The 72,089-nt window shown below is 37.6% G+C and overlaps 3 protein-coding genes across 4 annotated transcripts in view; 1 reads left to right on the forward strand and 2 right to left on the reverse strand.

The window, feature by feature from the left end:
* Positions 1-13,912: 13,912 nt before the first annotated feature.
* tmem82 (transmembrane protein 82) lies at positions 13,913-28,419 on the reverse strand. The gene is made up of 6 exons (XM_028807925.2): positions 28,133-28,419; positions 27,957-28,029; positions 24,766-24,943; positions 22,247-22,655; positions 19,974-20,161; positions 13,913-14,942 (listed from the first exon to the last, which is right to left on the reverse strand). The coding sequence occupies exons 1-6, from the start codon at positions 28,227-28,229 to the stop codon at positions 14,844-14,846; spliced, it is 1,044 nt and encodes a 347-aa protein (XP_028663758.1). The 5' UTR covers positions 28,230-28,419; the 3' UTR covers positions 13,913-14,843.
* Positions 28,420-36,645: 8,226 nt separating this feature from the next.
* Positions 36,646-58,681, reverse strand: slc25a34 (solute carrier family 25 member 34). The gene is made up of 5 exons (XM_028807926.2): positions 57,691-58,681; positions 53,628-53,693; positions 48,084-48,236; positions 45,288-45,422; positions 36,646-40,364 (listed from the first exon to the last, which is right to left on the reverse strand). Exons 1-5 carry the CDS (start codon positions 58,141-58,143, stop codon positions 40,191-40,193), a joined length of 981 nt encoding a protein of 326 aa, XP_028663759.1. The 5' UTR covers positions 58,144-58,681; the 3' UTR covers positions 36,646-40,190.
* A 6,707-nt stretch (positions 58,682-65,388) lies between these two features.
* LOC114656661 (extended synaptotagmin-2-A-like) overlaps positions 65,389-72,089 on the forward strand; it is a 31,661-nt gene continuing 24,960 nt past the window's right edge. For both annotated transcript variants that reach the window (XM_028808296.2, XM_051930867.1), the window contains exons 1-3: positions 65,389-66,006; positions 69,687-69,748; positions 70,857-71,136. In XM_028808296.2, coding sequence (XP_028664129.2) covers positions 65,530-66,006; positions 69,687-69,748; positions 70,857-71,136 — 819 coding nt within the window. In that variant the 5' untranslated portion in view covers positions 65,389-65,529. The remainder of the gene's footprint in view (positions 66,007-69,686; positions 69,749-70,856; positions 71,137-72,089) is intronic.

Consider the following 72,089-nt stretch of genomic DNA (forward strand, 5'->3'; position numbering starts at 1 on the left):
CAGCGGGTTGGAAAATGGATGGATTTGTTAATTGTCTTTGCAAAAGCTATTCTAACCGGAAACTGTTAACATTTTAATATAAATGGCATATCAAGATCTCCTTTGTTGTCTAATGTTATCCGCGGATGATGTACTACATTACCCTTCTTGGATACATCCTTCTTTCTACAATAATTCGTGTGTTGTAAGACTGGACGGTGTTAACGGTTGTAGATATTCTTCGTGATATTGTTAAGTTGATGTTTTCATCTTCCGCACGATCATCACCAACTGTTTCAGCGTAGTCTATTGATACGCATTTAGCCAATTTGCTGTGTAACCGTTTGACATTTTTGGACGCATTTAACCAATTGGATGAGTAACAGATTGACATTTTTGGCGTTAATTCGTTTAACTTCCTCGTTTCTCGGTGCTAGGATTGCCCGTGTACTCATTTCTTCTGCTGATAACCCCTTGTGTTGAAATTCCAATAAGATTTGGACATAATACGACTTCTTTAACCCTTTGCAGTCGTATTTAATTTTCAACGTCACGCTACATTAGATAGATAGATAGATAGATAGATAGATAGATAGATAGATAGATACTTTATTAATCCCAATGGGAAATTCACAAGTCGTAATTAATTATTGAAAAAACGCCAATAATTACAGCAGTTATTTTTTTCAAACACGTAGGAATAACACAGGCCACTTTTCTCGACCAGGCGACTGTGCAAATCGGTCAGAAACTTGCAGGGCCACCAGCGGTGGCCTGACGACCTATAGCGCACTTTTTACTAAGGCCAGTTTTCTGGCCTAACGACCGCAAAGGGTTAATTGGGAACTTAAAGTGAGGAAAACATTAAAATGTATAAGAGCTGAGAGTGCAGGAAGTGTGTCTGACAAAAGTATTCACCTGAATGAGAGGTGAGAGGACCGTGAGCGTGGTTGAAAATGTTTGACAGGAGGGCGTGACTTGAAAAAATCTCATGGCAAAAGTCTCGTCTTGCAGGACTTGAAAAAAATCTCTCTTCCAAAAAGTCTCGTCTTCAAAAAAGTTGAAGGATTTTTTATATAATAGGGAGATATCATTATATTTTGATAAAGTCTGCATGTTATTTTGCCAAAATTTACCTGAATACTGTAACGAGAAAATCCGGTGTAGGTTAACATTATTTTTTTTATTAAATTCGCTCACAAGTTTAGACAGTCCACACATACTGGTAACAGTGTTTGACGTTACCGGCCCCGCGTGGGGTTGGTCAGCCCGAGGCCCCACACACCCCTAAGGCCGCCTCTGCAAAGGCCTGTTTATTTTATAAAAAAAAATCTGATTTCTTCAGCACGACTCTCCCTACACAAAGCTGCAATATTAACCGTACAATATTGCAAGCCAATATTTCTTTATGTGGACTGAAAAGTAAACCGATCATGGGAGATTACCATCTGTATAAAGCATAATCTACTAGCCTCGCTTTGCTTAAAACACAATAGACTTCTGCCATTTTGCAGTGCAAATGAATTTGCAATTTGGAATTAGTAATTCATATTTGAATTATTGTTTTCATAGACTCATATCTTGACACACAAGAGTGATGGACACAACTCCAAAAGTGGTGTGGCAGAAGCAATTTGGCACCGACCCGATACAGACCGACACTGGAGGTACGTGAAAATGAAAATAAAAGATTTATTTTGTCTTCCCCGTTTCCCACAGGCCCTACACAGTCTCCAAAAACACACCAAATGAAAACACCAACATATAAAGTGCAATATAAATAAAATTTATTATTATTATTATTACTCTTCTTCCTCCACTCCTCCCAGGCAGCTTTGTTGTTGTTGTCGTCGTCCTCCTCCTCCTCTTGACTCTGGTACCTTGTGTGGTGGCTGCAGGCTCCTTTCATAGCCCACCCGAAAGTGCTTCGGGTGATAATGAACCTAATTCAGGCTGCACTTCCGGGTGTGTCCACATGTGCAGCTCCTCCCGGTGGTGGCCACGGAGCCCAACAGGGCTGAGCCCTGAAGTCCCATGCCTGTGGCCCCGATGTAACCCAGGAGGGCTGCCACCACACGTTCTGGGAGACGTAGTGAGCATCCCATGGCTGCTCTCCCGGTCCCAGTGTCAAAGGATGGTCAGATTGTGTTAAGGGATGCCTTAAAAGTATGAATTCATTAAAAACTCAAAGTTGAAATGTGGACTCTCTGATATAGACTGGAAAAAAATTTGAGACCCCACACAATTAAACTAATGTCCATATTGTCAGTTTTATTAAAAAATAAAAAAAGACAACTACGTAAAGCCACGCTTTCACAGAGCATGTAGATACAAGTTGCATTTATAACCCTGACCTATCAAACACACCCAACAATACTCGGAATGTCGCATCACAGCAGCTTCATATTTGAACCCCCTAACCACGTAATCAAGTCTGCCGACTTGTCTGCTTGGATTTTGTGGCTGCAACAAATTCCATTCTTTGTTCAGTTTGTTTTTTATGGACCACCATAATCTTTTACTGCTTTGTTGGACAAATCAAACACTAGGCCCACTTTTCAAGAATGCAAAGCCTCTCTTGCCGTCTCTCACTCTGACAACATGAGACTTGTTGAAGATGCCGTGGGCAATCCAAACCCTCCTACGGAGTCAGGCATCTGTGCTCGACATTCTAATTTAGCACTTAGGTTATGACTCACTTATACACAAAGGATTACGTGCGGCATATTCCCACGGGTGACCCTCAGGCCAACTCTCTTTTCCTCATCTTGCTTTCTATTGGTAGCAGAGTTGATGTGTTTCTGTGTTCATCCACCACTAGATGAGAGTATGCGCACTAATACTATTTTGTTTGTAGTTACTATACTCCATCCATCCATCCATCCATTGTCTCCCGCTTATCCGAGGTCGGGTCGCGGGGGCAGCAGCTTGAGCAGAGATGCCCAGACTTCCCTCTCCCCGGCCACTTCTTCTAGCTCTTCCGGGAGAATCCCAAGGCGTTCCCAGGCCAGTCGAGAGACATAGTTCCTCCAGCGTGTCCTGGGTCTTCCCTGGGGCCTCCTCCCGGTTGGACGTGCCCGGAACACCTCACCAGGGAGGCGTCCAGGAGGCATCCTGATCAGATGCCCAAGCCACCTCATCTGACTCCTCTCGATGCATATAGCATATATATATATAGCATATGCATATAGCAGTTACTATACTGCTCAAAAAAATTAAAGGAACACTTTAAATACTTTTTTGCCCCACTGTATTTTCAGTCAGCCACCAATTGTGCAAGTTCTTCTACTTAAAAAGATGAGAGGCCTGTAATTTTCATCATAGGTATACCTCAACTATGAGAGACAAAATGAGAAAAAAAATCCAGAAAATCACATTGTCTGATTTTAAAGAATTTATTTGCAAATTATGGTGGAAAATAAGTATTTGGTCACCTACAAACAAGCAAGATTTCTGGCTCTCACAGACCTGTAACTTCTTCTGTAAGAGGCTCCTCTGTCCTCCACTCGTTACCTGTATTAATGGCACCTATTTGAACTCCTTATCAATATAAAAGACACCTGTCCACAACCTCAAACAGTCACACTCCGAACTCCACTATGGCCAAGACCAAAGAGCTGTTAAAGGACACCAGAAACAAAATTGTAGACCTGCACCAGGCTGGGAAGACTGAATCTGCAATAGGTAAGCAGCTTGGTGTGAAGAAATCAACTGTGGGAGCAATTATTAGAAAATGGAAGACATACAAGACCACTGATAATCTCCCTCGATCTGGGGCTCCACGTAAGATCTCACCCCGTGGGATCAAAATGATCACAAGAACGGTGAGCAGAAATCCCAGAACCACACGGGGGGACCTAGTGAATGACCTGCAGAGAGCTGGGACCAAAGTAACAAAGGCTACCATCAGTAACACACTACGCCGCCAGGGACTCAAATCCTGCAGTGCCAGACGTGTCCCCCTGCTTAAGCCAGTACATGTGCAGGCCCATCTGAAGTTTACTAGAGAGCATTTGGATGATCCAGAAGAGGATTGGGAGAATGTCATATGGTCAGATGAAACCAAAATAGAACTTTTTGGTAAAAACTCTACTCGTCGTGTTTGGAGGAGAAAGAATGCTGAGTTGCATCCAAAGAACACCATACCTACTGTAAAGCATGGGGGTGGAAACATCATGCTTTGGGGCGGTTTTTCTGCAAAGGGACCAGGACGACTGATCCGTGTAAAGGAAAGAATGAATGGGGCCATGCATCGTCAGATTTTGAGTGAAAACCTCCTTCCATCAGCAAGGGCATTGAAGATGAAACGTGGCTGGGTCTTTCAGCATGACAGTGATCCCAAACACACCGCCCGGGTAACGAAGGAGTGGCTTCGTAAGAAGCATTTCAAGGTCCTGGAGTGGCCTAGCCAGTCTCCAGATCTCAACCCCATAGAAAATCTTTGGAGGGAGTTGAAAGTCCGTGTTGCCCAGCGACAGCCCCAAAACATCACTGCTGTAGAGGAGATCTGCATGGAGGAATGGGCCAAAATACCAGCAACAGTGTGTGAAGACTTACAGAAAACGTTTGACCTCTGTCATTGCCAACAAAGGGTATATAACAAAGTATTGAGATGAACTTTTGTTATTGACCAAATACTTTTTTTCCACCATAATTTGCAAATAAATTCTTTAAAATCAGACAATGTGATTTTCTGGATTTTTTTTCCTCATTTTGTCTCTCATAGTTGAGGTATACCTATGATGAAAATTACAGGCCTCTCTCATCTTTTTAAGTGGGAGAACTTGCACAATTGGTGGCTGACTAAATACTTTTTCGCCCCATTGTATATCCGATCTCAATGGAAAAAAAATCCTCACTAAACAACATTTGCTGAGCAACCAAATGCTTGTAACTACTGAGCACAGTTATCTTTACAATTTATCTGTTTTTTGTTTATGCACAGTTTTTTGTTTTCTGTATACTTCTCATCACAGATCAGGTTTTAGACATATACTTTCAGTCTTGTCCCCTGCTCTGGGTCAGAACAAGTGGAATAAGATACTACATTATGGTCCACTGACCAAGAAATAGCACCATGCGGATTGTGATGATGGTCTGACTGGTAGCATGCTGGCCCTTGAAGCAGTGAATTTGGGATCGATTCTCACTCATTAAGCATTTTCCTTAATCCCAGGGTGGAGCCATATATTATTGCAGTTTGTTGCCATTTCTTGCAACTTAGGGTCACAAATGTAAAGTCTCACCTTTAAACCACCCTCACAGCCTCCCCTGGCACGGTTTCTCTGTTGTATTTGATGCAATACTCTGCTAACCAGTAGTTGCAACCCTACATCTCAATCAAATCTCATAACAAATTGGGATGACTAGTAGTATGTAGCCAACCTAAACAAAATTATTTTCTTTATTTCAAATTTACAGTGAACTTTTTAAATAATACCCAAGAAATTCTGGGAAACACAGCTTTATCTACTTAAAGAGTCTGAATTGGCATAGGCCACCGTACTTCAGGGTGTTCATGAGAAATGAAATTATTTATTTTATGAGGTAGAAGTACATAATAAACAAGAATAGCTGCGCCAAATATTTAAAATACTACAATATGTGCTTCAATTCAAATGTTTAGTGCAAATATTCTCAAATGTAATAGAAAAAAAAATGTAATTACTGACCTTGAAATAGTCTAAAACAATGCCCGACATGCTTATATTTGAAAATTGTCATTTTGAACCTTCTGGGAATGGCTTTAGAGCTTGGACCACTGCTAAAAGAATCAAACATCAAAAACAATACCATATTCATGATCAGCAACTTCAAAATAGCATAAAACAATACTCCACACGACTATTTTACATTCTGAAAAGGAGTAACTTTGACCTCTCGTCTCCCATTAAGGTGTAAGCACCTGGGGCCTCATGTATAAACGGTGCGTACGCACAGAAATGTTGCGTACGAACCTTTCCACGCTCAAATCGCGATGTATAAAACCTAAACTTGGCGTAAAGCCACGCACATTTCCACGGTAACTCATTCCTTGGCGTACGCAATTTATCCGCCCGGTTTTGCAGACTGGCGGCACCCAGCGTCAAAGCAGTGCTACTGTTCCTGTGTGATCACCCTTTCTTTCTTAGACCCACATTCCTGGCGCGGCTTTATAAATACACTGAAATTAACTGCATATTGTTTATTAGCATAATGCATCTGATTGTAATTAACCTGTAGCAATATAATGGTCCAGGGAATAGCCATAGTATTCCAAATACCATAACTGCTTTAGCGTTGTAACTCTCACTGCATCTTCTTTCAGCTGATCCCGTTAAGGGTTGCCACAGCAGATCATCTTTTCCCACATTACTCTCACTGCACCACTCGGAGTATTTATATCACTGTATCTGAGTGGGAAATCACAGCAGCAGCTGATTGGAAAGAGAATTATCGGTACACAGCATGAAGCAGATGCTGCCTGAGCCACAGCAAACGCTTTAGTCCCTGTACGGACTTCGCGGTTTAGAAACAGTTTAATCCCAAGAACTCTAAACGCACTAAATCAGTCCATCAAGTGCTCCTTGTAGAAATGTTTGGACTTATAAGTACAATTACCCCACTGTAAACTTGCACTACAGTTATAATATTGCACAACCTGCGCCACTTTATAAAGCGCGTATTTACATGTGATGACGGTATTCATTTCTAAGACGAAATGCAGCAAAACATGTTGATTATATTATACAGATAAAACTTTAACTTCATTTAAATAATCTGTATTGTTAATAATTAAACATGTGAGGACACGGTGCCGCAGCGCTAGCTAGTTCAGTAATTGTTCCTGCCTTGCGCTGTATTATTGCTGGTGCTAACGCGACACTGGAAAGATAGACGGATATAATAATTAAACACGTACTACTAAGATATTTCAATGTTCCTTAAAAGTTTTGAAGAATCGAAGTTCTAAGCTTACAGATGGCTTCACGTCTATTACATAGCTTATTGTGTGGCGATTGAGTTTTTGGAGAAAGAAAAGTAAGGATAGGAATTGGAGGTTAGTACGTTTGAAAGAGACAGTACTGCTGTGATAAATTATTTCATTGAAGGTCGCACATGGCGCAGCAAGCCTCTTGCGTGAGACATGAACAAGCACTGCGCCACCGTGTTCCCATGTTTAATAACATGCTTTCATTCCTATCATCATGAAAAAGATATCACGTATACATCTCGTATTTTAATTATTCAGAGAGCTGTAATATCAAGAATGTAATGGATTATGTGTCCTGTCGGAGAAAGAGAAAGCCCGTTTAAAAAGCAGGTAGTGATTCACACATAGAGCACATAGAAGATCAAATACAGAACAAAGCATTTAACATGCCACTTTAGTTACAATGGGATTTGAGAAACTAGTAAATTAAACGATTTTAAGATGAAGTTCATGATGTTCTACTTTAATGGTAAAATAAACTACGTGATTAAAGTGGAAATTTCGAGATTAAAGTTGACATTTCGTGCTTTTTTCCCCACTGTGTGCCTTTTTTTTGTCTGTACCCTAATAAGCTTTCATATGACACTCAGACGGTGGGCTACGACTCGCTTTTTCACGGCGACTTTGATATGTGATTTCTTTTTTATTTCGGGCACTGTGCGACTTTGTGAAGTTGAGCCTTCGAGTTTCTCCGACACACTGTCACTCGATCAGCTTCCTTTTGTTGATTATACCACTGTTTAAACCAACAAATAGTACGTTTTTCCTTTGCCTCCACTTGATATTCACTGAAATTCTTATATTTTCCCCTGTGCTTTTCCCATTGTCTTTTCACAGAAGGCTATTTATATTGATTTGCATATTCAAAGAGGCGTAATTCTGGGAGGAGTTGGGGCGGGACAGAAGGCGCGTGCACGTGCGTTACTTTTCACGCAAATCGGGATTTATGTAGTGGAAGAACGTGAAAGTATGCGTGCGCACAGATTCCTGCATCTGGATTTTTCTGTGCGTACGCACAATCCCGCTTTTGTGCTTACGCCATGTTATAGTGTGAGTTCTACGCACGGCGTTATACATGAGGCCCCTGGTGTTGGTGGATGTGGCCTGCACAACTTCCAAGTCATTCTGATCATTTTTACTGGTCACCTATGGTTTATTCTTTTTATCATTAAAGTGTACATTCTTGTTTGAAATATGGTCCATAAATGTCTAAAAATGAATTTTGTATTAGATCTAGAGGAACAAAAATAAGCTGTTGCCCTGCCCGGGGTTTGTTTCCTGCCTTGCGCCCTGCGATGGCTGGGATTGGCTCCAGCAGACCCCCGTGATCCTGTAGTTAGGATATAGCGGGTTGGATAATTGATGGAACAAAAAATAAAATAAAGGGGAATCCCACAAAGTCCAATGCCTTGCATAACTACACGTCAAGACGAGTCAAATGGTATATCATATATGGGGGTTTTCTTGTACTGGTGAGGCAGTGGTGCCAGACAAAAGAAAAACTGCAGCGATTTCAAAGTTCTGAAGTAATTCTTATGAACACAATAAAGGTGACATGTCAATTGTTTCTATAGAAGCACTGTATGTTTGTTCTACCATCACTCAAACGGCAATATATATTTTAATGAAAACTAGAGGGTAACCCATCCACAGTCCATGTTAAGGGTATAGGTTATATGCTGTATCAATGCAGTGGCAGGGATGGCTTGGTGAATCTGATATTAGTATCAGGTCTCTCTTGGCTAGCATCAAGTCCCCCCTTTAAGATCTCATGGAGTAACCTTAAAGGTGATTGGTTGAAGGTGAATGATACCCAGAATGGAGCCGTTGGGGGGAATAATGAATGGTCACGATCTTCACGGGATGTGATAAAGGAGAATCTGTATTTAGATCTCCGAGTACTTTCCATCCATCCATTTTCCAACCCGCTGAATCCGAACACAGGGTCACGGGGGTCTGCTGGAGCCAATCCCAGCCAACACAGGGCACAAGGCAGGGAACCAATCCCGGGCAGGGTGCCAACCCACCGCAGGACACACACAAACACACCCACACACCAAACACCCACTAGGGCCAATTTAGAATCGCCAATCCAGCTAACCTGCATGTCTTTGGACTGTGGGAGGAAACCCATGCAGACACGGGGAGAACATGCAAACTCCACGGAGGGAGGACCCAGGAAGCAAACCCGGGTCTCCTAACTGCGAGGCAGCAGCGCTACCACTGCGCCACCGTGCCGCCCACCCGAGTACTTTCATTTTATCAAATTACACCTTTTTATATTTTTAATAATTGCAGTTCCCTGACAGTCTAAGTCTTGCAAAAAGATACAGAGAAACATTTGACGGAGGTATATCACTTGCTCAGATGAGAGTAAAGTAAAATTTACACTGACATTCTGAACACCCACACAATGCTGGAAAACACAGCTATTAATATTACATATAACAAGGATATGCTGATGACTTCCAACCACAACAGTGCTAGATAATAGCCAGTCTTAGAACTTACTTACTGTAAAACAATATATATGAGGGTGTGACATACAAAAAAAAACACAAAACAGTGCAAACGTTGCTTTAGAATATTTCAGGTATTACCGTGTAGGCACAATACATAGAAAAAAAACGCAGTGTGCTCTGTAGTTACTCTCTCCGGTGGGCGTTAGCGTGTCATAATCTCTTGGACCAATAACGTGAGTTTTCCACATTTGACTTATACGACTGACATTATAAGATACCAGAAATTATACAGTAAAATCAAGTCCAGATTTATCTGCGAGTATATACAGTATATATTAGATTTGGGAATCTAATAAATTAAACAAATTAATTACATAATTTTATGGAACTAATTGTGATTAACTGCATCTAACATTAAAACATGCAATCATAAAATAAATACATAAATCATGAAGTACATATACACTGAATCACAAATTAATGTAAAATCAACACAAAGGAATTTTTGAAATTTTAATAGCATAGTTTAAACTTAAACAATGATCTGAAACCCAACCTTTTAACAAAATACTACTTAAAAGGAAGTACAACCTAAATTTCCATGCCTTCCTAAAAGGCAAGTTAAAAAGTAGGCAGTAAGAAAACAAGGCCAATGTATTAATTCTCAAATTGGTATGGCATATGAGACACAGACGTGTTAAAGTAAAACTGGACAATCGAAACGACTGTACACTTTGAATGCACTGCTAAAGACTAACTTAATTGAAATAAGCATCTCTTAAATGGGAATACATTAAAACTCCATAAATGCATCCTTAGTTGTTCATCACCATCAGTGACTTTATAATTACACTCTAAACAAGTGGTTTTCAGCTGGTGTGCAATGAGGGCTACCCTCGTGTGCTGTATAAAACCACCTGTATGAGCGGTGAAAGGTAAGAAGCAGCTGGGAAAATGCATCCAAAGTGCTCACTAAGTGCTGTGTCTGCAGAGGTACTGTGGACTTATTTTGGCTTTAGTGTCACTTAAAGAAAATGTACTTTACACTTATGTGAAATGACATTGATTCAATCTTCTTACAGAAACATGACTATGGGGTTTAGGGGGAAAGAGCACGTAATTTTTACCTTCACTACTTTTCTTTAGTATTGCCCCAGGACTAACATAAACCCATCCCCCTACACCTATGTCAGCATGTATAAATCAAGGAAATGAATACCAGTACCATGTACTGACATGTGGTAAGGTATTGTCAAAAATGTAATTTGAAACTTTTACATAAAATTTTATTTCTCAAAAATTTTAAAGGTAGTATATAAATACTGTACTGGATGTGCATGCAATTCTTTAGGTTTACACGTAACTTTTTTGTATTATTGTTTCGTAATGGAAAAAAGCAATTGATGTAAAAATGCCACCCTGACCAAAGTACTGCCTGACGCGAGCACCTCATTGCCCGCCCTAGAGGCGACAATATTTTTTTAATGCGTTAAACAGGCCACATCAATTGCAAAAATTAACGTGTTAACTTTCCCTGGCCTAAGATATAGCGTTACCTAGTAGGTAACAACCCATACAATCAGATTGTGACACAGACTACGAATGCAATGAATGTAATTACCCCGATCTACATGCTGTCAAATGAATGAACCACACGCCGTGGCGCAAAGTTAGAAGCTTCGCCTCTGGCGCTGACGTCCAAGGTTCAATTCCCTGAGAGGGGGGTGCAGTGAGTATGTACGCCTGATGAGCCCAGAATTAGGGCAAAACACGTGTCGTGTACTCTTTGTATTATTTCACAGTAAACTATTTCAACCATTCTATGATCTGCTTCTCGCCGTGGCAGATGTTAGCTGACTTGCTGACAAACCACAAGCGTTACCTGGTAGGTAACCACCCATACATTCAGATTGTGACACAGACTACGAATGCAATGAATATATATATTTATATATATATATATATATATATATATATATATATATATATATATATATATATATATATATACACACACACACATACATACATACATAAACACACACACATGCACAAAGTTACATCAATTTGTCTAATCAGCATACATAATACTGTAGTAGTATAGCCATCTATAATACATGTCCTTGCACATTATAAAACAAATTAGCAGTTTAAACACTGTACAAACCATCAATGTATTTAGATGGTGAAATTTATCATTGCTGATGACCATATCAAAAGTACTTTTTGAAGCTAGCAAATTCACAGCAACATCTTCTGTTTAAACACTGTATGGCATAGTTTATTTAATTAAAAATTGAAAGTGTATATATGGGAAAACTGTTTACATATATACACATTCTTTCATTCATACACTTTCAAGTGTTAATTTAACACTGGTGATTTTGCAGCTGTTCTCCGATTGGGAGAATCTAGACATTAGATGGACCAGGAAAACATTTACTTTAAACACACTATTAAACATTAGGTTTACAAATCTGATGATTAATTCACTTTAGACTTATTTTCAGAGGATGTTTTGCGCTTGTCAAAAATGATTTTTTTCAGGTCCTGAATTACAGGTGTGCTCTGTAAATATAACAGACAAGACAGTTTCTCATGGGTTTCTAATTACTGATGTGCTCCAGCAATTAGCTGCTCTGTGGGAAATACTTGTCCATCACAAATTGAACTAAACTCTCTTGCGACTTCAAGTAGCTGCCAGAATGGAAACTAGAAGCCTAAAGCACTTAATAGTTTTTTAATTACTGTACACACAATCATCAACACTGTATGTGAGAGGCACATACTGAAGGCTGACAATATGAATACAGCAAGCAATAATTATACCGCAATGGTTGAAAAGGAATTAATCAAACTTCTGTTATTGCTATCCAAAAAAATAGGTCACAAAACAATTATTTTTTTTCCCCTTTGAACATGAGATTTCTTTATGCTCCGTTGTTTTCACTATTTTTGAAGGATTAGTCTATGCTGTACCATCTGCCCTGCTGCTCTTTTTATTGCCTTCCTGATCCTTATTTCACAAATGAAAAGAAAAAGGGAAGCAAAAAAAAATCTACTGAATGTTAATACTGAAGACAAAACACAGGAAAAACAGTGCAAAGGCGGAAGGCCTTGGGCAGCCTTTTCACACAGTTAACAACTTAGTCTGTTGCAACTGTGCTCATGATATTCCTCTTTTGCTGCGGCAGTAACAAGAAAATGAAATACATTTTTCAACAAATCACACATGTACCATCTCAGTTTACAATGACAGAATTTTCTGGCTAAACTAGGAACTAAAGAGTGCATGAAAAATATCTTTGACCCATGAAGAATTATGCAAATAAACTGTTACAGAGGAATTTAATATATTCTGAAGATGTCTGTTGTAGATAAGTAAATAAAATGACAAAGTGGAACACCACATTCTTCACCTAAATCAAAAGAGCTGTTAAATGATAGATTAACCCTGTACAGGCCATGTCTAACCTAAGAATTTCTTGGCCATACTGTAGAAAGTGTTTCTATAAGAGCGCTTTGGCTTGTTAGGTGGGAACATGAACACCGCCTTTAGCCAACACAAGATAGAGCTTCAGTTGCTCATAAGAAACTAGAAAAAAAAAATTTGACTCCGCTGATAAGGATATTGTTCTCACATTAACCGATAATAAAAACTCTGAAAAAACCAAGACATTATCAGAGCACCCTTCTTTGTAAACAAAGCCCACCCATGATATTGAGTCTCTTGTACCTAAGCAACACAGGCAGACAAAAAACAATTTCACTCTAAAAGGAGTAGTAAGATATACCTTAAAGGTGGCCATCAGTAGCAAACAATTTAAACTGAGCTTAGTCAGTCTCAGTCACATACAACTGGGAATAATGTAGCAATGACTTTAGTTAGGAATCTTAAAACAGTAAAAATATATATCAATGTGTGAATCAATGTAAGGTATAAACAATGCAAACCACTACCTAAAACAAAGTTCCCTCTGTGCTTTATTCTATTTATGACAATACAGCAAAAGCCCTCTTAGATAAACCTGGCTTTTGAAAAACAGAGAGGTTAATATGAATGCAAGCATAACATTTCTGACATAGTCTCCCTTCTAATCTACTGTAACTTCTTTTTGAAATTTTAAAAGAAGTAAAGAATCTCCTGGTGTCTGTGATTTTAAAGTGCAATTGATTCAAGTGCATTTTTTACAAAAATGTAATTATTCATACATTCTCAAAAATGTGCAACCCCAATGACATAAAATGCTTTTTCACGTTAATGTCAATGCCATTTTTTATGCATTAGGTAAGAAAATGTTCAAGAACAGATAAACAATAAAAATACTCAGTATGGAGGCACAGGTACAAACTGTAAAATGTGTATTTCCACCCAGTGAATAAAAAAAGCTACCGATAAAATACTAATTTAAAAAGTATATCCCATACCTTACTATACTTGATAATCTTCAGAAAGTGTAACGATGGAAAGAAATTGACTATTACCTACCAAACTGAATGCATTTTTTCACTTCATCAGTTTTAATTATTAAGGATTTCAAACGCTGGCCTAGCACTGAGCACAGCAGATCCTGGAGGCTCTTAGATGTCTCAGTTACTAATTAATAATGTCTCAGAAAATAAGACACATACACACAACTGTTAACTGCGTTGCAGCCATCTGCTGGACACACTGAAGTACTGCACTATGCTGCACTCTTTAAGATTAGCATAAAAATTAAACGCTTCAAGGCTGCAGCAAAATAAATCAGCACTGGGAATCTTTTTCAGGGCTACCACGCCCCAGTTGCAGTTTCAAACAAAGGATCCTTAACAAAAGATATAAATACCATGTATGTAGTCACTAGAGTCTTACAAATCAAGTTTAAAGGTGATTTTGAATATATTTTGAAAGTCACCATCATACTTGGGTTTGAAATTAATCCAGGCCTTTCTTTTGCATAGTTGATTATTATGTTGGCCTTACATCATAATAATCTTTGTCATTTATTGCTCTCTAGTTTCTCATGGTTAACCAAGGTTTGTGGTACTTTTTTTGAACACGGAGAGCCAAATTTCAAGTCTGCTTCTTTAAAACTGGTAAGTTATCTCCATGACAATATTTAGTCACAAACTGTTGTCTTAGGTGTTAACTCATGCCAACACTGCAAATTCTTCAGTTATTCCATTATGCTTATTATCCCCCACCTCCTGTAAGCAAATTAGTGCTTGCTTATGAATCACTTTCATGGATTGAATGCAATGACTTTTGAAATTCCTTCACTGCTTCATTCAGGAGGAAAATATAAAAGGAAGAGGGTAACACAATGTCCCTAGGTACATATATAATTTGTCACTTTTTTCTTAATGCCATTAAGTATTGTCTTCTCCCACTGAGACACCAATGCCGCCGTGTATTAAATTTTCAGTGGTGCTTATAATGTAGCTAATCAATCTTGTTGATTTGTGGCATTTCTTCTGCTTTCCAGTGAATAATTTAGTTGACCTCTTGACCTGCTCCTTCTCGAGTAATTCAACTCAAAGCTGTCCTGTGAAATGCATAAAACATTAATAATTAGTACATTTGCAGTACATTAAAAATTTACTTTCAAATTCAAGTTTGAAAAGGAGTTACATCAATTACAATTAAGCAAAAATATTCCTTTATTCAAAGATTTTTTTTTTTTGATAATATCACTTATTTGTACCAAAAGTGGAAAAGCAGTACAGTATTAAATACTGTTGGTAAGTCAACAAATCTCTTCTACCCCAGTGATTTTGCCTCATTAGGCATTACTATTTTGCCAAAATCTGTTAAGCAATTCATAGGAGATAAAAGAAAAGTCTTGTTAAGCAATTCATAGGAGATAAAAGAAAAGTCAACGTTTACACTGAAATAATCAATTATATAAACTGTACTAATTAACCAATCACAAAGCTGTAAAGACATTAAACAGACTTCATGCTAATAGCATTTTACTGTTTATTCAAAAGAAAGTAAAGACAATAATGAATAAGAATAATCTTTTTAACTCTCCATACTATATGTTGTCTCTTTCCCCAGAGATGAATGTACTTTGTTCTCTCAGGCTTAAAATCTGCTTGGGTATGCAGTATGATGAAAAAGACAGGCAAATTAGTACTAGCTGTTGGCATTTGCTGACAAAGTGAAATGGAGTACCTTTATAAAAAATTTCAACATTTCACTGATAGCATTATTGAGATGTAAGCACTATCAATGAGCATGAAAAATAAACTAAACGTGAATATTCTTGAATATTGCATATTCCTGAGTGCTTAGAAAGGCGCCTCTGTATAAATAAAATGTATTATGTTCTTGAATATCCAAGGAAAATCAGAAACAATCTGTTCTGAGGACAGCAAAGAACAAACTAAAGCTATGTCTACACTACTATATTTTCGTTTAAAAATGCAGACACTAGTCTTAGTTTTTGCCTTGAGAGTTGAAAAGGCTTGGTACTGCAGTGTGGACAGGTAAAAACAGACTTCCATTAACACAAACTCTAATCCCACTCTGATTTGTTCCGACTTATTAAATAGAATTTCCCATATTGGAATCTGCTCATTACATCTGATTGATCTCATTCTCTGATTGGTCACCCTTCACAGAAGATGACCATATTCCAACATAGTAGACATAAAAGAGTTGCTTTCAATGGTGCTTGTTGTGCTGCTTACCTGTATACATCTAAATTTTGTTTTGTCCAGTTTGGAGGAGGCATACATGTGCAAAAAGTAACTAATTTACTGGTTGCTACAGTTTTGCAATAATTTCCTTGGCCGGCACTGCTACTATCTCTTCAAGGATTTTCCCAAGATGCGTGCATGCCCAGTGTTGGTGAATGTTTACGTCATATGCGTTTTCTGTCATTTTACTGTGGACAGAGGTAATTTATGTTTAAAAATGTAGCATGGAAGTTGCCTAAGGAAAGAAATGTAAATGGTACTTTGCTTTGGCAGATTAGGCCAGTAAAATGCTCCATATTTAATTTCTTAACTGTAACTATACAGTTGTTGGGTTTAAAAGGCTTTTTAAAATACCCAGCAGCATTATTTTTACAAAAAGTTACAAAAATAATTAAGATGTTTAATGAATGTATTTGTTTTGGTTCAAAATTACTTTTTAATGTAATCAGAATACAGATAAGCAACCTTTCCTCTCACCCAGGATCAAACAGTCTTAACACTAGGGCTGTGGAATGAGAACTCAATTTAGTTATTTCTTTTAAATTACATTTAATGCCTCACTTTTAATTTTGTTTTTAATTAAATTTATCATTTAGGCCTATATTAATAGATAGACAGACAGACAGGCAGACAGGAAGGAAAGGCACTATATGATAGATAGATAGATAGATAGATAGATAGATAGATAGATTTAATTGCCCCCTGGGGGAAATTTGGCTTATTACAGAATCTCTTTAGATAAATAAATAAATAAATAAATAAATAAATAGATAAATTCATTTATATACACACACACACTATGGTCTGAACATACACCAGAATGACTAAATGGGAAAAAATTCAAAAGAAAGAAAACTTCTGACTTGGCAGGTACAGTCAACAGTAAGGCACTATACTGGTGTATTTCTGTTGGTATAAAGGAGCCCGAGTAGAATTTCCTGATACACTTCTGTTGAATGATTGGTTGGCTGAACATACTCAATGTTGGTAAGTCAGAGAGAGGTGATGCAGCTTTGTTCATAATGGCACTCAGGTATGTTTTAATTCTGTCCTTTGCTACTGCCTTCTGGGGGTCCAGAGTGTGTCCCAAAATTGAGCTTGCCCTTTTATTTTTTTTATTTTATTGATTTATTGTAATCAAACAACATTCCATACAAATAGATAAATTTTAAAAAAAATAGGGTTGAAAACAAATCAACCCCCACTCCTGAGAAAGAGAGCATGGCCAGCAGAGTAAAACTTAAAGCTAGTAAAAATAAGTAAATAGATGAATTAATAAGTGAATAAAGATAAATGGAGAAGGAAAAGAAATGGGGAGATAATCTGCTTCCTCAGTGCTTTAAATGCTTATTCTAAAATGTTATTGATTAGATCCTGCCAGGTTTTGAAAAAGTTCTGAGAGATTGCCCTTTTAATTAGCTTGTTGATTTGGTTGTCCTCTCTTGAAGTGATGTTACCAGCCCCACAGTACATCACAGCATAGAAAAAAAAAGAAAATTGCACTGACCACATATTCTACAACTTTGTGATTAAGGATGTCACTATCCACATAAAGGAAACACAGTCTGCTAAAAAACTTTAGATAGCCTTTAGTGTTTAAATCAAAATTGCCTCTCAGATTTTTTTTGACTGTTCCTCCACATTAATATTTAAAGGCACCAATATCAAATACTGCATGTGTTTAAATTAACCACAAATCCTGGTATGGTCCACATTAGCAAATGAACAACAAAAAATTGACATATGTATACATTACAGGTACATCAAGCCAATTATGAAAGTGAAAAGCAAAGGAGAAGACAAAAACTAAATGGAGTGGCTTTTGCCTTTGCCACTTCTATGCAGACACACTACTGGCAGCAGAAGAGAGGCCAGGAGTGATGGTATTATGGAGGGCTGCAGCTGAACAGTTTTTCTGAAGGATTGGAATAGTGTAGATCATACTGTACTTTAAGAACAAAAGCATGCTTCAAGCTTAGCATTAAGAGATCATTGTTCAACCAGTATTCCAAATATTTAAGAAGAGCCTGCAGAAGTAGTTTTACCAGTTGCAGGATCTTTTAACAACTGAATCCATAGAGGTTGTAGTGACACCTAGAGTCGCTAGTAGCGAACAATGAGTGAAATTGTCAGGCTGTTTGGATAGCCGAATGACTCTCCTGACTGCTACTCTATTAAATATATAGTTCCAAAGTGTGTGCATTTGTAGAGGAATGGTATTTAAATCAGCCGCATACAGCACGGCATAACCTGTAAAAAGATACTGTAATATAGTATGACTCTTGGTGGAAGTATTCATTGAATAGAGACCTACAGCAAATGCAAAATTATGCCTGGGTGATAAAGAGTGTAGTATTTAGTAAGGAGATCATTTTAAGTGGTCACTTGCTTTTGCAAATTTGTTATGCACAGAAAATGTTTTTTTTCTGAAACATCCACATAATTGTTTCATCCTGCAATTGACAAATCCATATTCTAATGCAATTCTAATCAAAGCTGATCACTCAGAGTCCCAATTATCTTCTGATTCAAGTGAGACAAAATATGGACTTGCTCAAGGTGAAAAAAAAAAACACAACCATGTCAGTTTTAATATAAATTGGTCCATACTCCTTAGTAAAATTATCTTTTGTTTGAGTGCATAACAATAAGGTATAAACAAAGAAATGTAAAAAGGTGTACTAAGCATCTTACAAAATGCTTCATTGGTGTCAAAGTTGGTAAATTAACTGAATGTTTTAACTCTTGCAATGTGTTTAGCTACTGCACCTATTAATGTTAACAATTTTAAAACACAGACATGTAAAGCCTTGACACCAATGTATACAGTAGTTGTTAAACTATATACAGGAGTTCAGCACTGGCACTGTGTTGAAATTATGTCCTATTAAGAGTTTAAAATGCCTTTACATTGATTAAAAGCATTTAAAAAAATTACTTCAGTGATAACTTAAATACTATTAGGGCTGATGAGCCAAAAGTACTGATTGCTGTTGGTTTTGTAGTTTAATTTGTTTTCTTCTTCTGTATGTTTGTTTCCTTCTCTGCAGTTTTAAAATTAGAAAAAAAAATCTTTAACAGGAAAAACATTAAAATATCTTTCATCTTTTAATGTGGGACTTCACTAATAAGACTAATAATGTCTTAGTAATTTATAATAAACTGAAGACAAACCACTTAATGGTTGTTCGCCTTTATGTGCTCAATACCTTTATGTATAAAGGTGTATATTCTAAAGTGTGTTTATTTCAAAAGCTGGCCTACTCAGAGAACCATAAATGAAATACAAAAGAGTAATGAAGACGTATGCTTCTGTGAGGCCAAAACTTAAAATGCACTAACTTCAGTTATGTAACAAGCAAATTCATTAAACAGTTTACCATTAGATATGTCCTTTGATTATTCTTTTAAAGGAATAGCTTGAAAACTATTAAACCTAAGTTATTTCTTTACAATCATGGTGTTTAAGGCTTTTTTTCCCACACTGGGACCCAGGTACCCATTAGCTTGAGTTATTTTTTCAAAGATTTATAAAATATGTTTAATTTTAGACTGCAGTTTCATGTATTAAATTAATATATACTATGAATATGAAGAAATAATTGACTTGAAAAGCCAAACATCTCCTTCAATGTTGTATTCCTTATTTAGATTTTTTCATAGTAATCAGTTATTGATCATTTATGATTAAAACTGACTTACTGTCTACATAAATACAGAACACCGTATAGAACTATTCTAGACACTTGTAATATGTGAAACATGCAAATCACATTTTCAGGTGAAGTTTGGAAAAATAGTGTATAAAATTCAAGAGAGCAAAAATTGAACATAACTGCAATAGCATCTGTCAAAAGAAGCAACAAGAATACCTGTTTCCGACAAACTTCCATCATGGCTCCGGCTCGTAGCAGGCACCAGACCTCTCCCAGCAAAGAAAAGATGATGTGCATCACATCTAGCCACTTCCCTACAGTTAACATAAGAATAAGCAGTCCACCCATCCGCACAAACACAGTCTGAAAAGCCACTTGTTCACTGGGTTTCTGCTGTTGTTCTTCTGTGAAAAAGAGTAATAACAACAGGCAGTAACAGAAAAGATTTTAAGTTTAATCAAGCGTTTGAATTTATCTGAGTATCTTGGAAGACCTTTAAATTGTTAAAATAAATAAACAGCATCAAGAAGAGAGGCATAAATCCCTTTAAACAAACATATCCCTAACTATGAATGTTCAAAACATTAGCATCAGATGACAATGTATAAGCAACCTATAAAGCATAACTGCAAGATGACAAAGGCTGGTTTTCCAGAACACACTAACATCTTTTAAACATGGAACCCTTCACGCCTCTTAGGTTAAGCACACCATTATAAAGATATACTAATAGCTGCTGCTTGTATCCCAATTTACTTATGGTCCTTCAAAGTTTAATATTTGAAACAAAGTCAACACAACAGGGCTTTAAGTCTGATTATGCTTGCTTCAATTTAACCTGAACTCAGTTTGCATTTACACAAATTATGCATAACAAACAAATCTCCCAGCATTACAGTAAGTCAATGTGTAAAGTGAATGGATTAAGACACTATGTCTTATGTATTCTGCATGTTCTGAAGACAAATATTATAAGAACCACAAAAGTACACAAGTACAAGTACAACACAGACCAAAAAACACCACCTCTCAAAATCAATGTGTCTGAAGACATCAGTTACTTTTTTGTTTGAATTTACTTTTACATATGATGATTTAATGTATGGAAATTTTATTTATAGATTTTATTGTTATTAGTATTAATTGTATTATAGTGTTGGTTTGTGCCCATTTTTGTTAAATAACTCCCAGAAATAAATCTGGACTTTTCCTTGGAAATTTTTCTTAAAGGTAATGGGCACATAACTGAACAATTGGTATGGAAATAGGAGTAAGACGTAGATCATTTAAATTGATTTGTATTTTCTCTTAAATAAAATGATCTTATGGATATATATGTTATGGCCAAAACCCGAAGTTCAGCCAGTTCCTGAATTGGCCGGCTGTTTCGCATTTTGGCCGCGAGGTGTGGCCAAAGTCCGAATTACTAGAAATGACCACCGTATATGCTACTTTGGCCGGCCATTTCGCGAAGTGGCAAGAACTGCGCTGATGTAAGACTGTCCGCTCAAGGTGCGAAGATGCTTCAAAACTTTCAGATGCAGACTCAGAAATGAGTTTACCATTCTGCACGAGAAACTGCTCAAGGCGGATCTTGTTCAGAAAGCGGACACCACTTTAGATGGCCTTCCCCTCACCCAAACACTAACCTTAAGGTCAATAAAATAGGTCCCTGATGTTAAGTCACTATTTTTGGGCTAAAATGATGGCAGAAATGTGAAACCTTTCTTATATACTTAATCTTAATTATTGTGAAACAACCAAGTGGCGCCCGCTTTCTGAACAAGAGCCGCCAAGGCTGCACTCGATGCAATTGCACTACTAAGTGCGCAATAAATCGCTGCTCATGCCTTTTTTCTTTCTGACTTTGGCCGATTGCCCTGTGCCATTTCGCAAACTGTCTGGTCAAATCCCGAAATTGAGGGAAAAGATTGGACATTGGCCCGGTCAATTTACAGCAACATTGGCCATTTCCCGTTTTTGGACGATTTATTTTTTTTTTAACATATTCTTGTTTATTGTGGCATCTTGCACCTTATTACTTTAAAATAAAATTCTACAATGAGAACACAGAGATTTTGGTAGAAACTTATTAACGGCAAATGTTAGGAAGTTTTTCTTCACACCAAAAACCATAGACACGTATAATAAATAAACAAGTAGAGGGGTAGAGAGTGGGACTTTAGGGTCCTTCAGATCTTGACTTGATGTTCTTTTGGAGAATCTAGGTGAAGGTGTCAAGCTTTTTGGGCTGAATTGCCTGCTCTTTGTATAATTGCTCTAATGATCTAAAACCTGAAGCTAAATATAGACATTTAATGCAAGATTGACATGTGGCTTACTTAGTTATGATTCTTTAAGACAGACTAATCTGTCATTTTCCTGTAAGATGTCTCCACTTATTTTTTAATCCTTGTCACTGTCTCATGACTCTGTTTGGTAGTATTGTCTAATTTTTGAAAGAAAGTCTGCATACAATATTTTCTCACCTTGCATGTAAATAACCAAAAGTGTGTAGCATATGGTGAGTGGAGTCCAAAAGCGAACTGCCTCAGAGGTGGACAGGAAGTCCTTGTTGATAAGGTAGATTGATGCCATTCCAGCAACAGCAAAGGTTATCTTTAAAGATGTTGACAGCAGGGATGGGATGGCATGCCAGGAGGTGAGGAGGGTGATGCAAACACCACAGTACCTCTGCTTGCTGTGCAGCTCATACATGGTGCACACATGTTTTACAAGGGAAGACGTATGCCACATGAGGAGACACGCCAAGCCGGCACTAAGTAGCAGGTTAAGTGTGCCATGGGGTGCCCCCTCCTGCAGAAAACTCAAGCTGGTGGTTAAAGCACAACCTACAGAATATTGGCAAAGCAGAAACAACTGGCTGTGGTGGCTGCCCTGAAAAGCATAGAAATAAAGATATGAGCATTATATACTTAAATGATTTACAGAAAGTTGGTTAAAGGATTATGAACACTTATTTCAATGCAAGATGATTTCCAAAAGAATGGATAAAGTACAGGCAATGAATTACCCAGAAATTTTCCTTGTGAAATAAAGTTTTAGCAGAGGAATACACAGAAAACCTATCCAAAGATAGCTAACATTTGAGGAAACTTTCATTAAAAAAAAAAAACCAAAAAAAAAAACAGTATTTAAAGCAATTAACTTGGCAAAAAACGGTCTGGTAATATCACCTACAAAACTTCACACTACACTAATCATTGTAAACATATCCACCAGTAATGCTGACCTACCATGCTTTACCATTGTACACATTAAAAATGGCTGATATCCTATAAGGTTTGCCTTTCCAGAGCCCATTCTCATTGATGTGCCTCCTTCTTTAACAGTTTGAGGTTTCCTTTTCGTCTCCAAACTGAAGAAACACATTATCTGCTATATAAGAATGACTTTAAACAATCCATTTCTTCTTACATCTTCGCTTCCTCAAATGAACTTTGAACTCTGCCTCACTCCAAATTAAACAGTCTTTATTTCTACCAATAGGACTGGGTTTAAGAACACTTCTACAAAAATGCACAGCAAGGAAAGCTACAAACATAACATTTTTAGAAAAGCTGATCTCAAAACATGGATGTTCAAAGACAAATGACCAAATTAGTCTTCTAAAAAGTTTCTGGAGTTCAGGGTTACAGCTTATGTGCAAGTTTACCATGACAAAGAATACAGTAGGACACCTGAATAAGTAGTTCACAGACTACAACAAATAACAATAGAAGAGCTATGCAACCACTAAATGAATTGATACCATCCTAGTCATTCTCTAAAGTATTTAGCAACAAACTGCAAACAACTCATTTAAAACAACTCCCTATACCATCCAACATTGCAAACACTGTAAGAAAACAATAATCATCAAAACAGATATAGTCAGAATTGTTTGTTAAACCTTCTGATTATAGGACTTTTGCTTGAGCAATAAATGCTTTGTTATTCAAGGCAGAACTGCAAAATATCTAAATCCTTTTGGATAAGGGGGCAGAACTTGTTATATTCAGGTACAAAGCCCAAAACAAACAACTGGAATCAAAATTTAATCTCAGGTCAAAGTTCATATGCTGCTGAGAAATTTCTTGTGAAGAAACAAAGTCCATCTCAGCAATCCTAAAAGCTGACTAACCATGAATTACAACACAGCTATCAAGTGGCAATTAACTTTGCACTTATTATGACACAAGGTACCTGAAAACTGTTGCATTATGCTAATACTATTGCAACATTATTACACACACTGTTTTTGAAACAAAGTATCACTATTATTATTGTTTTTTGGTCCACATAAAATTGACTCGTGCAAATGCCATTGTAAACTTAAAATGGTTAGCAGAAGAAATATTACAAGAACAGCTGTGGATTGCTATTGTTCCCTGTCATCTTTAGTGTTTGCAGAGCCCACATAAATTAATATTTTGGTTTTCCGTCCAAATCCATACACGAATAGTTGCCATTGAGGGCAAGTATTAAAACAAACATGCAAATATTCTTAAACACATTTGATCCAGTTTAGGTTCATGATAGGATAGGGTCTTTTGCAATGCAGAAAACCATACTTAGACAGGGCTAACTCTCACACAAGCATGTATAAAAATAATATAAAAAAACTATCAACTTTCCAACCAAGCAGGAGCATTTTGGCTCACCTGGAAGAGGCAACTGAATTCCAACAGCAATCAAAGATGTACAGGACCATGAATCAATATCTACAGTAACTACAGCTTTAAACTACATTATTCAGAAAACTTGCATCACATTCAGTTACTGCTGTTTGCTTCTGTCTGAACTACTATGATGGCACTTTTTAGCTCATAATGTAAGACAAAATTCTAATTGGATCCAACCAAGAGTTGGCATTTTGTAAATGTTTCAGTGCCACTTCAATTGAATGGTCAGTGAACTAATATTTTTAATATAGTTCCCTCCAAGACCAGTAATTTACCTTAGCAGCCAGTCACAAAATGTAAGTCACTACCTATTTGTTTCTCACCTGGTTAGCTGACAGCAAGGAGGATACAGCTCTCAGAGAAAATTCAAGGACTACTAAAGCTCCAACACGGGCTCCAACCAAGGAAAGAATGATCATGAGTACACAGAGGTGAACCGTTTCCACAAGGCGGCCAGGTAAGCGTAGCCTGTCCCGCTCAGTGGACCACATTTCTGGATCGCTAAAACAAATCACAAAAAGCAGCTGTGAAGCACAATAAGTAAAAAGAGTCAATGGTCATGTGTCAGTATTGGGCAACATTACAAAACTCATAGGAATATTGTAACACACTTTATGGGTGACACAATAATTAGAATTCAGTTTCAAGAAACTGAAATATATATAGCAGCATCCATTATTTTTATAAAAACCGTATGATCTACAGTAATTGAAGACTCTGTTGGAGAAAAAAAAGACAGCCTTTCACAATAATATTTCACAAGCACTATTGTGAAACCAAGGATTGTCTTGTCATTGTAGGAAGTCACCCTACACTGTAAACAAATAAGAGACACACAAGAAAGTTGCTGCTACAACTAACTATACCAGTTAAGTTGCAACAAGCCAATAATTAAGAATTATACTCTTCTATGGGTTTTATTAAACTAATAATATCCATATTTTTACAAAGCAGATTCAGTCCAGTTATGTAACCAAAAAAAAAAAAGAAATTCAGTATGCATTTACTGGAAAAATGTATTTTGAGAACCATCAGCACCTTCCTGCAGTCAATGTCTTGAGACACTTTTTTGTAGGAGGGGAAAAATGTTTTGAGTATCATAAGATCACCACCCCCCCCCCCCCTCCTCCAAATTAAACATAGTTTTTGACCTGCAAATGAATAATGCAAAACAAGACAGTAAGCTTTTATATTAAAATATTTTCTTCAAGTCTCTTACAAGTACCATTACAATTTCAAGTTGCTTTATTTAAAAATTGAGCTTACTGTATAAATAAAAAGGTTGACCATATAACTCAGATTTGCACTAAGACATTTCAAAATGTACTTTCACATATTTACAATTTGTTTACAATTTTCCAATAGTTCAAAATTTACCAGTTCTTGAACTCTTTACTCTAAAACATAAAACAGCTTCAAATGAAAATGCAAACATTTCTGAATGTCACCTTAACTGCTTTAATACATTATGAATTCATTTTCATAAGTCATAAGTGCAGTGGGAGGGTAACAATTACTTAAGAAATATTTTCAAATGAGCTTTTGAGGTATCTAAAATTCATTAAGGATACTGCTATAATAATTTGTGTTGAGTTACTTCTGGGAAAGTTCCAGTTAAGGTGTCATCTTCATCAAAAGTACCTTATAGACATAGTGTTCCATATTCAAGTGAAGTTCAAAAACAAGTGTGAGCATTCAATCCTGTATGAATTGGTTTTACATGGACTTCATATTCAAAAGAAATAGAAAGGTTGGAAAAAAATCCAAGCAGGCAAACAATATGAAAACTAAATTGTCTGATTTAAAATTGAATGGATGACAGTCTTAACTTCTGAATATTTTTAAAATGTCACAAAAACCAGACACAACTTCAGGATGTTTTCACATTCCTTTTGCCCAAAGCTCAAAGACATGAGAGCTATGCAGCTGCAAACTGTCCCAATATAAACAAGTGTGGGTGTGTGCATACATGTGCCCTGCAGTGGACTAGTATCCTATCCAATACACATTTTCACATCACAATTAATGCTGTCATGATAGGCTCCTGTACCCACAACCCCTAAAACTGAATTAAGTGATTTTAGAAAATGAGATTACATTTTCTAACTATCTAATAAAATGTAGCACCACGGATTTCACTTTGTTAAGTGCTAGTTTGATTCCATGCTAGTATGACCTGATTGTGAAGCCCGAAACCCATAAGGACTGATTGAGATCATTTATGTTAGGCAGAATGCCTAGAGGGGGGCGGGCGGTCTAGTGGCCTGGAACCCCTGCAGATTTTTTTTTTTCTCCGGCCGTCTGGAGTTTTTTTTTGTTTTTTCTGTCCTCCCTGCCCATCGGACCTTTACTTTTATTCTGTGTTAATTAGTATTGCCTAATTTTACTTTTGTATTTTGTCTTTTTTCTCTTTCGTCATCTTGTAAAGCACTTTGAGCTAAATCATTTGTATGAAAATGTGCCATATATAGTAAATGAATGTTGTTGTTGGCCTGTTCGCAGTGCATTCGCACAAGTTTTTTTCTCTCATAGCCACAATGCATTGTTGATTTGTAACTCTGACCTACACTGGTGCTAGAGAATCGAGGTGATGTCCACCAAAGGGCCAATTTCCTACTCATCATCCATTTCTGCTTTGCACCTGTTGTTGTCAGACTATGCTCAAAGTTTATGTGACCCATACAAAATAAGCAAGTTCAGAAAACAAATAGCCATTCCCTACATTATTCTCTTAAACTCTTCTGGCAGTCTTGAATATGTATATTTTTGGAAGAGATACTTATCCAGAAATGTATTATTTCAGTCCCACCTACTTGCAGAGAGACATATACACATTTCCTCCGTGTGCTCCAGTTTTCTCCCACAGTTCAAAGACATGCAGGTTAGTTGTACTGGCGATGATGAGTTGGTCAGTTTGTGGGTGGATACGTGTGTGTTCACCCTGCCCAAGTGTTGCTGCTGCCTTGCACCTTATGCTACCTGGGATAGGTCCCAGCTGCCCAGAGACCCTACTCTGGATAACTGCATTTGGAAAATGGATAGATGAAGTATCATTTTAACAACATTTGTTTCCCACACATCTTTTTTAGTAATAATCATCTAAGAAATACACTTGAAAGCAAACAAAAATATTTGCTTTATTATTATTATTTAGCCGTCATCATTATGATAATAATCCTGTTATTGGGTCCCAGTACAGTACATATTTTCTAATTTGGGTCCTAAGATTAAAAAAAAGTTTAAGATCCCATGCTTTATACTTTTAAAACTGTTCTATGTGAACGACTCTACACTAAAATAAAGGACTTGAGCTAACATTACTACAAAGCGCCCCGCCCCTGGTCAGATACGGAAGCTGCCGAGGATTCACGAGTGAGGAGTGCAGATTTTCGAAAAAGAAAGCAGAAAAACCCCGAAATTGCATTTCCGTCTGAAACATAGCAACTGAACAACTTTTTTTGCACCTCTTTTTTTTAATAAGATTCTTGACACTAACAGAAATATGGATACATACCTTAAGCATTTGATGAACAAGTGGACTCTCATTAAATTGCATAGGACTGCGATGCCGCAAGCGCCGATAAGTCCTAGAAACAAAAGCGAAACATTTATTCTAACACTGTTAAGCAACTGTTTTACAATGCTATAATTAGTCTTCAAATCGTGCGTATCCAAATCCTCCTTCCTTACCTTGCAGTAAGCTGTCCACCGGGCTGCTGCCCAGGCACAACCAGGGCAGGCCGTTCCAACCGGGCAACCAGGACCACAGGAAGGAGAACATCCCCATTTTCACAAAGTTCACACAAGCGGCTGTCGGATAAAAAAGAAGTTTTAGCAAAAGTCCGAGAAGCTCGGCGTCCGTTCGTGTTGTCTTCCCGACAGAGACGCGCCACCTGCGTGCGTAAGACCAGGTTCAAAGGTTACCATGGCGACTGCCCTAGTGTCCCGGGCGGGAAGGCACATGAGAGCAGAGGGGCGTTTAACCTGTCAGGAGAGAGCTGGAGAGCGCAGCTATCGAGAAACCGGCGATTCGATATCATATAACTGGATACGTTTTAATTTTCGGTTTGCGGAAATGAAACTCTTCAGGTTACGGAGTGATGCAAATTAACCGTTAGGATATAAGGAGATATATAGTTAGTTAGGTAGGTAGATAGATAGATAGATAGAGGGTGTGAGTGAGAGACAGAGTAAATCACGGCGACGCTAGGGGCTAGTTAGAGTTGGAAAGAAAGAGCATGCAATACTAATTACAGAATGGATGTTGTTTCAAATAACTGAACAAACCATGTCACGTTTACTTTTTGTGACGACGTTTTGTTAACCTGTTATAAAACACTTTTTTCCCCCCGAAAATGGCGTGCGCGGATTATATGGAGAACCACAAAATTCCGTCGACAAAAATTGACCTTAAGAGTAGTGAGGGCAGCTTGTACAAGTCGTGAAATGCGATACAATTAAGAATAGCCTGATGTTGGGTGGGCGGCACGGTGGCGCAGTAGGTAGCGCTGCTGCCTCGCAGTTGGGAGATCTGGGGAACCTGGGTTCGATTCCTGGGTCCTCCCGGCGTGGAGTTTGCATGTTCTCCCCGTGTCTGCGTGGGTTTCCTCCGGGCGCTCCGGTTTCCTCCCACAGTCCAAAGACATGCAGGTTAGGTGGATTGGCGATTCTAAATTGGCCCTAGTGTGTGCTTGGTGTGTGGGTGTGTGTCCTGCGGTGGGTTGGCACCCTGCCCAGGATTGTTTTCTGCCTTGTGCCCTGTGTTGGCTGGGATTGGCTCCAGCAGACCCCCGTGACCCTGTATTCGGATTCAGCGGGTTGGAAAATGGATGGATGGATGATGTTGGGTGCAAACCGTTTTATACTTCGCCTACCAGTCACTTTGAACTATTGTAGACACCGGATGCTGACTTTATTAAGGAATGCTATTAAAAAGCCTGACTGAAATTTCAGCTTTTTTTGCGTCATATGGCATATTTACCGGGGTACTGGACTTCAAATTATTAGGTTGGTAGTTTAGTTACTGTCATTCACTGTATTTGAATATGTCTATCTGCTAGTTCTGTGTATGTGCACATATGAAAACTAGTACAGTAAATCTGCAAAGTGTTTTATTGTGGTTCTCACTGAGGACAAGGCAGCACATAAAATTAGGACTGTCGATTTGTTCATGAAACCTCACTAGTTGGTTGCTGCTTCTTGTCAGATTGTATCATGTCTTCGGCACTTTGAAACCTATGTAAAATGTTGGTTTAGTACAGTGTTTCTCAACCTTTAAGTATTTGCGACCCGAGTTTTCATATCACTTTTAATCGCGCCGCCCTAATGTTTTTTTGAAAGGAGCCCACTAATACCAATTTGTTCTTTTTTTAATTAATGATATAACATAGATGCATATTTTATTATACCTACTTAACTTTTATCGATATTTATCTAACTCTATATTTATTTTTCTAGTATCAGAATGTAGTTTAAGTTAATTTGTTTTGGTTTCAATAGATATATTTTTCATATTTTCGATTCTTGTTTTCTTTTTTTCACATCTAGTTTTTGAAAGGGGTCAGTATGACACAAATGTGCAATAGTGGGATTAGCGGTGGTTTTCTATGAGGTCATTCCTAAACAGACAGTTAGAAATCTAATCTGCACAATTGCACAGATAGACTCTTTGCATAGATAGATAGATACTAATGCACTTCAGAATCTTTTCTTTGCCTCTAATATAAAAAGAACAGGGAACAATAACAAAAGCAGTCAGCCATTCCAGAGATCCGCCAACGCCAGTCCTGGAGGATTACTATGGCTGCAGGTTTTCATTCTAACCCTTTTCTTATTGGGTGTCCTGTTTGTGCTGCTAATTAACTTCTTCTGAATTCATTTTAATTGAATTGCTTTGTTAAGATTTGTTCCCCTGTATTTCTTCATTGTTCCTCTAAATTTCTTCATTTCTTTCCTTAAATTGCACCCAGACAGAAATGAAATGTGAAGTGAGTGAGCCAACAGAAGACCAACTAAGTCAGGGCCTCAAACTCCAACCAAGTTCACTCCAACCAGCTGCATAATGAGGTGCAGAGTCTTGTCAATAATTAAACCCATTCCTTAATTCCACTGCTTGTTGCTGTTTTTATTGTGCAATAGCAGACATTTCCGAAATTGTTGATTTTCTCTTTCTACAAGCTCTGTGAAAATGTTTTGGGGACCTGAGCAGATCGACATGCCTGAGATTTTCATCTTTCTTTATTTTCAGATATCCATTGGACACCAGTTGTTTTGGCTCATTTTGTATCTCATTATTGTTTGGCTGCTAATTAAGGAAAAAAACAATTAAGGGGTCTGAGTCTTCAAGAGCAAGTCAATTAAAATTAGTTCAAAAGAAGTTAATTAGCAGGAAAAACAGGTCACTGATTAAGGAAAGGGTTAGAATGAAAACCTGTGGTCACAGTGGTCCTCCAGGACAAGAGTTGGCGACCCCTGAACCATTCTATTGCACCTCTCATAAAGTCTTTCAAATCATTTGCAATAGGATTTGTTTTGCCCAACACAGACCACTGCCCCAGTTGGGTTCTGACCTCCTCTCTGATCTGGAGAAAAGCAAACTTTGTGAGCAGACGTGTTAAAAATATTTACTTAACTCAAAGTGGTGCTCACTTGATATCTATTGCACAATCAAGAAAGATATGACCGTATACTCATGAACTTCTTTTGAGTATTTTATAGTAATGTATCACAGAGTGGTTTAGAAATTGATCATTTTAAAATTATTCAGGACTTATTTGTTGACTCGCCTTCAACATGCTTGGCCTTCTATGAAATACTTTTGAACTTTTTTGTTGTGGAACCATTCAGTGTTTGCTTTTATTAACATAGATTTTAATGTTTGAAATATTTTTTACATGCAGCATAGTAGTGAATGATGCTTCTTCACACAAGTCCAAAGTTTACTTATTAGCTAATTCCCTTTCAATGTGGTCCTTTTTCATATTAATTTTTTCAAGGGAATTATTTTCTTTCCCACCTCACAAAAGTATTTATCCATTTCTAATCTAGTCCAGGATTTTGAGATGGGGAGGTAGAAATCCAGCCTGCAAGGTTCACTAACACACACACACATAGTCACAGCGGAGCAATTTAGACTCACCAGTTAACTTTACATGCCGATCTTTTGAATGTGGGATTAAAGCAGGACTATTTGGAGAAAATCTAGGCAGGCAAGGAGAGAATATGCAAGAATGACACAATCACTAGACTAAGATTTTAACCCCAGTCTAGTAAAATAGCAATGAGCAGGGAGGCCAGCAGTGTGTACCTCTTGAAATATATTTTACTTCAGTACTCACACATGAATTAAATGTTCTGTGCAACAGACAGGTGGTTCGGCCTGACTTTTGGTACCTGCCTTATACATAGGGCTGCTGAGATACAGTGGTGTGAAAAACTATTTGCCCCCTTCCTGATTTCTTATTCTTTTGCATGTTTGTCACACAAAATGTTTCTGATCATCAAACACATTTAACCATTAGTCAAATATAACACAAGTAAACACAAAATGCAGTTTTTAAATGATGGTTTTTATTATTTAGGGAGAAAAAAAAATCCAAACCTACATGGCCCTGTGTGAAAACGTAATTGCCCCCTTGTTAAAAAAATAACCTAACTGTGGTGTATCACACCTGAGTTCAATTTCCGTAGCCACCCCCAGGCCTGATTACTGCCACACCTGTTTCAATCAAGAAATCACTTAAATAGGAGCTGCCTGACACAGAGAAGTAGACCAAAAGCACCTCAAAAGCTAGACATCATGCCAAGATCCAAAGAAATTCAGGAACAAATGAGAACAGAAGTAATTGAGATCTATCAGTCTGGTAAAGGTTATAAAGCCATTTCTAAAGCTTTGGGACTCCAGTGAACCACAGTGAGAGCCATTATCCACAAATGGCAAAAACATGGAACAGTGGTGAACCTTCCCAGGAGTGGCTGGCCGACCAAAATTACCCCAAGAGCGCAGAGACGACTCATCTGAGAGGTCACAAAAGACCCCAGGACAACGTCTAAAGAACTGCAGGCCTCACTTGCCTCAATTAAGGTCAGTGTTCACGACTCCACCATAAGAAAGAGACTGGGCAAAAATGGCCTGCATGGCAGATTTCCAAGACGCAAACCACTGTTAAGCAAAAAGAACATTAGGGCTCGTCTCAATTTTGCTAAGAAACATCTCAATGATGACTTTTGGGAAAATACCTTGTGGACTGATGAATCAAAAGTTGAACTTTTTGGAAGGCAAATGTCCCGTTACATCTGGCGTAAAAGGAACACAGCATTTCAGAAAAAGAACATCATACCAACAGTAAAATATGGTGGTGGTAGTGTGATGGTCTGGGGTTGTTTTGCTGCTTCAGGACCTGGAAGGCTTGCTGTGATAGATGGAACCATGAATTCTACTGTCTACCAAAAAATCCTGAAGGAGAATGTCCGGCCATCTGTTCGTCAACTCAAGCTGAAGTGATCTTGGGTGCTGCAACAGGACAATGACCCAAAACACACCAGCAAATCCACCTCTGAATGGCTGAAGAAAAACAAAATGAAGACTTTGGAGTGGCCTCGTCAAAGTCCTGACCTGAATCCAATTGAGATGCTATGGCATGACCTTAAAAAGGTGGTTCATGCTAGAAAACCCTCAAATAAAGCTGAATTACAACAATTTTGCAAAGATGAGTGGGCCAAAATTCCTCCAGAGCGCTGTAAAAGACTCATTGCAAGTTATCGCAAACGCTTGATTGCAGTTATTGCTGCTAAGGGTGGCCCAACCAGTTATTAGGTTCAGGGGGCAATTACTTTTTCACACAGGGCCATGTAGGTTTGGATTTTTTTTCTCCCTAAATAATAAAAACCACCATTTACAAACTGCATTTTGTGTTTACTTGTGTTATATTTGACTAATGGTTAAATGTGTTTGATGATCAGAAACATTTTGTGTGACAAACATGCAAAAGAATAAGAAATCAGGAAGGGGGCAAATAGTTTTTCACACCACTGTAAGCACTGATGTCTTTTTAATCTGAGGTGGATAAAGATGGTTTATAGAACAGACATATGGACATTCTTATGCATTTCATATACATAACACCAATTGTATTCACGTATCTATTTAAGAAATCTTTGGATTAATTTCTTCAATCTTCTGGTGAAGTAAACCAACATGTGTTAAAAGGTTCCTGGTCTCTGAAAATTTACTATATGTTCCGTAGTTGAGCACATAACTTGTGCATTTATTTAGTGAACCAAAAGGTTTTACTGAAGTTGATTTTTCAGCAGATGTTGATTATGTTGATCTGTTTATGACCTTGGAGGTGTTTATCAGAATTTCTATCTATAGGTGTTAAACACTATAAACACCAATTTGTCTGCAATGCATGCTGGCTTCAGTCAGACCATGAAATAAAAATAGGTTTGAATGAAAGGGAGAGGTGTTTAGATCTTTATTAAAAATCTAGGTTTTGGGGAGTTCTTTCTAAAAGATAAAATATAAAAAAATGATTATGGTTGCCTTGTCAAATGTAATTCCCTTTCATACTGTCTTAAGTTAAACTATTAGCAGTGTCAGAGGTTGTATCTTGGCTTAGTTTAGTAAAAAAGCATTTGCTTCTTTTTTCCATGTTCTGTTTTCTGAAACTGAATTTGTGAAGGTCCTAATGTGTTTTTTTCCATAATAAATAAATATTTTCAGTTTGTTTGGTTTGCAGATTCATCTAACATGTAATCTCTCTATTATAAAAAGAAATCCTGTCCTGGAAAGCAAATGCAAGGCTACGATACGTGATCATCTCGGAAGACATTTTAAAGACCCGCGAGACCAAGGAGACTTGACACGGAGCATCTCGCGGGGACCGTAAACATGAGACTTGGTGCCAAGAGATTGTCCCAGGGCCGTAGCAAAAAGGACAGCGGCTGTACAGGCTTTAAAAAGATTGAAGGGCAGCGCAACAGCAGCTATCCAACCCCCCCCCCCCCCGAACTCGAGCAGCGTTATACATCCTGCAAGAAAGAATTCAACCACGCCCGGGGCCAGAAATAAAAGACAGGTATTGCTTTTACAACATCACGTGAGACCAGGCAGTGAGCCATCATTTAAAACAAGTCAACAGACCTCTAAGCTAGCAGTTGTTGGATGGCTTTTGGCAGGCAAGCATCATGTGCTCCCAGGTCTTAAAACAACGACATGCGACAGGCAGAAGAGGCAGCTAGCAAGCTGCAAAAAAGACAGCAAATGATCCAAAGGCATATACTTAGCATACGTTCAGCCGCAACACCCTTCACAACATGAGCAGCATTATACATCTGGCAAGAAAGAGATTTAACCACACGCGGGGCAGGAAATAAAGAAACAAGTATTGTTTTTACAAATGTTTTTAAAGTAAAAGTGAAAATAATGCATATGTAACAATTCCCAAGAAAATAACAATCTCTTTAAATTGTAGATTGCCTGCCTAAGGTAAAGTCATCCCTGATGAATGAGGACATGGGAATGAGGGGTCCTTTCATCGGATTAGCGCTATTTCAGATGTGGAATGGCAAAATGGGGGAGGCAGCTTGATGATTGAGGTCTCCAGGACTTAAAACAAATCCAAATCATATTATGTGATATCATCTAATGTGAAATTCTACTCTGTAATTCTAGAATTTTTATTTTTATACTGTATTGAGGATTTATTCTGTTCTATGTATTGTACTGTATTGTATCGACCCCCTTCTTTTTGACACCCACTGCACGCCCAACTTACCTGGAAAGGGGTCTCTCTTTGAACTGCCTTTCCCAAGGTTTCTTCCATTTTTTCCCTACAAGGTTTTTCTTTGGGAGTTTTTTCTGGTCTTAGAGGGTTAAGGCTGGGGGGCTGTCAAGAGGCAGGGCCTGTTAAAGCCCATTGCGGCACTTCTTGTGTTAATTTGGCTATACAAAAAATAAATTGTATATCCAGTAAACCAAACATGGGGGTTGGCGAGCAAAGCAAGCAGGGGGCGGAGCCCCCTAGTGTAATGAAAACGTAATGTACAGTACACTTAATTGAATCAACCTATTTTAAGACATATGCCCAATAATGAAAATACTGATTTAGATCACCCAGCCCTATAAAAAGTAACTCTTATTTTATATAGCTCATTTCTGTTGTGAAGGTACTTTACAAGAACAGAGCTATAGAACAACTGTTTACATATACTTTATACAAGTTGGCATGCCATTTGACTTGTATATTTCAACATAGTGAGTTTGAATTAGGGATCAAAAATAGCAAACTCTAAACTCCATTTACCACTGCATCAACCTGCTAAAAACATTAATGATAGATTTATGTTATTTCCCAATTAAAATATTTCTATTAATCAGTCTGGAAATAGCTATAAAACCAGAGGAGCAGTGGTGCTCCAATAAAAAACAATCAGACACACGCAAGCCTGAAATAAAGTAGATTTGGAATGATAACAAATCCTCCCATGAGTAGCAGCACTGCCAAAATGACTGAAGTGTAAAATCTGGGAGGCCATGAAATTTCTCAGAACAATATTCACAGCATATTTCCATTGTCCTGTCTAAAGTCAGATTTTGTGAATCCCCCAAGATAAAACCACTGTAAGAATGAGATTAATTGAAGAGCAGAAACCAGTGTTCAGTAAAATGAGAATTGACAGCACTCTCAGTTATGCAAAAGAGCACCTGAGTGTTCCTCAAGACTTTAAAATGAATAAGCTACGGACAGGCTAATTGCACTTTCTGAATTACATATATCCCTTTATGTTAGGTGCAAAACAAACATTGCATTCTGAAATTAGACCTTCAGGCTGAGTGGTATTTCATGATTATAAGATGAAATTCAGTACTTTAGAATGTCAAAGACCTAAACCCCACAGAAATGTTGTAACATGACCTGAAATTAATATTTTATGCTAGGAAACCTTTGATGTTGCTCATCATGGGGCATGGGGGAATGTTCCAACCGTCACAAAGTGATGTGAGAGACTGAATGAGAGAACTTGCAAATGCCATACAGACATTGACTTGAATGCAGGGAACTCTGGAGCTGTCAGGCATAAGTACTAATCATCCTGCACCCCATAATCAATTCTATCCTAGTATAAATACACTAACTATTTGAGCACATTTAGTCTCCTTCAAAATCAACCTTAAAAAAGACCACAAGAAACACAGTTTTCACAACGTATTTTATTCAAATTCAGTTTATAGCTATGCTTTTTTTAATTTAAATTTGAAAAAGAAAAAATAATTGATTACATTCTTCCAGATTGTTTCAGCAGTTGTAAGCTTGTTGTAAGCATTGTCCTGCATAATGGAAACCACTACAATGGCAGTGGCTCACTTAAGGAAAACAGTTGTAAAGTGACATACAGCTTCACTACTGAGATACAGTCTCTTGTATGTATATAGTAAGTAAACAAATGTACCCCTGATCATAATTTACTAAGATTTCACAGTGTCATTAGCAGTTGCTTTTCAAATCAGTAGTACCAGGAGCTGCTTCAAGTCAAAATTAATAAGGCACACTAGTGTTGACAACTTCTCCGTGTTTCTCTCTACCCTTTTAAAATAATGCATTTTTTAAACAAGATATGTCAGTAGCAGCAATTTCTTTAACACTCATTAGCAACAGCAGCAATTTCTTTAACACTTTTAAAATGCAGGCCATCTTTTGTGCAAATCTTGCTCATTTCTTAATCTTTGTATGAGTTGTGAAATTCAGAGTTACCTTTTAAATAAAGTGAATGTCTGACAGGCAAAGAAATCAAACCATGACCACAAGACTGAAAAGAGAGAGTGGTGTGCTAGAAAATTAATTTTGGAAGTGACAGCTGGTTTGTACACCACTGGTTCATTGTAATGTCGACTTTATTTGCAAATTATTTAATAAAGTAGTACCTCTTTCTTTTCTGTGTGTGTTTAGAACAGAATCACTTCTGCCAAAGTATATATAAACTACAGAGGGATGCACCCAATTATGGCCACACCCAAAGATGGAACTGTTAAATTGCCTTTTCCCTGCTCCTTCACACTACTAAAGGAGTCACCTTGACCTAAACAATTGTACATGAACCACCAAACAACAGTGGTTTTTAGTGACATTTGTCTTGTAACATAGCATTGTAACATAACATTCTTAGACACACTTAATCCAATTCAGGGTCATGGTGGGCAAAAGTCTATCCCAGCTGTACTATACAAATATCTTTGCAGCATTTGATTATTTTTGTCTTTCCCTAGCCACAACAGTAGTGCAGTGTATTCTGCATTTCTCATGACTTCTGTAACAAGGATTAAACAAACTTCAAGTTTTGCTTGTCTATGTTTATTTACAAAGGTATTACTTGAGCACCGACTACCAGAACAGGCCATAAAGAAACAGATTTAGTCATGGCTGTACTCCTGATTTAGGCTCCTTGCATTTTCCAATGTTCAAAAATCATTTCTACCTCTTCCTCGCACTGCCATGTGTTTAGTGATGTTTCTTTTGTAGCTGAATACTTAGGTATTTGTGATCCCAACCATTTGTTTAAACGTTTCCCATTTAAGTTGATTGTCTCCCTATGGCAGGGGTCCACAATCACAGTCCTGGAGGGCCACAGTGGCTGCAGGTTTTTGCTCCAACCCAGTTGCTTAATAAGAACCACTTATTGTTCAAGTAACAGTTCTGCTTCACTTTAGTGGTCGTGCTCATTAAGATTTTGAACCCTTATTGCTTATTTTAGTCTTAAACAGCTGTATTCTTGGTTTTTAATTGCTCCTAATTAGCAATAACATGCATATGACAAAAGAGACCAGCATTTCTCCGTTTAACTTGTTACCATTTACACCTGTGTGTATTTATCATGCATTATTGGGTTTAATTAAATAGTTAGAAGGAAAGTGAAGGACTGTGAATTACTCATCCATTTGAGCCTTCAAATCATTTGGATGATATCCTTAGAAAGGGGAAGAAAATCTAAGATATGAGAATTACCTGACATAGCAGTGTTAAAGCTCTAACAAGCTATGAAATTAAATTATTGGCAAGAATTGCTTTCTAATTAAGCAACCGGGTTAGAACAAAAACCTGCAGCCACTGCGGCCCTCCAGGACTGTGATTGAGGACCCCTGCCCTATGGCCTCAGTAAGTACTCTTTGTAAGTAAGTAGTCTTTATTTGAATTCTGTAATAAACGAATGGCACTCGATATTTTTTTTATGTCAATTGCGAAAGATATCCCTTAGATGGTGATTAACAGAGAAAAAGATGAACATTGAGCCACGCCACAGCATGAACCTCATTAACTCAAAGAAATTCATACTTAATTGATACTATTTTTGCATCAGAATATTCAGAAAGATACCATTTGTGTGTGTTATTTGACTAATTTGGCCAAATTAGTTAAACATAGCTACAGTAATTCCTTGTCTTATAATACTTATCTCAGTATTATAAATGCATATTAATAGTTATTTTTGTAATCCACTGGACATTCGCTATAATATTATTAATTAATTGTCTGTAATCTGAGGTCACAGGGGTAAGTGTGTGTTTCAGGCAGACATTATGGTTATCATTTTTTGGATTCCACCTGATGTTTGTTATAATAAAACTAATTATTAGTATGTAATCAGATGGCACAGGAGCAAATGTGAGAACTTAACTGCAACAAAGAGCACTAGGAAATATTTTACTCTCTAAATTTTGTCAAATGTGTCGAACCTCATCAGAAAGCACTAAGAACCAAAATGGGAAACAGAACAATGGATTGCTAAATAAATGGTTTCTTTTAATACTGTTGGTGTATTGTAAAGTTTAGTTCTGTAGAATAGTGTTACTGAATTACAGCATTTACATCCTTTTGCTTATTTATTTGTTTTGGAATGGAATCACATAGGACCTGGCCATCACAGAAATGGACTGAGCACAATGGACATTTAATCCGTGCACTAATTGGATCCTCTTTTACTCTATTTTAGGAGCATCCTCAGCAAACAGGACACCCACCAAGCTCTCTTACCCTCCTTGGTAAGTTACTAGTGAAGTCTCTTGTAATAGAGTAATCAATGACTCTTTTTTTCTCACTTTCATTGGTTCTTGCTGCTCACTTAAGAATAACACGTTTTTACTTAGAGGTCATAGTTTTGTACAGTATTTCCTGTAATAATAATTTCAAGCCTGTCTGCTTGAGTCATATCAGCATTAATATACTGTATATCTTATACTGTATCCATCCATTATCCAGCCCGCTATATCCTAAATAATTGCACCTAAGAGCACAGGAAAATTTTAAGTCTAATTGAGCTCTTTCTTGTATTTGTACTCTTGCGCCTTTTTATTTGATGACCACTAAAAATTACTGAATGCATTTCATGTTTTTTTTAGATCTCATTGAACACACTTCAAATCAGCTTGCTTTTTCATATAATATGTATACATACAGTGTATTTAACAGACAGTGCATTTCTAGTTGACCCATTGAAATCTAAGAATTTCATTTTTAATAAATAATTGCATATTTCTGCAATTGGTAAAATTATCCAACATAAGTTTTTTTTTATTTTTTATTTACCTTAGTCTTTTGTCTATTTTTTCCAGTGTTTTGCCAAAGATTGCATTTAGATGGGCTGTCTGCAGCAGCTTAGTTTGCAGTGAAGTCAATGTAAGAATTATGGGAGAGAAGGGGCCATTTGACCCAAATAGTCTAGTGCAAAATAAAAAAGAAACTATTGAATTTCCTTACACCTGATATTTAGAAGCTGCCTGTCGCAGTAAGTCCCAAAACAACATACTCAGCACAGTGTGCGGTCCCAGGCGAAAGAATGCTGGTCCAATTCCTTTATATAGGCCTAGGGGACCTTCCTTCCTTGTCACCTTCACAAAGCAGTCCAGAAAACCTCTGTAAAGACGACCCTGCAAAGAGATACATAACAAAATTTGACTCAGACTGTTTCAGTGACTTAGAACATCTGTGACATTTCGTGATGCTAGAGCATGAAAAGACTATGGGATTTACTAATTGTTGTATTGTTAGCTAGTTCAGCCAGTTAACTCTCCTTAACCAAGAGGAATAATCTGCACTTTAGGCTGGGTTTTCCCTGCGGAAATACCCACTGGAATGTTATACAACATAATGCTGAATTTCTGACTTATGTAGTTGTAAATGATATTGAATAGAATTTCAGGACAATTATAAACTCAAAGACGAAACAAAATTTTGATGAAAGTAACTTGTACACTAAAAGTTGAATCAGCCATTTCAGGTTTAAGTAAAATATAGTCAATAATATTTCTAGAAATTGATATATTTTTCTAAATCAGTCATTAGCAGGAATACCACAAAACTTACTGGTCGGGTACAATATTAAAATCAAAATGACCTTCCCTGCCGTATATTTCCCTTCATAATGCACTTGGTACTAACACCATTTACTTTAAGTAGGAAATTACATGGTAAAATAGCCTAGCATCAGTGCTAGCAAAGAAGCCACAGAAAGACATCATTTAAGTTTGAAAGGAACATGGTCCCTGCTCGTTATGTTCAAAGGACAATGGACCTTGCAATTTCTTTTCAAAGGTGCTATGGGATATCAACACTATCTTCTGTGTTAAATGTTCAAAAGCAATGCCTGTAATGATCATGAACATTCAATGTCAACATTGCTTACTGTTGTAGGACTGTGAAAAGTGAACAGCTGCAAGTTAATGTAGGTCACATGAAGACCTGTATTCTTCACCAGGAGGAACAATATGTATTTTAAGCTGTGCTCTGAATGTCAGTGACTGTGCGGTGCTGAAAGACCACTGTCCCTTTTTCTTTTTGGAAATAACTTTTACTGGATTGAACATCCAACACTTCTAGTAATTAAGCCAAATCTTTCAAAGAGTGATTTGATATACTTATTGGCAAATATTTTGCATTTTGTTAATTCAGATATGAAAGGGGTCGCCATGACACAAAGCTCATTTCAAAACAGCATCCACTACTCACAAACTTCCCTTTATACTGGACATCTAACAGAAATGTGCTGGGTCTCAATCCTTTGCTCTATTATCTTCTTATAGCTGCTGATCCCAACTACAGATATTTGTGTCTATAGCTATGCAATAACTGCATAGCAGTTATCATGATAAAAGGGTAGGGAATATAAATTAGGAGAATTTGGGGGCACTTTACTTCAGCATTGTGTTTCATACCTCTGCAACTGCCCATTAAGCTCATTTGCTTAGCAGATTGTAATTTTGTTTTCTACAGTTTAGTGTTTTGTCATTTGGTTTTGTTTGTGGTGGTTTTGAGTCTTTTTTTAGCGATGTTAGTACCTATATATATTTAACTTTTACACTTTCAGTTTGTTATTGATAATTGTTTTTGGATTTATTATGTGTTTGAAGTCTGACATGTTTTGTTGACTTCCACTTTAGATTAACAACAAATGTGCACCTTTTTTGGCTTGTCCAGATCTGCACAAATACTTTGGTGCACATAGTCAGCCGTATTTTATGGGCAGCGCAGTGTGTTACAGTCCTGTTTCTTAGCTTTTACATCCCAGGAGCAAACACCAAGGGGCTGTACTACACAGGCACCTTCTCTGTAGGTGCGTCATGCTGGCATGTATCTGGCAAAAATCTGATGTTATGAGGTAGAGAGCTACTAGCGGCTAAATCAATAATGAGTTTACAGCCTGATAATTAAGGCCCCAGATTGAATTGTAAGTTTTTAGTGTCATCTTTCTTCCAAAAACTATGCCTTTCTTGTGAAGTTTAAAGATTTATTGTCAGCTTGACTTGGGTTTTTAAATTGTCTGGTGTCAGTCTGGTGTCACCTTTTAGTGGACTGCTATCTTACCTGTCTAGGCTAGTGTGTTATGTACCCATTGTAATCAGATTCAGCTTTGGCTCCCAGTGATCCAGAATTTTAAAAAAATGGGTAAAGAAATGAACTGGTCAATACTAATGATAATAAAGAGAAAGACCAAAACCTAGAAATTTTGGATAAAATGTTTGACTTGTACTATGCAAGTGTACTTTTATCTTTTCTTGTTAATACATACAAATTGTCCATATTACCTACTTGAATGTTGCAATCTTGTTGTTTAAGCACAAAGAATGGGAAAACAAATAAAATATTGTCTGGATTCTCAGCATATAAGGTTTCTCTGCATAACTCTACCTTTTAAGGTACCAAACCCATGCATTTTTCCCTAAGTGATTTTTCTTCATTTCCTGCTGTGTAGCTTTCTTCAATTCTGCCTGATGTTTTTCTCCTGCTTTTGCTAACCTCTGCTACTTATGACATTTTTGTTTCATTTGGTCTCAAGTCAATTTTAGTGCTGTATAGTATGAGGGCTTCTGTGCTTAGAGCCACTGCCAAGAAGCTCATCAAGTACATTTTGGAAGAGAAGATAACTTCCTCTTCCATTTAACATCTACTTGCGCATTCTTAACTGTTTCAGCCTCCTTCACACATTTTTTAAGCTTTTGTCCCTTCAATTATTCAGCACTAAACTTAGATTTAAAGTGGGTTTAATTTGCACTTACTTCCAGATTGTGTGATGGACAATTAAATAGTAATAAAAACAGATAACATTTATTAGGAAGAAATGGAGATTTTATTTTCTGTTTCTTAGTATTCCATGTAGTCAACAGGGATTTATAATGGGATCACTTACTTCACTATGAGGCTGAAAGTAACCTAATGCTTCTTGTAGCATAACTGTTGCTGTGGCTGGAAATACAAGAACATTAATTTGAAGTCTGTTTGCCAATGTCAGGCTGCACTTTAATGTGAAAGTGTGTGTGTCATTAAGCATGGATCTGTGTTTGAACTTTTGGTGTTCTTCAAAGAAAGGAGCTAAGCTACCCAATGAACAAATGTAGCCTTATGTTAGTTAGTGGCATTTTCCCAAAGAGGGAGGCATACAATCACACCCATCAACATTAAAATTTGGTCTTCAGTGCATCTGTGCAGTGTTGCTTATCAATTCAATCTAAATATCTTGTGGTTGTTGAAATCAGAAAAGTATTATTAAAATACAGTTAGAAGCAGGCTAACCTTCCAGTAAATCTAGTCCTTGGAAAGGCAGCATTAGAAACTGGCTGACAAACAGGCAAATGTGAGAACAAACCTTACTGAAATTTTGACTACCATTGTTCCAGAATCATTAAGTATTATTAAATTGGTTGCATCATTATAGTTTAAAGGATTGGGATAATGAGGCACTTAGCTGTGTCCCCACAATTACACAGCCAGCTTTTGACAGAGAGTTCTGCTACAGTTTATACTTTCACATCTTTAGGGTGGAAAAGAAAGATGAATAGAGAAAGAAAACAGACAGCAAAAGTGTACACTCCATGAAGAGAGTGACCAAATTGGAAACCAAATCCTGATTACTGAAACTGTCAGAGAGCAACACTAACCACTGTCCCACCATGAAGATAATACACTGAATGGCTGCTTTATTATTTTAACTTTTGCTCTCCAGTGACACCTCCATTTATGCTAACAACAGGATTTATAATAGGTAGGTAAGTATAAAAAAATGTACATTTCATAGGTAAAATGGAAAAGATTAAAGATGTAAATAAATTTAGAAGAAGCACTGTGAAAGTCAAAGCAACACTCCCAAACATTTCTGTTCAATTTCCTATACAAGATACAGTATTTCAGGTGTATCCTCCATCCAAAAAGCACTCAACTAACTGTGATTCTGTAAGATAGAATATTGAGGAAAAGGCACTTGTATAGGCTGAAACAACTTGTACAAAATTACAGCTCCTCAATTAATAAAACAAGTTCAGCAATGGCCCTAAGAGAGGTAGACTATAATGAAAAGTCTTCATGTAATTTCAATTATGGAGTATAGGAGCTTAATAATACAGGTCCATTCTTGACAGCAAAAAAACTAAAACACGCTAAATGCACTAAAAAAACTGGAAAAGTACATCACTTGTCCCGATGAATCCCATTTCCTTCTGGTTCATACTAAGAGAGGGAAAGAAGATTTGCATCCATCCTACTTGATGTCAACAACACAGGCTGATGATTATGATAGAGTGACAAATATCTATCTGTCTGTCTGTCTGTCTGTCTGTCTGTCTGTCTGTCTGTCTGTCTGTCTACCTAAGTGAGGTGTCATAATTTTGCCATTTGTGACCGTGTGATGTTCACACTGTGGAGTAATATATTTTGAAATATAGAATAATTTGATTTTTTTCAGTTATACTGTACACTAAATGAATTAACATCTGTCAAACATAACAGAACATGTTGAAATTAGGGGGACTGGAAGGCCAGCACCTTACAAACCTGGAAGGGGCACCTGTCCATTGCAGGGTACCTCTTTCACACACCCATATTCAGCCAGTTTAAAGCTATCAGCTTATCAAACATGCACATCTTTGGTACACAGGTCAAAAAACAGAGACACCTAAGAGAAACAGACAGAGGAAGAACTTGCAAAATACCACCAACAACAATCAGGAACAGGATATACACTCAATAGACTGGACCAAAGGAACAAGAATTCTAACCACTGTGTCATTATGCATTCTAGTATTAATTAGTACATTAATAATAATAATAATTCTTTACATTTATATAGCCATTTTCTTACTACTCAAAGCGGTTTCCATGCAAGGAGGACTTGGGAAGCAAAACCACAATTTCCATACTGCAAAGCAGCAGTGAATCATGCATTATGCTGAACTTATTGGTGTTAATATAAGTTAACCATCACTTTCATCTAGACTAGGAATGGTCTTTACAAATGTGTGTTGTAGTAAACATTTATTTCAACCCTTTCTAGAAGAAAACTTGTGCAATAAACATTGGCTTACCTTACCCAGCTCATCTACAGGCTGGTTATAAAGTCGTGTACTGATGACATCGAAAGGAGTCATAGCTATGGCCACAGCAATACTACTTATCATAGCAGCATTGAGAGACACTAACCAGCTGTCCTGGACATACCACTGTAATAAACAGAAGAAGCTGTTTCATTATGGGTGACCAGAATGTGACATTAGGTACAGCAATAGTGCATTAGGCCCAAATTGTCTGATCTTAAATTATGGCCATGTTCCAGAAAAAATACCCTTCCAGAAAATAAGCAATAACTTCTAAAGCATTTGATTTTTAAAAAAAAATATGGAGTAATATCACATTACATAACATTTTTGTGCGTATTCCAATTTAGGGTCATGGAGGGATGAAGTCTTTTCTAGTAGAATCAGACAGACAGCAAACCGCCCTAGATATGACATAAGTCTGTGAAAGCCGCACACTCAAACTCATGCTTGGGCCTATTTGATATAGCTTGTTCACCTTGCATTAAAGGATAGGTCTGGTACTTTTCAAGTCAAAATAATTTCTTCATAATCATGGTATATATTAATTTGCCTTGTTAAACTGTGTCCTAAAGTGAAGCATTTTTTAGAAATTTTAATAGTACCTAGCCTTCTTTTGTGCTTTATAATGGAGGTAAAAGATACTGGGGGCCAACACAAAAACTAAAGCCTTTAAACTTACCAAGTATTTCAATTTTTCAAGCCACAAATGTTACTAAATACTGATCCACATCTTGAAATTGCACACATATTGCAAAACAGCATATCCATGCCATTATAAGAAAGAAAAAATATTGAAAAGCAAAACATTTTTGTAGGATCCAGCCATTTTAAAAGGATACTGGCAGTGCTCTTTACGGTGCTGTTCATCTATCTCTGCGGCAACACTTCAGCACAGTGAAGTGGCCATTATAAAAAATGCAATGCAATCAGTTCAGTTCAGATTTATTTTTATGTGTACAAAATACAGTGAAACTCTTAGTGAATGCTTCATTAACATGCACCATGCTATCATATAGTACGAGTCACACTTCGTAGGATATGAAATACAAAAATACAAAATAAAATTAGGCACAGTTGAAGAAAAAAATACATGATTTGAGTGTGTATCAGCAGGTAAATAACTGTGTCTGTATCTGATTCAGTATAATTATAATCTGATTCAGTGTAATTTATATATAACTGTATTTACTATATATATATATTTATTCAGTTTTAGTATAATCTGATTGAGTGCATGCATTGTTAATCAAAAAACAAGAAAATAACATGAATTTTGCATGTGCTGCCACTGCTGGTACTTGCTGTGAATTATGGCAGATGCATACTCAAATCAAATAATTACTGACAGATATGACACTATATCAAACATTTGCACACTTTTGAGCAGAGCATCAGTTGTTACAAGTTATGGTAGATTATAATTGTTAAAGTAACAGAACTGCAGAGACAGTAGGATAATATACAGGCTGAAGCTGTGGAAATTTGAAATGGGGGTGTGCTCAGGGTAAACTTCAAAACCCCACCCACAACAGACGCTGTCAACAAAATGGCAAACAGGATATGTATCTTTACCTAATGAAAACAGTCTCAGGTAATAAAATATATTACAAATATGCCTCAGAAATGCAAAGGGCAGGTTTTGCCACTTCAAAGTGAACATTTTTGGTTTGTTTTTGTTTTCACAGTTGGACCACATCCCATCACCTTCATTTTAAGATGGAAGAAAAATCTGGGTATTTTTTTAAATGTTTAAAAAAAATACTTCACTTTATAATATAAGTTTGAGTGGCAAAATAATATACGCATGATTGTGAATTAATAACTTGAAAAATATAGAACTTATCAATTTAACATTCATCATACAATTTGTAAATTATACACTGACAATGTCTGGGCATGAATTAAAACCAGTACTCTTCATTCATGTGGTAGCAACACTAAGTACTGTGCCCCTGTGGATAATAATATTAAAATATAATTAATAATAGTAATTAAAATAAAATCAGACCAAGCCAATCAAATTAATGAGAAACAGGACTTAGATATGCATCAGACTTTAGTAGTGAAATACTCTGGGCATAGATAAGTGAAGTCACTGATATGCTGATTTATCTTGGGAAGGTAAACAGTGGACAAATTGGTTATCGGAAAATTTGCTTTATTGGAAGCTAGAAGAAACGAGCAGCGATCAGATCTGTTAAAAAAGTGCCATCAATAAAGCAAAATGTTAGAGCTGGCAGAAACCAGCTGTGGGTTAGTGTGCCACAGAAGACTGCATCCTGATTTTTTAAATGTGGCCATGACATCTGTTGAAGGAATGTTTCTGGGCTAAATCCTCCTGCTTCTCCAGTTTAGGGCAGTGAGCCATTAATCTCCATATTGCTTTTTCTATATTTTTTGTGTGGCATGGTGCTTGTTCTTTAGATCTCAGCCTTTGTAGTTATAGAAAAGAAAGATCATAGTGAAACTTGATCGAAAAAAACGAGATATATTAAAAACAAAATCAATACTTAATTGTCAGTATAAAAAGGCAGAAATATTGGATATCTGTGCTATGTCATGTGGCTGCAAGAGCAAATAAAGCTTATGTGTCTTTACACAAATGCAGACCTCATCTGTTCACTGTAAGAGCAGATGTCAGTGCCACATAGGAAATGTATCACTACTCCACATTCTCTGAGCTGTTCAAGTCCTCTTCAGTACTATTAATCCAAGTAGTTTGTTTCATTTACAGTTATTTCAATCAAAAGAAATATGACAGCACTTATCTTACATGGTCCTTACCTGTTTTTGGGCAACCCACTCCTTGGCAGATGAGAAAGTAGCAAGTTGAGCAGCTGAGCCCACCATCACCCGTGGTACAGCCCCATTTACTCCCCGCCATAATCCCAAAATCCCTTGTGCTCGGTAGATGCTGGCAAATGCACTGGATACACCCTACATGAGAATAAAGTAAAAATGAAGGATTTGCTATTTTAGAAGAGATACAAATGAATGTTGCTGAGCTTCATTCACAGCAATAAGAACAACAGTTTTAATATTAAAACATAATGAGAATAATAATAAAATTGTTTACACAGTATACTTAAAGCTACTATTCAGCCAATGCAGTACATGTAAAGTTATCATGAGTTATAATACCCATTTTTATTTTGCGTTTAACTTGTACCATGGGAGATTTATGGTATAACGGTAAAATTAGGAGTATTTTATTATGGTAGATAGAAGTCATCAATTAGTCATGAGCTAATGTGTCATAGGGGAAAATGATATGTTGCAACCAGCCAGTGCCAGGAAAAACTGCCAGTGACCTTTAATGTCACAAAACTATATGCAATACTCATGAATGGCATAATTATTTAAAAGGAAAAGTGTTTAATTGGTACAGATAGAGTAGCACTTTCTGGTGAGCTAGGATGAGTCATCACTGACTGGAATAGCAATGCAATTTCCAATTTATAATTTCCCCTTCGGATTAATAAAGTATCTATCTATCTATCTATCTATCTATCTATCTATCTATCTATCTATCTATCTATCTATCTATCTATCTAAAGGAGCTAGGAAAAGTCATCAATGACCAATGCTTATTCTAAAAAATAAAACAGTACTCTAATACACTATATAATAAATGCACCAATCTAGTAGAGAAAGAGAATTCTAAAATGTAGAGTTCTAAAACATAGTGAACAAGGAGTTGCAATCCATAGTATATAGCCATATAAAAGAAACTAGAAATGCCCTATGTGGTATACTGGGTCCGCGGCTTCAAAAGAAAAGAGGTTTTAAATCCATAAAACCATGTCACTCTCTGTGGGTGCGATTGCATGGCCACGGGGAGTTAATTGGAGTAGTTGGAGCAAGTTGCACCTGCATGAGTGGGTGTGATTATTTACAATTTCTTTATTGGCTTCCTACGGTGTGCAATTAAGATGCTGCGCCCACGGAGGGGTGTGTGGGTGTGTGTGTGTGTATATATATATATATATATATATATATATATATATATATATATATATATACAGGCTGGCACAAGTTGAGAAATGGAGATCGATGGATCGAGGAAAAGAGGAAGATAAAGGAGGTTAAAGGATGGGAAAGAGCAGTATTGGCAGGAGGGTCTGGCCACCTAGAAGGAGGAGCAGAACGAGCTGGGGCCCCATGAAGGAGCGTTTGGTTGTGGCGCTCTAGTGGCTAGTCCGCCCCACTGAATGTTCGGGTGAGTGAGGTGAGCAAAGCAGGTGTCCTCCCAAGGGATCTGAGGAGCGACTATGTGAGCACGAAGGAAGAAGAGAGGAGTGCCGACCTCGGGCGGTCTGGCCGTGATGTCCTTAAGGCAGTCAAGACGGAGGTCGGCCGAAAGGAGCTCGTTGCTGTTGGGTCTTCCTTGTCTATGCGAGTTAGGAGTGAGCCGGGGAGAATGAGAGGAGGAGGTGTGCTAAGATCGTGAAGAGTGAGACTGCATTTTTAACCTCATTTGTCAGCTAATCTCGGTGACATTACCGACGGTGTCGGGTTCAAGAGCTCCCAGCAGTCGGATGGGAGCATGGAGCGAACCCGCATCGTCACACCCTAATTCATTATATGGGAGAAGACCTAAACTAAATGGCTACAGTAACCACATGATGGCTAGTTTGCCACAGGAAAGTCGAGGTTGATATAGCGAAAAGATATTATTCAGATGAAAGAACTCAGAACATCGGTTAAATTCTTGAACTAGGAAACAGTAGTTATGGTCTGTACTGTTAGAAGACAAACCAGAAACAGCTTATTATATCATTAAACAAAAAAAAACAGTGACATCAATGGTAAAGTCAGGGGAAATCAGCATGAAGAACAAGATCAATCCTTGTTTTTAATAAACATCTTGCAACATTAACAGTTTTTATTTATGCCAGCAGTCATTGTTATGCCATAAATTTTAGGCTGTAAAGAATAAAGGACGAGGTCACTGATTTTTTTCCACCTACATATTCATTGTAGGGATGATAACACTACAATGTCTGATATTGCTCAAATGTCACTAACAGTATTTGATCCAGATAGGGCCATATGGTAAATTCTCTAAATCTAGGTGAAAATATTTTTTGCTTCGGTAGTTTCTAAATTTGTCTGATGCATATATAGCATTATGAAGACATGTACATGTCAATCCAGACCTGTGCTGTTTCTAAGAAAAGGGGTCTATTGATGCTTACCGTCATTAAATACGGTAGCCTGTGGAACCCTTTTTTTTTTTTTTGCATCATTCGCTATCCAGCCCCTCACACCCTTAACTTTATTAATCATATTTATTAATGGATTGGTGACTTACCATCCATTAAAATGTATACGGTTACTTACAGATGTTGATAAATTAGTCGGAACAAAACATGTAGCCCTTTAGCAACTGAGCAATAGGGTTGTCTGTACATATAGAGAGAGTAGACACAACTTTTCCAATTCTATAGAATTTCAAATATTAGTGTACTAGGGGGCTCCGCCCCCTGCTCGCTTCGCTCGCCAACTCCTGGCGTTGGGGCATGACAAAGAGTGAGATGTATGAATTAGAAATAGAATAGTGTGTAGGTTTGGATGATGCCTATATAAATAAAAAATAGAGTGTTTGGCATAGAGTAATGTTTTATTGGAATATTTCTTTGTATACAACATTAGTAGTAAAGATGGTGTCTTGTCTTTGAATGAGTCTTCCTTGGCATGGATCATTTATAACTTTAACTTTAACGTCAGATGAACGTCGAACACGTGAGAAGGCAACATAAAGTTGTCCATGTCCAAAAACGGGTTCAGAGAGGTAGATGCCAACCTTGTCCATGGTTTGTCCTTGTGATTTGTTGATGGTCATGGCAAATGCAGGTTTAATGGGGAACTGTCGGCGTTTCAATGTAAAAGGTAATTCTAGGTCAGAACTCGTAAGGTCAATTCTAGGAATGAGAACAGTATTGTTAGCATGTGATTCTGCAAGAACTGTTGCTTGAATAACATTGTGTGTCATGGTGTTGACGACTAAACGTGTGCCATTGCATAAACCCTGTTTAGTGTTAAGGTTTCTTAATAGCATGATTATTGTTCCGTTTTTAAGGGTAAGGTTGTGTTGTGGTCATCCGTCCGGGTTAATAGTGTTCAAATATTCTAAGGGGAAATTCAGATGTTCATTGTCGTCATAAGAGTCAACTTTGTCAGAGCTTAGAAAGAGCTGTGTCTCTCCAGGAAGTAATGAAATGACCTGGTTATTAATGTGATTAACATTAATATTTTTTGGACATAATATAGTGTGTTGTGTTAATCACATATGCGAAAGCAGTATGGGCCATTGCCTTTTGGTGGCCTGATATGTACTCCGGTAGATGTAAAAGCAAATGAACTATTGTAGGATCTAATGCAGTTCATAAAGTTTTTACTTTCAGGCACATCGTTCGTTAGAAGCTTCTGTAGATATTCAGGATATGAATGTAAAGGAGGCAGTGTAATCTGCCCCTTTTGACAACAATGTGTAAATTCATTACTTGTATTGCCAGTTGTTTCTTAAGGGAAGTTAAGTGAATGACAATGATTGCAAATGACATTCATTAATCCCAATGAATTTTCCTCAATAGTGGACTCATTATTGAAGGCGTTGTCAGCCAACTGGCGTAATCGTTTAGCAGGTGTCTGGTGTTGATGTCCGCGACGGGCATGTTTTGCTTGTGGCGTTTGAGTGCCGCGTTGTTGCATGTCCATTATTTGTGACGCGCTATTTTTTACTTTTAATTGATTCGCCTCCGCTTTGCGAAAAGTCCGTTTCACTCTACGGCGTGCATTGTTTGTATCGAGCCTTGTCCGTTTTTGTATGTCGGTCAGTTGAGTTCTCTGCTTTTGGAGTCTTGCTTGCTTGTTTTGTGGCAGGTCATATGCGCGTTGTACACGTCTGCGTTCATTTATTCTGTCTCTTCGCTCCCTTTTTTGTATGTCTGAGACGCGAGCTCTTTCTTTTGAAATCGTGCTTGTTTCGATGTAGCACTTTGAGACGCGCGCTGTATGCGTCTACGTTCACTGTGTCTGTCCATTTGGGCACGTCTCTGTAACGGGGTCACTTGAGCTTTGCGTTTTTTGATCCGAGACATTTTTTCTCCCGGAGTTTCCTTTGCGCGTTGTATGCGCCGCCGTGTATTTTCTTGTTTCACTCGTGTTCGTGTGTTTGGGTCCCGTTATCCGATCCGAATCGTTTTGTACCCGTGACCGTGTATTCATGTCTTGTTTGTTCCTCAGCGTGCGAAATATGGATAAGTAATAAGGAGGATCGCACTCACTGTTAATATGGAGCCTTTTCTGCAGTTGAACGGTTAATAGTGCTTTATTGTAAGGAGATCCACCTATGCTGCCTAGTGTGAAGGTGTTGAGATGATGTATGTTTAATATGGACGTTTCCTTTAGATATGTGGCTTTGGGTGTCACTTCTTATTGATGTGGGGGGGGGGGTGATGATTTTTGTTGCGCGAGCGTCTTCTTTCTTTTTGTGTTCCAGGGGCTTGTTGAATCCCCCTCTTTGTGTGTGTCCCGTCCGTTGCTTGTAGGGTGTGTGGGGTGCTTTTGTGTTCTTTTTTTTTTGTGTTCCAGGGGCTTGTTAAATCCCCCTCTTGGTGTGTGTCCCGTCCGGTGCCTGTAGGGGGGGGGGGGTGCCTTGCTGTTGTGCGCGAGCATCTTCTTTTTTTTTGTGTGCTAGTTTCGTGTGCAATGGGTTTCGTGCGGCGCCTGCTTTTGACTACTTTTTTCTGTGCTCTTGGCACCTCATTTCTTTGACTCCTTTTTTCTGTGGTCTTGTCCGCCTCTCGCGGCCCCTCATCCGCCTCTCGCGGCCCCTCATTTCTTGGGGCGCCTGCGCAGTACGTCTTTTTGCGGCTACGGCCCATGGCCGGATGTCCCTGCGTCCATCCGGTTTAGCATTCTCGGTTAGTAATATGGATGATCGAGATCCAGCACAGTGTGACTTTGTGTGACCCTGAACAGTCATATAACCTGAGATTGCTAACATTCTAGAAATAAAGATACACATGTAGTGTATGAACTTGGAATTTGTGAGAACATCTTTGGCAAAGTAAATAAATACAGGTACTGTAAGTATAGTATTTACGTCATTATCTCAACTGACCTTCAACCTATGAGCAAAAAAGCACTGTAAGTATTTATTTTGTGCAGAATGTGCATAACCTGTTTCCCATATTCCTTACAAATTGGACTATTTTTATTAACAAAACGAAGTGATGTAATGCAAAATTGCTTCTGCCCCCCAATATACACAAGTATCAACTTTTTGCTCCCCTGGACTACTGCTTCCCTTTTCTTGCTTACCTGGTGGTTATGCTGATGTCCCACTGCGATTGCTGCAATTGTCTGTGCCTGGAGGTGTGTTTTTACCTAGAAAATAAAACAGAATAGCTTTAAAATGTGATAGATAGATAGATAGATAGATAGATAGATAGATAGATAGATAGATAGATACTGCATACTGTACTCATTCTGTGTAGCCCCTTCAGACGGAGAGTTAAATATACTGACGGATATTTTTGAGAGGTTCCATTCAATATTAAATTTGCGTAGTAGTTTGGCCAACAATAAATGTTTTCTCAGACTGAATTTAACTTTATGTAGAGTTTCTCCCTGACAATACTTAGTTTAACTTCTAAGCAGCTATTGTGTGGGAAATTTGCATGTACTCTCTTTGTTCATGTGGTTGTTTTCCCAGAATTCTACTCACAGTTCAGAGAAATCTTGTATTGTATTTTGTCAATTTGAAGCAAATTCTTGTTTGCTTTAGAAGGCCCTTGTGATATGTAAAATAAAGATTGAGTAATTAAAACTGTATATTTTAGAACAGATTGTGAATGTGTGTGCATGAGTATGATGGTGATGGATCTGGCATTCAATCCAAGAATGGTTCATACTATGTTTTCATTATTGCTTGGATAAGCCATGATTTTTGTTGATCCTGAAAATAATAACCCACAATCATAATGCTGAGAGATAGTTAATTATAGTTAGTTATAATCTTTCACTCAGTAGCCTTATGGCATAAACTCTTCTCTGATTATTAATAGGTTTATCTCAAATTACTAATAAGTCATAAGAACATAAGAAATTTGACAAATGAGAGAGGACCATTTAGTCCAGATACTTTTTAAATATTGTCAAAGTTTATGCTTCAACTACATGTCTCCGTAGTTTGTTCTAGAGTCCTATAACTCTTTGTGTAAAGAAGTGCTTCTGGACCTCAGTTGTAAATGCACATCCTCTTAATTTCCATTGATGTCCACAAGCATGCAATTCATCTTTAAGCTGAAAGAATTCAGCTGGATCTACTTTATCAATGTCTTTGAGAATTCTGAAGATTGGGATTATGTCCCCATGGTGTCTCCTCTGCTCAAGACTAAACAGGTTTAATTTATTTGAATCTGTCAAGAGTCGGACATTTCCTTAAGTCAACTGTCAGTGGGACTAGGCAGTAAACAATAATGCTATAAAAGCTACCTGATGGAAAATTACATTTGTAAAGCAAATTTATTTTACTCAAGATGAGTAGAGTTCACAGGCACTCTTAGCTGGAAGGCATGTCTCACTTTTAAAATACAAGGCTATTAGTTCAGCCCCTGCCTCTAACCCACTACATTGTCCTAAGAATAAAGTCAATTAAACCTGCATATGCCGCAAACAAGTATAATATATGTTAACAATTGTGTCCAATACAATTAGACCATATTACATATAATCTTGTTTGCTTTGTAAAGGATAAGACAATATGATTTCTCCCACTGTATAAAGTATGGACAGATTTTGTTTTTGTGTATTGAATATTTGTGCAAATCTCTGAACCATCTTCTTTTCCACTCAGTCATTTTGAAACCCAGTCTTGTTGGTTCCATGTGGATTTTAGTTTCTGCTTCAACTACTTTTTGATTTGAATACCAAGTTTTTCCATTAACTGAAAAAGACATTTAATTGAATGGTTTGATACAGTTATTATTTGACTGGTGCTCCTCTTTTTTCCAGTATGACCATACTAGATTGAGATAAATTACAGTTATTTTCATACTAGCTGCGTGTGTTTTTTGGGACAAAAAACAACCCGAAGACTCCCTAGCAGTTTTACTATATTCATGAACTTGGAGATGCATCCGGTAACTCTTAAGAATTACCCAGGGCAGAGAACATGGACCCACCGGCTTTCATAAAAAGACACCATACCAGTCCTATTAATCTCGAGAAAATACCTCCAGATAGGTCTTTTGTAGTGAGAAGTGAGGTGCATGCAGGCGCTGAAAAAATTTAAAAGTGCATGCATGTGCCATCTAGTGGCAGTGGTTGAGAATGAGCTGAACGGACTGCTCCATACACACAGACACACACACAGGTCTTTTGTTTATATACTGTATATCTAATATTTGTTTAAGATTGGGTTACAATTTAAGTAATCAACGCGGACTTCGATATATTCAGTGTTAAACTTTGCAGTGCACCTTCTATGTATATACAAAAAACTCACAGGAGAACATGAATACTTCGAATAGAATAGTGCAATGTTAAGAGAAGAATGACATTTCCTTGAATTGTAAGGAGGCTACTCCAGTTAGTAAATATAATAAGTAAAAATTAGCTGTATGAAAACACATTTTTATTAAAGTCCATTTTTGTTCATATACAGTCTGTCCAAACAAAACCAAAAATAGCATTCACAAAATAACCATATTATTTAAGTAATATTGATAATTCATTAACTATTTCTTTAAACTCATTTTAATAACTGGGCATGGTAATAAAGTACTTTGGTTAATATTTGTGAAAGATCATCCTCATTCTGAATTGTGTAAGTGCATTATTACTATAATGCAAAATTATCCATTTCTAAGCACAATGTGTCATAATGTGATATGCTTTTTTTGCTACTTGATGTTTGGATATAAAATGTTATGCAAGTTAATATTTTATTTCTATTTGTAAAAAATAAATATTCTCCTATGTAAGATATTTAATTTTAGCTGTCCATGAAAATAAGAATCCCCAGTTTTATTACCACCTCATAACAATAAAAAACATACATTAGATTTGCTGCTGATATGTTACTGAATTTATGCCTGCCAAATCAAAAATAGACATAAGGCTTTAATCTACACTGTACATGAACAATATTTGTTCCCTCTTGTTCCTCTCACTGCAGCGAAAGGACAGCATCATCTATACACGTTTCATTCACAATAATCTCCTTGTTCTCCTTGATCATACTGTCCCACTGCAAAACAAATTAGAAGATGGCTAACAATATGAGCTGATTAATAGTAAAAACAAACAATATAACAATGGATAGAAGAATTTACAAACAGGTAAGCAGGTCAGGCACTGCAAAGGATGAGTGCAGAACTGAAAATCTTCATGCAATTCCGTACAAACGTTTAATAATATAAGGAATCTATTTATGAACAATTAAGGAGTCAGATCACTAGGAGCTGAGTTAGAGTGTACTGTATGCTGTGGACTCGCATGAATGGACTTTGGTTGTTTTTTTTGTCTGACTTGAAGCCCTCAATCACACAAGCAAATATTTTTTTAATAAAAAGTACACTCTTTAACATTTAAAGAAGACTCATGAATGAAATATATAAAGCAAGTCCTATGTACCTACTAAGCTATAACAACACAGAGAAAGTAATCTATTCATTGTCTTTACCTGTGTCAGTGTATAGTGATGTAATACTGTAAATGTCTTAAAAAATTTAAACAAATAAATGACACCAAAAATGAGAAGACAATATAATGTGAATTACTGACAAAAACAGTTCATTGATTAGTAAATCGGCTGAAACAAAAATCAGTATTCACAGTGGGACACCAATGACCAGGCTATTGAACTAGTTTGTTAGTATTAATTAAACAAATTGAACTGGTTCCTGCCTTTGCTCAGGGAAGCGAAATAATTGTATTTTCTTGCTACACTTATGAGCATTCGGGGAAATTATACTAATTTCCAAAGTAAAAAACTCCCCATGACTCTGGAGTGGGATAAGTAGGTTTTGCAAATGGGTAGATGGTACATTAAATTAAAAATGAAGGAAACCCAGCAGTGAAATAAACCTAGGTATAAAAATATCTATCAGGTATATTTCCATTTGTTGACCCTGGCTAACTTTAAAAGGCACTCCGTCTATAGTATATTATAACCCAAACAGATAAATCTGAGGCATTCCATCTACAGCATAAATAATAGCCCACACAGGTAAATCTGCGGCATTGCTCTGTATAAAATGGATGTGTTTTTTATTGAATGACAATAAATATATCACTTTTTGTGTACTATAGCCCTTTTCACCACCATAACATAACTGCACTTCTGGTGTATAAAAGTCACTAACATTAATATACTCACCAAGTATGCTGGGCTGGCCACAAATGCCCCAAGGGCTCCTGATGCTGCGCCTGCCAGCAGACTGCCTCCAGGGGCCTGGGTAAATCCAGAGGCTTCGCAATATGAGTAGAAGCTGAGCCGAACGCCATTCATTAGGCCTTGGTAAAGAAGCCCAACAGAGAGTCCTTTCTGAAGCCCACGTAGTCCATCCACTCTCGCCACAGTCCACAGTGCCTGCAAAACACCCCGGTAATGCCTCTGATAAGAGCCCCGGGCCTTTAGTTCTCCTTGCAGTTGCAGCCTTGTCTTGACCACCTCCAGGGGATTAGTGAAAACACAGGCTCCACAACAAGCTGCGGCACCCAGGGCAAAGTCCAAAGGGAGCCACAAGGCTAAAGTTGGGGACAGAGGTGGACCTGGGGGTAAGGAAGCTGGGTTGGCCAATCCAGTTTCTGAGGAATGTTTCAGCAGCATTTTCTTTATCCAGTGGGTGGTTCACAATGTACTATACAGGTTTGCCACAAATTGCACGTCAGACTTTAAGGTGGAAAATTCACCATACAAAACGGGTGTCATCAGCATCACAGATTGTTGTGGCAACAAGTCCAGGCTATAGCTTTAAGAGCAGTCATTGGGCACAGAAGATTACTAGTGCCTAAGTTATGAATATCATCTCTGAATCCCCAAATCTGAGGCTGAATCTTGTTATTCAAATCCTTACAAGCGCACAGTGAATTCAGGAGAAGATCCAACCTGGTGACAAATCTCACCACCATGAGTTGCAGATGATAAGCAGTGCCTAGTTATTCTCCATCTGTAGCTGTCCAGATGGTTCTGGCCTTTTTGGTTAACCAGTTTGACATTGACTGGGTCTGTTGCTCCCCTTTGCCTTTCATTAGGCTCTATACAGATTCCTTCAGAAACGATAAATTTAGATTTTGTGAAAAGAGAAAACAAACAAGACGTGCCACTTGTATTCCTCTGCTTATTCTTCTCTCTGCCTCCTCTCTCCTGTCCCACAGCCTAGTGCTCAGGTTACTTATTCCCTCAAGAGCTCCACCTCCTACTTTCCCTCTAAGCCAATCCAGCAGGGCTATAGTCAGCTTCCCCTTGCACCGCCTGGTAGCAGGCCTCTCCTCCTTTCTAAAGTTTCCAAAGGGCAGTGGGCTGAGTTTGGGTGCGCTTGCGTACCATGTTTTGTGTGCGTGCAGCTGCCTGGCACATGAATGGCCCTTTGATTGTTAGTTATGCCTGAGTTGCAGCATCCATTTGCACATGCATATATGCACATAAACCCTGAAGGCACATGTGGCCTTTTTTCACTATTAATAATACTTTGGTAGATCTTGGGGTGAGAAGGTACTACATGCAACCCTGCAGGTACACATTACCACATCCACCTATCATATTGCATGGGCTTCCTGCAACTATTCAAGCATAACAATAGAAAATAATTGTTTCTAAGTGTCACAGCCAAATAATCATTATTCTTTTCTTTAAGCAGTCTCCCCCCCCCCCCCCCCATCTCCCCTGGAGCTGCAGTTAAGCTCTGCTGTAGCTCACTTGTCTCAATTGTTCACACATCACTGCTTTGTTCTTCACTGCCTGCAGGGCTGTCGCAATGCTGACGTGTGAGATTCACACTCTCAGCTGCCTGCCTGCCCTTCCTCCACATGGTGGCTGCACCCCACCTGAGGTCTTTTAAGGAGTAACTCTCTTTCTTAATATGAAAGATAGAGCCTTGATAATTAAGTATTATAAAAAAAAAAAAACAGGTACGGTGGGAGTAAATTGTGCAGGAACTCATGGGTCCAAAGTAAGACGTCTGAATGCAAGTTTTTTATGTTTAAACAGAAGTGCTAATGTACTTAACCTTGTTAGTGTGTAAAGAAAGACCTGTAACTAAGGGAAGCAGTAAATAAAGGGATAAGGGTAAGACAGAATAGCACAGGAATGCATTAACTACAGGATCTAAGAGGAGTGATGGCAGAATGCAGGAATAGTAATGACTTGAATGAAACTAATAAAAAAAGATCATGAACACTCACCTACTGGAATGTAACTGTGTGGCTGGCCCTGAACACGGTAACAAATTACTACAGTCATGTAAAATGTAAGTACACCCCATGGAAACTGTTGACTTGTTCAGCATATTTGAACCAAACAGACATTAGATCTTCATACATACTGTGGCTACTAATGAAGGTGATAACACTTGAACAAATGATACATAAAACTGACATGGTGTATTCATTCTTATCTAAATTAACAAAAATGAGATTTGTCACATGGAAAAAGTAAATATACCCCTACATTTATCACCACTTCAAATCCATCAAATTAGAATCAGATGTTCCAGATTAAGTGCCAATGACTAGAACCTCCTTAGGGAGTATGCAGGTAGCACCTCTCTTATTTAAATCACAGATTAAGGTATCTGGTGTTCTCTTTGCTATTGATTTGTGTGATGTCATTATACCAAGACTGAACTCTGTAAGACCCTCAGTAAGATAGTTGTGGATGCTTTTGCAACATGAAAGTGATTTAAAAAGACTGACAAATTATTTTAAATCAATCATACCTCTGTAAAATAAATCATCTACAAGTGGCATAGATTTAAAACAACTGCTAGTTTATCCAAGAGTGGCTGACCCAACAAATTCAGCCAAAGAGTAGATCACTTGATACTAAAAGAAGTCTCTAAGAACCCCAACATTTCATTGTGGGATCTGCAGGTAATTCTTGCAAAGGCTGGTGTCAAAGTGCATACATTTACAATCAGAAAGAGACTGTAGGTGTGCCAGGAAAAAACCTTTGCTGTCGAAAAAGAATATTAGGGTAAGACTACAGTTTACCATAACATTAAGGCAAAGACCAGGCCTTCTAGAACAATGTGCTCTGGATGAATGAATCAAAGATAAAGTGGTTTGGCCACAGAAACAGTAGACATATTTGCCACAAACCAAAGACAGCATTACGGGAGAAGTGCCTCATACTTGCTATCAAGTATGGTGGTGAAAATGTTAAGATTTGGGGATGCTTTGTTGCGTCAGGGCCTGGTCAGCCTGCGATCATTAAGTCAATCATTTCAAAGTATTCTTGAGAAGAATGTGAGGTCATCTGGTTGAACCAGAAATGAACCTTTTAACAATATAATGATCTGAGGCACACTAGCATATCGTTCAAGGAATGGCTCAGAAAGAAGAAATGGAAGGTTAAGGACAGACAAAATCAAAGCCCTTATTTAAATTTCATTGAAATGTGGGAAGATTTGAAAAGGGCAGTACATTCAAGAAAACCCACAAACATCTTGCAACTGAAAGAGTTTTGCATGGAGGCATAGTCAAAAATTTCACAGTCAATGTCAGAGACTGGTGGGCAGTTAGTCAAAATGACCACAAGAAGTAATTTCTGCTAAAGGAGGCAATACTAGCTTCTGAGGCCAAAGCAGGACTTTCTTTTTTCCCAGTACACCATCACATCTATTTTTATTTTATTTTAATTAATGAAAAGACAATTCTTCCTAGTGTTTTTATTCAGGTATGTAACCTTCATACTTGTTTGGCAATATTTGCATGTTCATATATGTTGAAAAGGGATGTACGTAAAGTTTTCACTTGTATCATCTGTAAAAGTGTGACAACAAACAGAACTACTAAAATAGCACTACTAATAACCTAGAATAATATTTTTCTTTTATAGAGTACTTTTTTTTTCTTTGCTCAAAGCACTTTACTAGATAGATAGATAGATACTTTATTAATCCCAATGGGAAATTCACATTCTCCAGCAGCAGCATAATGATACAATAAATAATATTAAATTAAAGAATGATAATAATGCAGGTGAAGAACAGACAATAACTATGTATAATGTTAAATGTTAACGTTTACACCCCCGGGTGGAATTGAAGAGTCGCATAGTTTGGGGGAGGAACGATCTCTTCAATCTGTCAGTGGAGCAGGACAGTGACAGCAGTCTGTCGCTGAAGCTGCTCTTCTGTCTGGAGATGATACTATTAAGTGGATGCAGTGGATTCTCCATAATTGATAGGAGCCTGCTGAGCGCCCTTCGCTCTGCCACAGATGTCAAACTGTCCAGCTCCATGCCAACAATAGAGCCTGCCTTCCTCACCAGTTTGTCCAGGCGTGAGGCGTCTTTCCTCTTAATGCTGCCTCCCCAGCACACCACCGCGTAGAAGAGGGTGCTCGCCACAACTGTCTGATAGAACATCTGCAGCATCTTATTGCAGATGTTGAAGGACGCCAGCCTTCTAAGGAAGTATAGTCGGCTCTGTCCTTTCTTGCACAGCGCATCAGTATTGGCAGTCCAGTCTAATTTATCATCCAGCTGCACTCCCAGATATTTATAGGTCTGCACCATCTGCACACAGTCACCTTTGATGATCACGGGGTCTATGAGGGGTCTGGGCCTCTTAAAATCCACCACCAACTCCTTGGTTTTGCTGGTGTTCAGTTGTAGGTGGTTTGAGTTGCACCATTTAACAAAGTCATCGATTAGGTCCCTATACTCATCCTCCAGCCCATTCCTGATGCAGCCCACGATAGCAGTGTCATCAGCGAATTTTTGCACATGGCAGGACTCCGAGTTGTATTGGAAGTCCGATGTATATAGGCTGAACAGGACCGGAGAAAGTACAGTCCCTTGTGGCGCTCTTGTGTTGCTGACCACAATGTCAGACGTGCAGTTCCCAAGACGCACTTACTGAGGTCTGTCTTTAAGATAGTCCACGATCCATGCCACTAGGTATGAATCTAATCTCATCTCTGTCAGTTTGTCCCTAAGTAGCAGAGGTTGGATTGTGTTGAAGGCGCTAGAGAAGTCTAGAAACATAATTCTTACAGCACCACTGCCTCTGTCCAAGTGAGAGAGGGATCGGTGTAGCATATAGATGATGGCATCCTCCACTCCCAACTTCTCCTGATATACAAACTGCAGAGGGTCAAGGACGTGTTGAACCTGTGGCCTAAGGTGGTGAAGCAGCAGCCTCTCCATGGTCTTCATCACATGTGATGTCAGAGCAACAGGCCGAAAGTCATTCAGCTCACTAGTGCAAATTATAATATACCTTTTTACATTTTTTTGTCTACAATTGGAGCACAATGAAATTAAGTAACTCTAAACTCGCACAGCTTTCTTTCCCTGCCTCCACCTGCCAGTGGATAATCAATTTTCTGACAAATAGGAAACAGCAGGTGGAACTGGGAAGACTCACCTCTAGCTCTCGTACAATCAGCACAGAAGCCAGCCAGGGATGTGTGCGCTCCCCACTGCTCTTCTCTCTTTGTACTAATGAGTGCGCCTCTAAGGACCCCTTTTCAGGAATGGTGACGAAACTGCATACAGAAAGGATGTTGAGCAGTTGGCCCTTGGGTGTGCTGAGAACAATTTGGAGCTAAATACACTCAGAACTGGATATGACAGTGTACTTTAGTTACAAAGACCCCCAAACATTACCTCACTTCCCCATACTTAACAATAAGGTGTCAGATGTGGAAACTTTCACGTTTCTGGGCTCTATAATCACCTGAGACTTGACACTGAAGACCAACATAGACTCCATAATAAAAAGGCACAGCAGTGGATGTACTTCCTGTGACACCCAAGGGAGTTCAATCTACAACATGAGTTACTGATTCAGTTCTCCACTTCAATCATTGAGTCTGTTTTCTGCTCATTCATTACAATGCGTTTGGATCTGTAACTAAACAAGTCCAGAATAGAGTACAGTGAATAGTCAGGTCTGCTGAAGGGATCATTGGCACCAGTCATTCCACCTTACAGGACTTGTACTATTCCAGAATCATGAAGTGAGCAGGGAGAATAATCACATCTGTCAGGTGTTATAGACCAAACTTCACCAAAACAAGCAGATGTAAGAACAGTTCCTTCCACAGGCCATCAAGTTTACAAATGTTTAATTCGGCTGTGGGCAACTGAAACATATCTTAATATTCCTAGATATAGTTAACGTTAACATTATTCAAAGTTTTTGTCTGTCTGTATACCTGCATTGTTATCACTCTTTAATTTAATATTTTCTTTATTAGTATGATACTGCTGGAGTATGTGAATTTCCCCTTGGGATTAATAAAGCATCTATCTATCTATCTATCTATCTATCTATCTATCTATCTATCTATCTATCTATCTATCTATCTATCTATCTATCTATCTATCTAGTTAATGTGTATATATTTCAGTATTTCATACACTGCCTTGCACTTTGCATGCATATGTTTACATTGTATGTCTTGTGTTTATCACAGGTGTGAACTGATCAGTTGTGTGTATGTGTGTCAGGTGCCTATACTTGGGGTCATCAAAAAACTAGAGTCAAATTCCTTGTATGCATTTATCATGAAATTATTTAGTCAAATTTTTAAAATATATGTAAATTAAACTACAGTATACATAATAATTGACTTTCATATAACTTCATTAGGTTTTGGAATTTTCGGAATGAAATACCTTCTTTTAATTTAGCCTCATGCACACCAGGAAAATGTACATAAAACAGACTCAAAAATCTGATAGGGCTCTGACAAGCGCATTATTAGACCAAGCTTAATAAGCAGTGGTAGCAGCTCTTTATCTGGATCCACCAAGATGGGCCTGATGATGTTTTTGTCACCACTGTAGCTTTTTTCTGGCTGGTCTCGCCTTCTGAACCCACTGTAAATTCTTGGCTCTCCCATTGACATAGGAATTTTGTCTTCCCTGACTGCTGACCCAGTAGGATACGCAGAACTTTCATGTCCTCTCATATGAACCAATGGTGAAGTTGTAGTTAAGTTTCTTTAGAAGATTTTTAATCTTTAAACATAGATCTTAATATTAAAATACATTGAATTAAAACAAATTATCGTTAAAATAAAATATTTAATAATCTTAGTGCAAAAAAAATTAAAAAATACAATTTATAGCTAAAAAATGTTTTTTGAAAAAAATGTTATGTGGTGGAGAAAAATGTTTTTCATTTTTGAATTCAGCGCCCAAAAATATATGTAAAATACATGGATTGGTAAAATATTTTTTAATTATATATATATATCGGTTGGAGCTTCCATCCATCCATTTAGAATAGGGGGGTCGCGTTAAATTCTAATCTGCTCGTATTATCTGCATGGTCCGTTATACATATCACATATTTTTCAACATGTAAAACGTTTAATATTATACACATCAGATTCAAACAGTTAACGCTATTGTTTAAAGAGTGCAAAGTAAAAATTAGTCCATCACAATTGCTCATCGGTTGCAAGACGTTAAGACGCGGTGTCACCACCACCTCGATAACGTGTTCTCAAGTAGGTACCGTTTCCACATACAGGGCAGGAGCCATTGGGGCCCCAAACTTTAAAAATTTTGATTTTGTTCTTGGGGGTTTTTTACTGAACCGCTAATCTGCGATTTACGTTACAGCACAGTTCATCCTCCGAGCATTCTTGTTAATCAGAATTCGAATCTGTGTTTATAAAGGATACTTTCAACACTTTATATTTGTTGTAAAAACTAATAATTATTCTCCATTATCACTTTGCTATTGACCGTTGTCACCTTAAAAAAGCGCATTCACTAGTAGACGCGGTGAGAGAACAGTAATGGCAGTGGATTGGTTGAATGAGGTGACAATCAGAATGTTCCCGCCAATTAATGTATTCCTTGAAAGGAAGTGGGTGGAACTAGCACCCTAGGCAACAAGAGACTGTATGCTCGAAAAAGACTATAAAAGCTTCTGCACTATGTTCTTTTAATCCACTGTGTGTATGTGTGTATGTTCTAATCCTGAAGATGAGTTCTTTTACGTGAATAATTGAAGCCGACTTCACTCAGCACATGGATTCCTTTATTGTTTTAATGTTTTTTGTCATTATTGTTGGTGCTGTCGTTGGAAAATTAAGTAATTTCTGGGGTCCTTACCAACATTTGATGTGCACCAAGGAAAAGCGATTGCTTAAAGAAAACTTGGAAAAGAAAGACGCAGAGTTGCGTGGCCTGCGTCGGCACTTCAGACGTTTTTCAAAAGCTGTGAAGAAGTTTGATGAAATAAAGACATGGTCAGACATGGTTGTTTCAGAACTTACTGAGTTACATAATGATATTAGTGAGATTGTAACTGGGGCACCAAATGAGAATTCCCATGATGTTCGTGCACACAGGTATATCGCCAAATTTGATGCATTCGGCGTTGGAATGGATTTGCTAAAAGTTAAGGTGGTGAATCTGAGAGAGGAAACTGAGCATCTTCATAAAGAACTTAGTGACTTGCTGAGAGAGAAACTCATGCTTTCAGTAAAGGAACCAACAGGCAAAGTAAGACACAAGATTGAAATGAGTTGTCATTTGGTTTTTAGAGAGCATACATCGTCTTTTTAATGGTTTAGGATTAATTTGAATGGCATGACCTTTAAAAAGGAAAACCTCTTGTTATTATAGTGTAACCCTTCCCAATCCTCAATTTATGTTATTTAACATTTTTTGAACCTTTGTAAGAAAAAACAAGTATATTATACATTTTATTAGTTTGTCATGTGTGTTTAATATTGAAATGTGCCTTGTAAAACAAAACTAATGTATTTTACGTAAATAACAGTGAGGCGTTAATGATTATTAATTGAACTACTCTAATTTCATCTTCTCTGTTACAACGCTACTTCTAAAATAAAGGCATTGTACAAAGTACCTTTTCATAAAACAATTCCTTCATAAAAAAGTAGCGGTTGTGTACTTTTATAGACATGTTGCATTACACTATACTTATGGTAAGAACTTGGCATTGATGGCAGTCAGTGGCACTGTAGCTATTGGATCTGATTGTTTCACAGTTTTGGGAATACTTCGGTCAAGATTTGGTTTGACTTTTCCGTAAAAGACTATATGCCAAGCTCTTTTGGGATGTTATTTTCATTTGTACTATATTATTACCTATTATTTGACAGATGCCTTTATCCCAGGCATACATTTGGATACATTTCTTTTGGTTTTCCATTTGGAGCAGACAGGTAAAGTTATTTGCTTGAGGTCACACAATTGCAGTAGAGGATATGAACTCACAACCATCCAAAGACTTCAAGCCCTGAGATTGTAGGTTAAAAAACTGCTACCAATACCATCACTGAACACGTCACTTCACATGCCTGTGCTTTAATTGGAAAAATGAAAGAAATGTGTCCAATTATATCTTAAAAGTTATTAAGTCACCATGAATAAAAGTGTCAGCGAAATGTAAATATGTGTAATTTCATCCATTTCAAGCAAGCAAAACTTTAATTAAAATTAATATTAACATTAAAAATGTTGGCCGGCTTTTTGATTAGTGCCTACCCATCTTGTTAAGATTTGGCGACTGCCTTATGATTCATAGATTTGCAGTTGTGTTGTAATTTTTCTGTTTCCTTTTAATTGATCTTGTGCTTTAAATATTTTCAGTGTATTGGATGCATCCAGAAAGTATTCACAGCGCATCACTTTTTCCACATTTTGTTATATTACAGCCTTATTCCAAAATGGATTAAATTCATTTTTTTCCTCAGAATTCTACACACAACACCCCATAATGACAACGTGAAAAAAGTTTACTTAAGCAAATTTATTAAAAATAAAAAAATTGAGAAAGCACATTTACAAAAGTATTCACAGCCTTTGCCATGAAGCTCAAAATTGAGCTCAGGTGCATCCTGTTTCCCCTGATCATCCTTGAGATGTTTCTGCAGCTTCATTGGAGTCCACCTGTGGTAAATTCAGTTGACTGGACATGATTTGGAAAGGCACACACCTGTCTCTATAAGGTCTCACAGTTGACAGTTCATGTCAGAGCACAAACCAAGCATGAAGTCAAAGGAATTGTCTGTAGACCTCCAAGACAGGATTGTCTCGAGGCACATATCTGGGGAAGGTTACAGAAATATTTCTGCTGCTTTGAAGGTCCCAATGAGCACAGTTGCCTCCATCATCTGTAAGTGGAAGAAGTTCGAAACCTCCAGGACTCTTCCTAGAGTTGGCTGGCTATCTAAACTGAGCGATAGGGGGAGAAGGGCCTTAGTCAGGGAGGTGACCAAGAACCTGATGGTCACTCTGTCAGAGCTCCAGAGGTCCTCTGTGGAGAGAGGAGAACCTTCCAGAAGGACAACCATCTCTGCAGCAATCCACCAATCAGGCCTGTATGGTAGAGTGGCCAGAAGGAAGCCACTCCTTAGTAAAAGGCACGTGGCAGCCTGCCTGGAGTTTGCCAAAAGGCACCTGAAGGACTCTCAGACCATGAGAAAGAAAATTGTCTGGTCTGATGAGACAAAGATTGAACTCTTTGGTGTGAATGCCAGGCGTTACGTTTGGAGGAAACCTGGCACCATCCCTACAGTGAAGCATGGTGGTGGCAGCATCATGCTGTGGGGATGTTTTTCAGTGGCAGGGACTGGGAGACTAGTCAGGATAAAGGGAAAGATGACTGCAGCAATGTACAGAGACATCCTGGATGAAAACCTGCTCCAGAGCGCTCTTGACCTCAGACTGGGGCGACGGTTCATCTTTCACCAGGACAACGACCCTAAGCACACAGTCAAGATATCAAAGGAGTGGCTTCAGGACAACTCTGTGAATGTCCTTGAGTGGTCCAGCCACAGCCCAGACTTGAATCCGATTGAACATCTCTGGAGAGATCTTAAAATGGCTTTGCGCCGACGCTTCCCATTCAACCTGATGGAGCTTGAGAGGTGCTGCAAAGAGGAATGGGCGAAACTGGCCAAGGATAGGTGTGCCAAGCTTGTGGCATCATATTCAAAAAGACTTGAGGCTGTAATTGCTGCCAAAGGTGCATCGACAAAGTATTGAGCAAAGGCTGTGAATACTTATGTACATGGGATTTCTCCGTTTTTTTATTTTTAATAAATTTGCAAAAACCTCAAGTAAACTTTTTTCACGTTGTAATTATGGGGTGTTGTGTGTAGAATTCTGAGGGAAAAAAATGAATTTAATCCATTTTGGAATAAGGCTGTAACATAAGAAAATGTGGAAAAAGTGATGCACTGTGAATACTTTCCGGATGCACTGTATGTTTACAAGCCTTTTCCATATCATTATGTTGCATTTGTCTTGCATGTTAATTTACCTTCATGATGCAGCGTTATTAGGAACAGTACTAATGAACTGTGGATCTACCTCTCTGAAAAGGTGTACTGTATTTAACTTGAGCCCAAGGGAAATGCATTTACTGTTCCCAGGTAGATTCCATTTATCAAATTACAGAGTGTTAGTTCTAAGGACAAGTGTCTAAGTACCTGTTTTTTGGAGTTTTGTTTTTTTTAATTATTTAGAAATAAATGCAGACTTGGTATTTTCTATCTGATGAGTTATGTATTTTTATTTTAATCAACAACAAAAAACAAATGAAATACTGTAGGATTTCATATTACAACACAATAAAATGATTAAAAACTGCTAGTAAAAAATATCAAGGAATCCATTCTTAGTATACTTACTATACCATACTGTAAGCAAGATTAAAAGATTATCTGTGCTGAGATGGATGTGAAACTTCAAATTGTTTAATTTTTCAAAAAACATTAAAAGATAATGTTTACATTTTTTGTTGATTAAATATTTAGGAAGGAGCCTGTGTGACAGTGAAAGACTACTTAAGCATGTTGGAAACTTTTTTATTATGTAAAACATTTCACTGAATTATTTTGTGTTTTCTGTCTGGTGACACAGTAAGTGCTGATGACTCAAAATTATTAAATTTTCTTATAATCCTAAACACGTGTGTTATTAATAATGACACTTAATTTGCCCTTTATGAGTGAGGGAGTGTACATGACTATGCACTGTGATATACTGCCACTCCATTCCGGTGTTCTTTTTGTCTGATTCTTCCAGCGTATGCTGTGGATCTCACAATCCTGGACTTGTTTTTTATATTTCCAGTTAGTAGTTAAAACTATATAAAATAAAGGTAAAATTATTAGGTTCTACATTCATCTCATTTTATGTTTCTTTAGGTCTCAAAGAATAGCAGTGAAGAGAAAAAAGCAGAGGAACCTGTACCACGTCAGGAGGAGAAGTGAGTCATGTTAAATGAATATCAGGATGTGGCGATGGAACATCTTCAGGCTAATTATCTTAAAGCTCAGCTTATGTGCTATAAACAACTTTTCTATTAAAGCTGCATTATGCATTCATTATAGTCATTCAATAATAAAAGCATTCTGTGGATCCATGTCTAGAAATGTGCAGGTTTTCATTGTGGGATTGGTGTGAGTGAGATCTGCATAATGTCTTAAACCAAGCTATACTAATTTAAACAAGTAACCCAGTGTTGAAACCTTCGGTGCCACTACATGATAGACAAGTTGTTTTTATCGCATCAATTTTTGAGATTGTTTTTCTTGGGAAGTCTTTATAATAATCCAGGGTATAACATTTTGAATATGCAGCTATGCACCATTTTATCTGTTGATTAAAGAAAATTAGTCCAGACCATGAATGTTTCAAAATGTATTCTTTTCCATAAATCGTGACCAACTTTGCTATATCACAGACAGAAGCTCAGGGAATTGCATTGTGAACATGTCTATTTATAAGTCATATAATAGTTTGTCTTTAAGAAGGAGAGATGAAGCATCTGGTTTTCATTTGCTTCAAAATTTTTTCTTTGAAATTCTCTGTAAATTTCACTAGAAGGTTTTGAAAGAAAGAAAGAAAAAAAAACTTTCAGTACTTGGTAAGCATGAAAGGACTCATCATCACTCTATAAATCGCATCCACTGGTAATGATTTCCATTTTCTGGATAGCATGATGATAGCCATCTTTCTTTACAATTTCTTGGTATAGTGTGTAGTAGTACTGTAGGTTAATGTACCATGTTAGCCATTATGCCATTAAGAAGTGAAGACACCTTTTATTGTCAAAGTGAAGTGATTACTGTACTTGTACAATTTGCAAGCTTTCGGGGAGGCTCAGGCTCCTTCTTTAGGCAACTTGCTTGTAATTCAAAAAAAGCCTTCTAATTTAACAGTCATTTTAAGGGAAGATAAAAATCATTCTCTGATTAGGAAATCAAGAGGAGTAACTTGTAACAGTTGTTGGGGTCTCCAGAGAAGTTTTATCATTCACTAAACATAATATTTACATTACTTTTACTATTTTTCGTTGTTCTTTTTTTTCATAGGACGCCAGGGCTAGAGGGACCCTTAGAAACTCAAACTACTTTGAATGCGACTGAACCAGAGATACAGAAGCCCTCAACCGCATCCCGATGCCAAGCTTTGCTGCACATTGTATGTCCACTGTGGGTGGTGTATGTAATTGGATACTTTGGCTGCAGTTTTCTGTGGGTCATTGTAGTGGTCATTGTAAAACTGCAGTATTCCTGGAGGAAGGAAGACCGGGAGCAGCAGCAGCAACAAGCCCTACAAGATGAAAATCTGTCTGATGGGCAGCCTTCTTGGGTGAGTGTGGCACAGAGTGCTTGGCATGCTTTTGAAGAAGGCTTGTAATTTCTTAGAATAATATAATCAGAATTCCATTTAAGGTGGTAAGCGTTTTAAAGGGAGATTTGTAGAGTACAACAAGTTACCAGGTCAGTTTGAAGAATTTTAATGGTAATTTACAGAATAGGATGGAGTCAGAATTCTGTTTTCTGTATTGCCACCTTGCTAAAATTTGTGTCATTCCTGTTTTTAGCCCCAACAGCCCTGAGTAGGTGACAAACCCCAGTCAACCCTAAACCTTTACAAATGTTTCTGGCTGTTTTTATGAACGCCACAAACAGTGTAACAGAACCACATTGTATTCTGTCTAAGCATTCCTGGTGGACTTTGGCATCTGATAGATGTTGTTGCATAGTCAGTCTTAAATTATAGTTAACAGTGACCAAAGCAGAGGGATAATATGGATTCCTGTTTTTACAATAATCAAGGCCAATCTCTAAACGTTTCATTTGCCTAATTTTTGGACTTTATTCATAAACCATGTGAAGTCGGGATACTGACTAAATGACATAGGGTTGCTAGCTCTTTGTGCCACCTAGTTACAAACTGGTGTCATTATTCTTATGCTGACTCTAATTGTACACACAGCTGAAGGGCTTCTGTTTCTAGCAATTTAGGACATGTCAAATTAAACATCACCCTGTGAACAGAGCATGTTCTTACTTTGAAGATACCCATTCTAACCCAAACCCCATTCAGCTGGCAGGTCACCCTATAATATTTCAATGTGGTTTCGTTCAGCATTATTGTATATAACTTTTCAAAAAGCTTAAATAATAAAAATACCTTAATTGTTTAAATAATATACGAGTTTCATGCCTTATATAAGTAAGTTTTCTACTTAAATCCCTATTGCTTCATCTGGAGCTGCCTGAAGACATGCCAGCTTAAATTGGACTCTTATTTTTCAT

Source organism: Erpetoichthys calabaricus, chromosome 8, assembly GCF_900747795.2.
Source record: "Erpetoichthys calabaricus chromosome 8, fErpCal1.3, whole genome shotgun sequence".
In the NCBI taxonomy this organism is placed as follows: domain Eukaryota; kingdom Metazoa; phylum Chordata; class Cladistia; order Polypteriformes; family Polypteridae; genus Erpetoichthys; species Erpetoichthys calabaricus.

Bases quoted from the DNA above. Each gene is read 5' to 3' on its own strand.
- tmem82 (XM_028807925.2), bottom strand. From the start codon at position 28,229: ATGGGGATGTTCTCCTTCCTGTGGTCCTGGTTGCCCGGTTGGAACGGC. The intron at 24,944-27,956 runs GTATGTATCCAT...GATTTGTTTTAG, and splicing joins TTGTTCATCAAATGCTTAAG to CGATCCAGAAATGTGGTCCA. The intron at 14,943-19,973 runs GTATTCTTGTTG...TGCATTTCACAG, and splicing joins TGGAAGTTTGTCGGAAACAG to GACAGCTTTGAGTTGAATTA.
- slc25a34 (XM_028807926.2), bottom strand. From the start codon at position 58,143: ATGCTGCTGAAACATTCCTCAGAAACTGGATTGGCCAACCCAGCTTCC. The intron at 48,237-53,627 runs GTAAGCAAGAAA...ATTCTCATGTAG, and splicing joins GACATCAGCATAACCACCAG to GGTGTATCCAGTGCATTTGC. The intron at 45,423-48,083 runs GTAAGGACCATG...TGTTTATTACAG, and splicing joins AGTGGGTTGCCCAAAAACAG to TGGTATGTCCAGGACAGCTG.